At 35.3% G+C, this 72089-nt stretch overlaps 3 protein-coding genes and 2 long non-coding RNA genes across 8 annotated transcripts; 4 read left to right on the top strand and 1 right to left on the bottom strand.

Annotated features, from left to right (window-relative positions):
• Positions 1–15257: 15257 nt before the first annotated feature.
• On the top strand, positions 15258–20210 carry LOC131644662 (protein kinase dsk1-like). 2 transcript variants are annotated; one of them, XM_058915222.1, is made up of 4 exons: positions 15258–15632; positions 16327–17277; positions 19264–19311; positions 19394–20210. In XM_058915222.1, exons 1-4 carry the CDS (start codon positions 15444–15446, stop codon positions 19832–19834), a joined length of 1629 nt encoding a protein of 542 aa, XP_058771205.1. In that variant the 5' UTR covers positions 15258–15443; the 3' UTR covers positions 19835–20210. The 2 variants fall into 2 exon arrangements, with proteins under 2 accessions (XP_058771205.1, XP_058771206.1); XM_058915223.1 differs by having other exon boundaries at positions 15502–15632; positions 16319–17277.
• Positions 20211–35230: 15020 nt separating this feature from the next.
• On the top strand, positions 35231–36439 carry LOC131620488 (uncharacterized). Its single transcript, XR_009289133.1, has 3 exons — positions 35231–35736; positions 35845–36043; positions 36298–36439. It is a non-coding gene; the product is annotated as an uncharacterized LOC131620488 (long non-coding RNA).
• Positions 36440–36478: 39 nt separating this feature from the next.
• LOC131620480 (TPR repeat-containing thioredoxin TTL2-like) lies at positions 36479–37956 on the top strand. Of its 2 annotated transcripts, none has more exons than XM_058891576.1 (4): positions 36479–36759; positions 36945–37211; positions 37335–37503; positions 37611–37956. In XM_058891576.1, the coding sequence occupies exons 2-4, from the start codon at positions 37178–37180 to the stop codon at positions 37684–37686; spliced, it is 279 nt and encodes a 92-aa protein (XP_058747559.1). In that variant the 5' UTR covers positions 36479–36759; positions 36945–37177; the 3' UTR covers positions 37687–37956. The 2 variants fall into 2 exon arrangements, with proteins under 2 accessions (XP_058747559.1, XP_058747550.1); XM_058891567.1 differs by having other exon boundaries at positions 37330–37503; positions 37611–37932.
• A 944-nt stretch (positions 37957–38900) lies between these two features.
• LOC131620472 (uncharacterized) lies at positions 38901–41163 on the top strand. Its single transcript, XR_009289131.1, has 5 exons — positions 38901–39410; positions 39833–39942; positions 40120–40210; positions 40486–40627; positions 40821–41163. It is a non-coding gene; the product is annotated as an uncharacterized LOC131620472 (long non-coding RNA).
• A 7547-nt stretch (positions 41164–48710) lies between these two features.
• Positions 48711–51840, bottom strand: LOC131620463 (sulfite exporter TauE/SafE family protein 4-like). 2 transcript variants are annotated; one of them, XR_009289130.1, is made up of 13 exons: positions 51507–51840; positions 51269–51428; positions 50939–51139; positions 50784–50845; positions 50646–50700; positions 50508–50563; positions 50342–50428; positions 50196–50246; positions 49829–50068; positions 49535–49628; positions 49298–49438; positions 49020–49204; positions 48711–48881 (listed from the first exon to the last, which is right to left on the bottom strand). XR_009289130.1 is itself a non-coding variant. In XM_058891543.1 (12 exons), the coding sequence occupies exons 1-12, from the start codon at positions 51663–51665 to the stop codon at positions 49125–49127; spliced, it is 1386 nt and encodes a 461-aa protein (XP_058747526.1). In that variant the 5' UTR covers positions 51666–51840; the 3' UTR covers positions 48711–49124. The 2 variants fall into 2 exon arrangements, 1 of the variants encoding a protein (XP_058747526.1); XM_058891543.1 differs by having other exon boundaries at positions 48711–49204.
• Positions 51841–72089: the final 20249 nt, after the last annotated feature.

Here is a 72089-nt window from a genome sequence, read left to right as displayed (position 1 = left end):
GATGTTGGTAGACATTCAAAGTTCTGAAGCTATCCGAGGGAAGCAGAAATCAGAAGATGTGAATGTTCTAAAAGATCCAGAAAACTCAAGTTCTGAAGCTGTCCTGAATGGAAGCAGAAATCAGAAGCTGTGAATGTTCTGAAGATCAAAGAAATTCAAGTTCTGAAGCTGTCCTGAATGGAAGCAGAAGTCAGAAGCTGTGAATGTTCTGAAGATCAAAGAAATTCAAGTTCTGAAGCTGTCCACGATGGAAGCAGGAAGCAGAAGCTGTGAGTGTTCTAAGGATCTAAAGAAATTCAAGTTCTGAAGCTGTCCAATGGAAGCAGAAGTCAGAAGCTATGAATTCTCTGAAGACAAAAGCTTATATGATCGTCTCTACCGAAATAATCAGGGAAGTCTTTTATCAAAGTTCTTCGAGTATTTATTTCAGGGGGAGATTATTTATCTCAGGGGGAGATTGTTAATCTCAGGGGGAGACATATTCATATGCTTATGCTATAGCTGTGTAATTTGTCTTTTGCCGTCTACTCTTTCTGATCGCAAATTCATATCATTTATATATGTTTTTGTCATCATCAAAAAGGGGGAGATTGTTAGAACAAGATTTGTTCTTATCAATTATCTTAGTTTTGATGATAACAATAATATGAATTTTGCTTAAGATAATATGGTACTCTAATCCAATGCAATTTCCCTTTCAGGAAATATATAAAGAGTACGCATAATTCAGCGCTCAGAAGATGTGTCTCAAATGGTTCAGCATGCAACATCAAAACATGGTCTGGCAAGACATCAGAAGATGGTCGAAGCAGAATCAGAACATGGGTCTATGGAAGCATCAGAAGAACATGAGATCAGAAGCACTGAAGATCAGAAGATGGTATCACGCTCAGAAGCACTTCAAGGTCAGAAGATCAGAAGATGCTATGCACCAAGCTGTTTGACTCTGATGATATTCAAACGTCGTATTCACAAACATCAGATCAGAAGGAAGTACACGTGGCAGACTACGCTGACTGACAAAAGGAACGTTAAAGCTACTAAAGGCTACGTCAGTAGACACAGCGTGAACAAGGCTCGAGGTAGTTGACAAAAGCGTATAACATTAAATGCGAAGCTGTACGGAACACGCAAAGCATTAAATGCATTCAACGGTCATCTTCTCAACGCCTATAAATATGAAGTTCTGATGAGAAGCAAGGTTAACGATTCTGCACCAAAACAACTCATATCAAACTTGCTGAAACGCTGTTCAAATCTAAACTCAGAATCTTCATCTTCATCAACTCACTACATTGCTGTTGTAATATCTTAGTGAGATTAAGCTTAAACTGTAAGAGAAATATCACAGTTGTGATTATCGCTTTTAAGAAGCATTTGTAAACTCTTGAATAGATTACATTAAGTTGTAAGGAACTAGAGTGATCGTGTTGATCAGTATACTCTAGGAAGTCTTAGCAGTTGGCTGAGCAGTTTGGAAGTCTTAGGAGTGAACTAAGCCTAGAGTGATCGTGTTGATCAGTAGACTCTAGAAAAGTCTTAGGAGTGAACTAAGCAGTTGTTCCCGGAGTGATCAGTGTGTGATCAGAAGACTCTGGAAGACTTAGTTGCGGACTAAGTGGAAAACCATTGTAATCCGTGCGATTAGTGGATTAAATCCTCAGTTGAGGTAAATCATCTCTGCGGGGGTGGACTGGAGTAGCTTCGTTAACAGCGAACCAGGATAAAAATAATTGTGCAATTTATTTTTATCGTCCAAGATTTAAAGTCACACTTATTCAATCCCCCCCTTTCTAAGTGTTTTTCTATCCTTCATTAGCAAGGTCATAACGCGTACTGACGATACCACATACACTTATACATAAGCACACTAATCATTTGCAGAGCTTATTACCTCACGTGAGTAAGACTCCTAAAACCAGCATAAAACACTTTTGTATAGGGTTTCTTGCCACCGTGGGCAAACCCTAAGAACCATATAGCATAATATACCTACTAAGGGGTCTGAGTCTCTCTGCCTTTGTAGGAGTAACACACACCTGTATTTTTTAACCTGTCATACCCCAAAATTTGCCCACCATATTTCATACTCAAGCTCATTTGAATATCAGAAGCTCAAGACTCGACTGACTGTACACTCTCCTAAACAACAACCCTCAAACTAGGTTTTTTGTTTCTCTTCAAGAAAAATCGAGTTCTGACAATTCAAGTGGACTTCATAACCTCCCATATGCCTCAAAGAAGCCCATGACCTTATGATATCACTTCATTTATTTATGTTATTTTTTATTTATTATTTTATTGGTGTTATTTGAATACCAAATGAACTAGAAGAAAATAATAATAATAATAAAAATAAAAAATGAGTGATGAGGAAATAAAAAGAATTAAATTATAAGAAAAAATAAAAATTTTTTGGAAGCAAGGGCCCGTGTGAAGATTCATAGAGAATTAACAGAAACCAAAACAGCAAGATTAGATATGATGGCCAAATCAAATCTCAAGGATGCAAATTGCAAAGATATGATTCAAGTTTGAAAACCTAAATAACTCTCATATATATATATGCTAACAATTGGAGGCGGAGGGGGAGATTTTTTGGGATCAGCGGCAGAACCCCTATCGGAGTCTCAAAAACCGTGGTCTGCAAAGCAACTAGCAGATCGAATTTCGTGGGTTTTGAAGCCATTACAAGGATTCAAATAGCTTCATCGTGTTCCTCTGATCCGATTCCAATCATTCTCAGAAGTCCCACGCATCCAGAACCATCGCCCTGCGCTTACGGTTTGGTGTTCATAACTCTAAAGCGTTTTTCATTCAATCATGAATTTTAACGAAATTTGTTTGCATATTTACGTTTGTGTTAATGTTTAGAACATGTTTGAACCATTTAATTTGAGTTTTGGGGTCGGTAGGATGAGATGCCATGGCTAGGGTTTTGAGTTCATGGTTTGGGGCTACGCGTTTAGGGACCAAATTAGTTGCAATTGATCATGTTTTCGTTATCGTGAGGTATTATTTAATCAATCTGGATTTTCGTTTGGTACCCATACAGCGTGATTTGCAGGTTTTAGTGTTAAAGGTTTATGGCTATGGACATAAACCGTAGGTAAAGGTGTTTCTTTTGTTTCAGAAACATTCCATGAAGAAGAAGATGCCTGGGCGCTGACCTTTCCTTTTTTTTTAAAAAAAAAAAGTTTACTTCTCGACTCATATATGTTGCACGCGTTTTGTTATTATTTCAACTAGGTATTCTAGTGCAGCTGTTAAAGAATGTTGTTGGCATTCCACTGAGCAAGGGTTCGAAACCCAGCGGCGACGAGCCTCAATTTTTACCAATTACACATGCCGTCTGATCCCATGCGTACCTCATGTGCGTGTTCACCATATGTCTTCAATCTCAGCCATCAGAACAGAGGATTCTCAGATCTAACGTCTCCAAGCATGCGAGTGCACCATAGTCCTTCAGCCACGCATCACACTGAATCAAAAAGCTAAGTTTTCCTATTTTTTTTATTTTATATAACATATTTAATTTTGTTTATATATATGTATATATATTTCATTTAACTTCTTTTTCTTTTCTCTCTAATAATAAGACAATTAAAAATATTTTATGAAACCTTTTTTATATATAATTAATTTATTTATTTATTTTATATATTTATTTCCTATACATATTTATATTTATGTCTTATATTATTTATATCAATGTTATTTCCTTAAATATATATTATGTATTTATATATCTATTTTACCCATGTATTTATGAAATTATATTTATTTTCTTTTCTTATTTTAATTATATATTTAATTATGTAATTCGTATTTATCTTAGTTTTATTCCAAAAAATTTCTAAAAAATATCTATTATGCTCGATTTTATTCTCCCGTCCTGATTTAATTAATTAGGTCGTGAGACCATTAATTAATTAAATTATTCTTTGTTTTTTTTCTTATTGAATCTATACCCTAATTAGGGTTTTCATAGATCGTTCCATACACTGAATACATTTCTTTGTTCTCTCTTTTCAGGGTTAGCGACATAATTTCTCCCGATTACGCGCCTGATTCAAGAATCCAAAGTTAAGTATTCTGCTTAATTTAATTTAACTTTTTTGGTTTATTTTTTAAATATAAGGGTTTGTTTCGCCTTCATCTTTTTCTGCCTTGTTTCTTTTCAGGGTTAATCTTAAAGGCGCCCTATTAACCATATCAGATCAAATCAGAGCTAAGTGCCCTTACTTATTTAATTATTTTTATATATATACCTATTTATTCTTTATTTTAGGGTCAATCCCGTTCACCTTTGAACTAGCCATACACTCACCCTATTTTTGTCTGTTTGCATTTTTAGGGTTTGTCGATCGCCAAAGCTACAAGTTTGGTAACCCTAAACCTTGTTTTCCTGTTTTATTATTACTTATGTCAAACCCTGATTAAGGGATCCCTGATTAAGGGATCCGCTGGTTACAATTTCCCGCCCCCGTATTTTGTTATATTTGCGTGGTTAGTAATTTAGGGAGTGCAACTCTGAATCAATTAGAATCACTAATTACAAGATAAATATTATCTGAACATAGCCACGTGAATGTTGCACACACGCACCCTTTTGGGATAACCCCTCTGTTGCCTTGTTGCCTGTTGCCTGTTGCCTTTGTGTTTTTTTTTTTTGCAGAATAAGCCATGTCCCTCGAATACGAGGATACCTCAGCCATGCTGCCTCGATAACTAAAGGTCATACGACCCTAAATGATGCTGCCTTCGATACACTAATATGACCTCGACCCTTGGAAGTTGCCTACGGAAAAAGGCTGAGGTATCTTCTGGCTGCCTACGAAATGGCTTATTCTGATCCTTGCCTTAGACTACCTGCCCTTCTATGGCATGGGACAGTCTTATGGCAAAGGATGCTTCGATGACCCTTCAACCTCCAAACGAAAGGCTTCCTGCCCTCTTATGCAAGGATAGACCCTTTCATTCTGAAAGGCTAAAAAGAGACCTATCATCTGAGTTTAAGGTAATTGCCCCTAATTGCCTTGCAATGCTCAAACTTTCATTATATTCTTTCTCATAATTTTTCAAAAGGGCTACGCTCATTCACGAGCTAAAGTCCCTATCTCTTTCATCTACATTTTCTAAACAAACGAGCAAGCAAAGCAATTAAGAGCCCATGGAAAACCATGGATGCAAAGGGTGCCTTACACCTTCCCTTTGCATAAATTACCCCCCGAACTCAGATTTTCTTTAAAAAGGTTTTTTTCTGTTTCTTTTTGCCTTTCCGAATTTGTTTGGATAAAATAAAAGTCGGTGGCGACTCTGGCTTACCGCGACATTTCGATCGATAAAAAGTCAGTTCACCGTATTACAGAACTGGCGACTCTGCTGGGGATATATTTCGATAAAAGAGGGGTTACCTTAAAAGTTTAGGAATCACATAATTGTTTTCTATTGTTTGCTTTGTTTGTTTTATTTTTCAGGGGCGTTTTGGGAAAATTGAAGGACGAATCCTATTCCCGGATTCAAGAACACCTAAGATTAGGAGTGGCGTAGTCATGGAGACCCCCCTTGTGCATGCTTGGGGTTGGTCAAAATGAAGTTCACACTTGAGTTAGGCCTCCACTGGTTATTGTGTACCTCTTTTGCATGAGAGAGGTTTATGCATGTATCTTTGGGTGCGTCGGAGCTCAAGGACCTTTAGTAACCCTTAACCCATCCTAACTTTTAGGAACGTAGTGGGGGGCTATTCTTGGTGCATGCCAAGTTATGGTCGCTACCCGATACTACAGCTCAGATAGGTTTCTTCCTAAAGTATCATTGCGTGGTATGCATGTACCATGTTCGAGGGTGCTTTAGAGGGGGCTGACAATTCTGAGTCACTTGGTAGAACCCGTTGCTGAAATCTCCTTATCCATAGAAATACCCTTGGGAAGGACACCTGATCTAAACTCCATGCAAGCCTTAAGCCAAAAATTGTGTGACTTGTGTGACTTGTTTGTGTTTACTACTAACCTTCATTTCCTCGCACGCTTTGTTGAAAGGATTTGTTTGTCCTTACCATCTCGCACCAAGTCTAATGAACTGCATTCGCATAACATCATGACATCATGATATCATAAGCATAACATGATTTAATTAACCCTTTCAAGGATCTTAGGGATTTAGGGCGCACAATTCCAGGTACTCTTATCAAGGACTAAAGTCCTATCAAGGGGCAAGAGGATTTATTTTCCTCTGGCCACATACCTTCCAGTTCAGAGACACTGTACCTATCAAGGGGCAAGAGGATTTATTTTCCTCTAGCCATGTACCTTCAAAATCGAAAGTTCTCGAATCAGAGGCTATGACCCACTGGATATGGTGAGCTTGATTCCCCTAAAAGGACATCCAGAAATCAGAGTTCTTCAAACGAAGAAGCGACCAAATCATTTTTGACGTCGCTAACTAAATTTCTAGAGATCCTTGAAAATATTGCATCTGCATTCATAACATTGCATCACAGGTTCCCGCCACAGGTTTCTTACTTCCCCGCTGTTTATTTCAGCATCATGAATCTCGAGCAATCAGTTAAAGACCTGCAAGCTCAGAATGCCCAATTTCAAGATCTGATCCTGAACTTATCCAAGGGGCAAGACGAGCTGAAAACTCTTCTGACTAAGAAGGAGAAAAAGACCAAGAAGCCCAAAGGAGTGATCAACCTAGGAAGAAGATTCAAGGGTCGTCCCAAGAAGGCTGCAGAAACAGTTCCTAAAGATGAGGAAGAGGAAGAGGAAGGAGATGATCTCAGTGTCAAGAACAATCAGGGAAGCCATGTAGGTTCTGATGGCCAGGAAGAAGAAGAAGAGGAAGATGAGTATCCTCAAGATGAGGATTATGCTGATGAGAAGTATAGACTACTAGAAGAGCGCCTGAGAAGCGTGGAAATTCAGAAGGTACCTGGGCTGGATTTTGAAGAACTAGGACTCGTTCCTGGGGTAGTTATTCCTCCAAAATTCAAAACTCCCGCCTTTGCTAAGTATGATGGAGTCTCTTGTCCAAAGATGCACTTGAGGTCTTATGTAAGAAAGATTCAGCCCCACACTGCTGATAAGAGGCTCTGGATCCATTTCTTCCAAGAGAGTTTATCTGGAACTCAACTCGAATGGTACTATCAACTGGAAAATACCAACATCCGTACTTGGGAATATTTGGTTGTTGCTTTCTACCAGCAATACCAATACAATGCTGACCTCGCACCTACTCGCATACAACTACAAAGTATGTCTATGGGACCCAAGGAAAGTTTCAAGGAGTATGCTCAAAAATGGAGAGATCTAGCTGGAAGAGTCAAACCCTCCTTGAATGATAGAGAATTGGTTGATATGTTCATGAATACACTGTCTGGTCCTCTCTACAGCCATTTGCTGGGAAGTTCGTCATCTGGATTCACTGACCTCATACTGACTGGGGAACGTGTTGAAAGCGGTATTCGAAGCGGTAAAATTCAAGTGGCTACGTATGCTAATACCTCAAAGAAAGCGCACAATGAGAGAAATGAATCTAATACTGTGGGGACGGTCCTAGCCTCCAATCAAGTGCCGACACAACAAAGGGGCAACCAACGTAAACAAGGTGCATCTAAAAGGCAATTCACAAAGATCAACATAACTTTGGCCGAAGCGTTACAACAGTTGCTTAAAGCAGGGTTGATTACTTTAAAGGATCCTCCTCTGAAGCCCAACACCTTATCTCATCAATATAATCCTAATGCAAGATGCACTTATCACTCTGATAGTATTGGACATGACACTAATGATTGTTGGCCATTAAAGAACAAGATCCAGGATATGATCGACGCCAGAGAAATTGAGTTCGACCCTCCTGCAACCATGCCCAATCACAACAAGTTTGTTAATACTATGAATGGCTAGAAGGATGAACTATTTAGATCATTAGATTTACTTTCAGTTGCAATTTCTATTCTGTTTGTTTAAAACATTCGACTTATGACAGACATTATCTGTTTTAATAATTATCATCCGTGCATTGCCTATGTTTGTCTTGAATACATTATTTCGTTATCACTCATTTTAAATTGCGTTTTACTTTGCATATGTTTTGTGTCAACTCCTGTTAAGTTGTAAGCCTTTTGAGGGAGGATGACGAAAAAGATACCGCGACCTCATACAATATGCTTTTGAACAGACTATGCTGATGATGTACAGGCATTGTTTCAATTCCTAAACAGTGGAGATATAAGGATGTTAATCCCTCGTCAACCCCTTTGAGCCTAAGAAGTAGAAGTTTCTTTCTTGTACTAATTAAAACCCTTGATCATAACCTGGGGCAGGGTAGTTCTCAGTTAATTTAGCTGTGCATTCTATTTTAAGAGAATCATTCAATACAGGTTTCAATCACAAGCGTTCGGCCGCACACATCAAAGAAGTGTCGGAAATGTCAATCAAAAGACAATGACGGTTCATCAATCATCAAACAAGGCAGTCAATATCTTTCAAAAAAAAATGGAAAAAACATATATACAAAGAAAAGCCTGCTAAGTCAAAAATCAAAAAGAAGACTTAGGCAAAAATCAAGGCGTCCCGCTGACTGTAAGCTCCGAAGAGACAAGTTTAGGCAAAAGTTAGGGATATCAAAAAGATGAAAAAAAAAGAAGTCAATAAATTCTTGAACAACTCAAAGTTGCGACTACCACAAGGAAGAAGTGACTGCCATCTTAAAAGTTCACTCTGCTTGTGAACCATCATCATCAAAGGTGCAAATCTAAAAGTCTCTTGGAACCTGAATGCATAAGTTGAATTAACGGAGTTTAGGACTGAAGAACATCACGAAGAAGGGGATGGGTATAAATAAACTTTGAGCCATTATCCTTTGTTTCTTAAACCGTGAACCAAGCCACGTTACAACCCTTGAAAGTCCTAATTGAAGCATGATTAGTTCAAAAGCATATTGTCACCAAAAGGGTATCCTGACTCCTTAAGGATTACAAAAATGCTCAGTTGATATTTCATTTTACAAACATCACGTTGTTACAAATATCATGTTTTTACAAATGTCACGCTTTTACATCTCTTGTTTTAATGTGTTTCCAAAAACTCAAGACAAACGTATGCATTGCATCTCATGAATACATTATTAAGCATATTCTGCTACATAATTTCAAATGTTAGCAACAGAAAGAATTTGCACAGGGCACAACTAATGATTGAAAGTTATCCCGACAGACAAAATTACTCCAAGGAAGCCATGTCTCTTACGTATACAAGGGGCATGACATGTTTCGTCCAATCAATCTGGGGCAATCAAGTCAAGATTCTGAGAATCTCTCATGGATGCTCGAACAATCGGGGGCATGCATCCAAGCATATCTAAAGCTACTCCCCAATCAACGTGAGACATTGTCATATCGCCCATAGTAAACATCTCATAAAATCCTCGCGAGGCGAATCTTTCCAAAAGTTCCTGCTAACTGGGGCAAATCTATGCAAGTCCAAATTCAACATCTTGATCAATACTCAGTGGCGTGTCCTGAATCAAGTAGTAAGTTACTATGATACTGGGGGCAACTTTCAAGACACCCATGTCTCCCCACAGAGCCAGGTTCACAAAACCACCTCCCCGCAGAGTAATCATCAAGAAGATATCTTCAAACATATTCGTCTCAACAAAGACATGACTCCCCAACAGAGTTTACATCTTCCGCATTACCGGTCATCCAATATGTTGCTCTTCTCCAACATGGTTTATCTCCAAAATCAGGGTACATCAAACTACCAATCATCCCCAAGCAGAAACCATAAATCACCAACTGAGCATCTTCAAGACAAAATCCGACAATAAAATCACAAAGATATAGAGATTTATTTTCTCAATCAGGACAACATAAATCATATTCGCATATCATATGTCATAAACATATTCATACATTGCATACATCACTTCATGCAAGTTTCTCATTTATTTTGAGAATCCCATCTCATTCATTACGTGCATCATGACATTGCATACTTTGTTTTCAGGTTCCGCCTCGACAATCATTCCTCTCAGATATAATCGAGCTGGAGATTCATTCTGACAAGCCTTTTTACATTCCAAAACTTCGTCAAATAACTCATCAACCCTAACAAACAAACATTCTCTATCAGATATGGTCTAATATATGACCCGTTCCGGCATTATCCATCAGATATGGTCTAGTATACGACCCGTTCCGGTATTTTTAGTCAGATATGGTCTAAATGTATGACTCGTTCTGGCATTATCCATCAGATATGGTCTAATATACGACCCGTTCCGGTATTTTTAGTCAGATATGGTCTAAATGTATGACTCGTTATGGCATTATCCATCAGATATGGTCTAATATACGACCCGTTCCGGTATTTTTAGTCAGATATGGTCTAAATGTATGACTCGTTCTGGCATTATCCATCAGATATGGTTTAATGTATGACTCGTTCTGGTATTCACCTTCAGATATGGTTTAATGAATAACTCGTTCTGATATCCCTCCTCAGATATGGTCTAATGTACGACTCGTTCTGACATTCCTCTACAGATATGGTCTAAATGTATGACCCGTTTCTCTCATCACGAACAACGCTAACACGATCGATCTCTAACAAATACTTCTCAAACACTCCAAACCGAATCTAATGCATGATTTGCTGGATGGCATCTTCAAGCCCATCTCCGACAAAAGTCTCTACTTCAGCTAGGGCAAATTTCTTGGTATTCTAGTGTTCAATCATCTTCCACCTTCAGATACCGACTGGCATACAAACCACTCTACATCTTCAGGTTAAAGATAATTGAACAGGGGCAGCTGTCATACCCCAAAATTTGCCCACCATATTTCATACTCAAGCTCATTTGAATATCAGAAGCTCAAGACTCGACTGACTGTACACTCTCCTAAACAACAACCCTCAAACTAGGTTTTTTGTTTCTCTTCAAGAAAAATCGAGTTCTGACAATTCAAGTGGACTTCATAACCTCCCATATGCCTCAAAGAAGCCCATGACCTTATGATATCACTTCATTTATTTATGTTATTTTTTATTTATTATTTTATTGGTGTTATTTGAATACCAAATGAACTAGAAGAAAATAATAATAATAATAAAAATAAAAAATGAGTGATGAGGAAATAAAAAGAATTAAATTATAAGAAAAAATAAAAATTTTTTGGAAGCAAGGGCCCGTGTGAAGATTCATAGAGAATTAACAGAAACCAAAACAGCAAGATTAGATATGATGGCCAAATCAAATCTCAAGGATGCAAACTGCAAAGATATGATTCAAGTTTGAAAACCTAAATAACTCTCATATATATATATGCTAACAATTGGAGGCGGAGGGGGAGATTTTTTGGGATCAGCGGCAGAACCCCTATCGGAGTCTCAAAAACCGTGGTCTGCAAAGCAACTAGCAGATCGAATTTCGTGGGTTTTGAAGCCATTACAAGGATTCAAATAGCTTCATCGTGTTCCTCTGATCCGATTCCAATCATTCTCAGAAGTCCCACGCATCCAGAACCATCGCCCTGCGCTTACGGTTTGGTGTTCATAACTCTAAAGCGTTTTTCATTCAATCATGAATTTTAACGAAATTTGTTTGCATATTTACGTTTGTGTTAATGTTTAGAACATGTTTGAACCATTTAATTTGAGTTTTGGGGTCGGTAGGATGAGATGCCATGGCTAGGGTTTTGAGTTCATGGTTTGGGGCTACGCGTTTAGGGACCAAATTAGTTGCAATTGATCATGTTTTCGTTATCGTGAGGTATTATTTAATCAATCTGGATTTTCGTTTGGTACCCATACAGCGTGATTTGCAGGTTTTAGTGTTAAAGGTTTATGGCTATGGACATAAACCGTAGGTAAAGGTGTTTCTTTTGTTTCAGAAACATTCCATGAAGAAGAAGATGCCTGGGCGCTGACCTTTCCTTTTTTTTTAAAAAAAAAAAGTTTACTTCTCGACTCATATATGTTGCACGCGTTTTGTTATTATTTCAACTAGGTATTCTAGTGCAGCTGTTAAAGAATGTTGTTGGCATTCCACTGAGCAAGGGTTCGAAACCCAGCGGCGACGAGCCTCAATTTTTACCAATTACACATGCCGTCTGATCCCATGCGTACCTCATGTGCGTGTTCACCATATGTCTTCAATCTCAGCCATCAGAACAGAGGATTCTCAGATCTAACGTCTCCAAGCATGCGAGTGCACCATAGTCCTTCAGCCACGCATCACACTGAATCAAAAAGCTAAGTTTTCCTATTTTTTTTATTTTATATAACATATTTAATTTTGTTTATATATATGTATATATATTTCATTTAACTTCTTTTTCTTTTCTCTCTAATAATAAGACAATTAAAAATATTTTATGAAACCTTTTTTATATATAATTAATTTATTTATTTATTTTATATATTTATTTCCTATACATATTTATATTTATGTCTTATATTATTTATATCAATGTTATTTCCTTAAATATATATTATGTATTTATATATCTATTTTACCCATGTATTTATGAAATTATATTTATTTTCTTTTCTTATTTTAATTATATATTTAATTATGTAATTCGTATTTATCTTAGTTTTATTCCAAAAAATTTCTAAAAAATATCTATTATGCTCGATTTTATTCTCCCGTCCTGATTTAATTAATTAGGTCGTGAGACCATTAATTAATTAAATTATTCTTTGTTTTTTTTCTTATTGAATCTATACCCTAATTAGGGTTTTCATAGATCGTTCCATACACTGAATACATTTCTTTGTTCTCTCTTTTCAGGGTTAGCGACATAATTTCTCCCGATTACGCGCCTGATTCAAGAATCCAAAGTTAAGTATTCTGCTTAATTTAATTTAACTTTTTTGGTTTATTTTTTAAATATAAGGGTTTGTTTCGCCTTCATCTTTTTCTGCCTTGTTTCTTTTCAGGGTTAATCTTAAAGGCGCCCTATTAACCATATCAGATCAAATCAGAGCTAAGTGCCCTTACTTATTTAATTATTTTTATATATATACCTATTTATTCTTTATTTTAGGGTCAATCCCGTTCACCTTTGAACTAGCCATACACTCACCCTATTTTTGTCTGTTTGCATTTTTAGGGTTTGTCGATCGCCAAAGCTACAAGTTTGGTAACCCTAAACCTTGTTTTCCTGTTTTATTATTACTTATGTCAAACCCTGATTAAGGGATCCCTGATTAAGGGATCCGCTGGTTACAATTTCCCGCCCCCGTATTTTGTTATATTTGCGTGGTTAGTAATTTAGGGAGTGCAACTCTGAATCAATTAGAATCACTAATTACAAGATAAATATTATCTGAACATAGCCACGTGAATGTTGCACACACGCACCCTTTTGGGATAACCCCTCTGTTGCCTTGTTGCCTGTTGCCTGTTGCCTTTGTGTTTTTTTTTGCAGAATAAGCCATGTCCCTCGAATACGAGGATACCTCAGCCATGCTGCCTCGATAACTAAAGGTCATACGACCCTAAATGATGCTGCCTTCGATACACTAATATGACCTCGACCCTTGGAAGTTGCCTACGGAAAAAGGCTGAGGTATCTTCTGGCTGCCTACGAAATGGCTTATTCTGATCCTTGCCTTAGACTACCTGCCCTTCTATGGCATGGGACAGTCTTATGGCAAAGGATGCTTCGATGACCCTTCAACCTCCAAACGAAAGGCTTCCTGCCCTCTTATGGCAAGGATAGACCCTTTCATTCTGAAAGGCTAAAAAGAGACCTATCATCTGAGTTTAAGGTAATTGCCCCTAATTGCCTTGCAATGCTCAAACTTTCATTATATTCTTTCTCATAATTTTTCAAAAGGGCTACGCTCATTCACGAGCTAAAGTCCCTATCTCTTTCATCTACATTTTCTAAACAAACGAGCAAGCAAAGCAATTAAGAGCCCATGGAAAACCATGGATGCAAAGGGTGCCTTACACCTTCCCTTTGCATAAATTACCCCCCGAACTCAGATTTTCTTTAAAAAGGTTTTTTTTCTGTTTCTTTTTGCCTTTCCGAATTTGTTTGGATAAAATAAAAGTCGCTGGCGACTCTGGCTTACCGCGACATTTCGATCGATAAAAAGTCAGTTCACCGTATTACAGAACTGGCGACTCTGCTGGGGATATATTTCGATAAAAGAGGGGTTACCTTAAAAGTTTAGGAATCACATAATTGTTTTCTATTGTTTGCTTTGTTTGTTTTATTTTTCAGGGGCGTTTTGGGAAAATTGAAGGACGAATCCTATTCCCGGATTCAAGAACACCTAAGATTAGGAGTGGCGTAGTCATGGAGACCCCCCTTGTGCATGCTTGGGGTTGGTCAAAATGAAGTTCACACTTGAGTTAGGCCTCCACTGGTTATTGTGTACCTCTTTTGCATGAGAGAGGTTTATGCATGTATCTTTGGGTGCGTCGGAGCTCAAGGACCTTTAGTAACCCTTAACCCATCCTAACTTTTAGGAACGTAGTGGGGGGCTATTCTTGGTGCATGCCAAGTTATGGTCGCTACCCGATACTACAGCTCAGATAGGTTTCTTCCTAAAGTATCATTGCGTGGTATGCATGTACCATGTTCGAGGGTGCTTTAGAGGGGGCTGACAATTCTGAGTCACTTGGTAGAACCCGTTGCTGAAATCTCCTTATCCATAGAAATACCCTTGGGAAGGACACCTGATCTAAACTCCATGCAAGCCTTAAGCCAAAAATTGTGTGACTTGTGTGACTTGTTTGTGTTTACTACTAACCTTCATTTCCTCGCACGCTTTGTTGAAAGGATTTGTTTGTCCTTACCATCTCGCACCAAGTCTAATGAACTGCATTCGCATAACATCATGACATCATGATATCATAAGCATAACATGATTTAATTAACCCTTTCAAGGATCTTAGGGATTTAGGGCGCACAATTCCAGGTACTCTTATCAAGGACTAAAGTCCTATCAAGGGGCAAGAGGATTTAACTTATAATTTTACAATTAAATTCATACTTATATATAACAATTCCATAAAAATTATCCGTAAATATCCAATAGAACCGTAACACACTTCACTTAATAATTTGACCGACATGCTAATTTTTTGAGAAAGAGATTGATTAAACTTTCACGAAAATAATTTATATATAAGTTATAATTGATATTATTATAATAATATAATAATCCATCAATAATCATAAAATGTCTGTATAATAAACTGTGGCGAGTGCGCAATAATGACGATGAAGAATCATACGAAAACGAGTTTATTTTATTTATTTATGAACGAGGACAACACTTTACCGAATTAAATTAGCCGCGAAGAAAAACGAATTGAAGAAAAAGTACAAAGTTTCTGCAAAATTTTATTAACAAAAACCCCTCATTTTTTTTTCTCTTCTTTCACTCTCTCACTTCAAATTGTTCCGTCAAATGGGTGACACCAATACCGAAAGCAGCGATTTCACCTCCGAAGACGAAGGCACCGAAGATTACCGACGCGGCGGCTACCACGCCGTCCGAATCGGCGACACTTTCAACTCCGGTCGGTATGTCGTTCAGAGCAAGCTTGGGTGGGGCCATTTCTCTACTGTCTGGCTCGCTTGGGATACTCATCATTCTGTTCGTTCCTCTTCCTCTCTCATAATCTTCTCTTTTTCATTTTTGTATCCAATCACTGTTTCATCTTCCGATTTTGAGGATTTTAAGTTTTTTTTTTTTGTTATACCTTTTTGCTTGAGCAATTGAGTGCAATTGAGTTCAGTTACATGCTAGGGATTGTAGGATTGAGTAGGGAGTACTTTGAATTTTAGAGATTAAGCAACCGTTTAGAGCTTTGGTTTGGTTTATGATATAGGAAGAAAATAATACTTTTGAATTTTAGGGATTGAGCAATTAATTTATAATATAGGAAGGAAATTGTACTTTCAATATTAGGGTTTCAGCAACCATTTAGTGTATGTTTATTTCATGGTTGGAGCACTTAAAATTGATTCTGACATGTATGGTTGCTCTCGAGTAGAATTGATTCTGCCTTTTAGAATAAATTCTATTTGAAATTAGAAGATTTGTAGCTTTGGAATCTTAACATGACTTTTACACTAAAATTTACTATTCAACTTACTTTTAGTCATAATCAATCTTATAGAATCGATTCATTCAGAACCAATTTTTTTCACCGCAGAACTGATCACACTCTTTGACAAAAATTGAACAATTTTTAGTTGTTTTTGTTGTTGGCCACAGTGCAGTGCTTTGACATGTTTTTTCACATTATTAGTTTGTTTTTGCTTTTTTTGTGTGTGGAGATCTGCAGAGATATGTGGCTTTGAAAGTTCAAAAAAGTGCTCAGCATTACACCGAGGCTGCCCTAGATGAGATAACTATTTTGCAGCAGATTGCGGAGGGAGACAAGGATGATAAAAAATGTGTGGTTAAGCTTTTGGACCATTTCAAGCATTTTGGTCCGAATGGACAGCATGTTTGTATGGTTTTTGAGTATCTTGGGGATAACCTCCTAACTCTTATTAAGTATAGTGATTATCGTGGAATGCCTATTAACATGGTTAAAGAGATATGCTATCATATTTTGGTTGGATTGGATTACTTACATAGACAGCTTTCTATCATACATACGGACTTGAAGCCCGAAAATATCCTTCTTTTATCAGCGATAGATCCGTCTAAGGATCCTAGAAAATCTGGCGCTCCTCTTATTCTTCCTAACAGTAAAGACAAAACGCTAGAGTCGACGGTTTCAAGAGACACAAAAACATCCAATGGAGATTTGTTTAAGAATCATAAGAAAAATATTAAGAGAAAGGCTAAGCAAGCAGCTCATGGATGTGCTGAGAAGGAAGCATCTGAAGGAGTTGATGGTAATCCTGAAACCTCTGGTGCTGTAGAATCATCTCCCCATGCAAGTTCTGCAAGAGAACAAACTTCTAATTCTGCTGGCACTAGTAAGATATCAGATGCTGATGAAGCGAAGTCAAAAGAGCAGGGCAACAGAAGAGGGAGCAGACAGAAACTGCTTGCCTCTGTTGATAACAAATGCAAGTTAGTTGACTTCGGTAATGCTTGCTGGACATATAAACAGTTTACAAATGATATTCAGACTAGGCAATATCGGTGCCCAGAGGTAATCCTTGGATCAAAATATTCTACATCAGCAGATCTTTGGTCGTTTGCTTGCATATGTTTTGAGCTTGCAACTGGAGACGTGTTATTTGATCCTCATAGTGGCGACAACTTTGATAGGGATGAGGTATGCATTTTTTGTGTTACATACTTATATGTTCTATGCTTCTATCTCATCAAACTCTGCACAGTGAAATATTTAGGTTTTATGGTTCTTGAATTTGCAACTCAAATGCCGCAATGAAGGTGGATTTTGCAACATATTTTCAGTAATATATTTTAGGTTTCAATTCTTAGCTGTTATGATAATCAACTAATGAGGTTTCTTGAGTTGATGTATCTTCCCTTTTCATCCTCACATAGGCTGACATAGATCTACAAGAGTCTGACATTGATTGTTATTCAGATTTTGATATGGTTAAAAAGAGGAGGTATTGTAGTATGTGCCCAAGCTTGTTCAGCCTCAAGTTGGCTGCTGGAGTTGATGAATTTTACGACTGCCGTGTTTTATAAAACTGTTCACATCATTGATTGAAACAGGAAAGGGTTATCTTTGTGCGTACTTTCCCAGTCCAAGTTCTTGAAGGTTTTAATAAAACAACACAAACAGTACTTAAAGTAGATAGGAATTCAAATTTTTGTGTAAACAATAATCAGGAAAATGTAATTTTAATTATTTATCAAATGGGAACTGACTAAATATCATGGAATACTAACCCTAGAGCTAAGGCCTGCATCAAAATCTTATATGGAGCTCAATGAATGAAATATCTGTTACTTTCACTTTAATGTTACATCCTATGTCTTATTCATAATGTTGGTTTTTTCACGCTTTCTTGTTTATATGGCAAAGACTGTTGTTGTGAAAGCTGATCCTTATAAGCAAAATAGTCAAGATCGGGTGCTGGATTGTAAGATCGTACGTGCTAAGGCTGCCTGAGAGTGCTACGATAAGAGAAAGAGCGTTTTCAACGTCGGCATGGTCAAGATCAAGCTTTTTGAAGCAAGATCGTAAAAAAACGTGCAGGGCCTTTTTTTGGGGCCTGGCTTACTGGGTCGGGATTTTTAAGTGAAAAACCTGGTTCTTATTATTTCAAACACATTAACTCCCTCCTAACCCTAAAACACAATACTGCCTCGCCTCTTTCACGTTAACTTCCTCTACAACTTTCAAGCTTCATCATCCTCATTATGTCTTTTGAATATTTATATATCTTTTGAACTTGTTTAGTTATGGAATGATGATTATGAGTTATTAATTAAATTGGTTGAATGTTTGTGATTTATAGATTATTTTGTCTATGTATTATAGTTTTCAAGTTTTTATGTGTGTGTAAGATGTCAGGTCATGATAAGAAGCACACAAGGTTAAGCACTTTCTTATTCTGCTTCAGTGGCAGTAAGATTTTCCTTTTGAATTGGGTTGATGGCATGGTGATTGGTGAAAAACATGTTAATTTACGCAATCTGAAAGTACCCTCAACGTCCTTTTCCCTTGTTGACAGTAGTAGTATGTATTCTATAAAAAATGGTACTGATACTATAATGAGCATTAAGAAACTCGATATCCATGAACTGAATTTAAAGGGGAATGGATAGTGATACAAAATGGATAGATGATGAATGATGCAGGTTTTAGTTTAGTTATGCATTTAATGATTGTTGGTCTGGGTTTGCTCTGATACTTGGAACAGTGTCACCAGAATTTCACAATTCACAATGTCATCTGCCAGCTACCCTTTGAGGGAGTCGAAATGGTGGATGATACTCCTACGCTCATCAGAACTTTTTACCTGCAATTTCATATTTCAGAGCAATCAGCTAAAACTAAACCAGCCTCCCCCTAAAATGACTTCCCACCATTCTCTTCAGGAAGATTGTGTTCCTGTTGAGGAATTGGTTTGGTTTGCGTGCTCTCTAAAGATAAGACTATTGGATGTGCTTATGCATTCCAGTTTCAGCGTAATAACTTGCTTTGCGGTGGAGTGACCTAGTTGATTCTTTTGTTATATTACAATCTTTCATACTGACATTTAAAAAAACTTAAACTTGAATTTGTGATTTGGTTCTGGTATTAACACATGACGTAATTGTGCTTTATCTTATATCTCAGGACCACTTGGCATTAATGATGGAACTTCTTGGAATGATGCCGCGTAAGGTAATAAGTTTTTCCACTCATTTCTTTGCAGTTATGATCATTAGTTTACACTTAACTTGAGTCTGTGGATAACAATTTTCAGATTGCACTAGGGGGGCGTTATTCCCGGGATTTCTTCAATAGATATGGTGATTTGAGACATATCCGTCGGTTACGATTCTGGCCGTTAACTAAAGTGCTCACGGAGAAGTATGATTTTAATGAGAAAGATGCAAGTGACATGAGTGACTTTTTGGTTTCTATCCTTGACTTTGTTCCTGAGAAACGACCTACAGCTGGTCAATGCCTGCTACATCCATGGATGAATGCAGGTCCGCGTACTTTGGAACCATCAGTGCCTTCTTCTAATCACAACCCTGCTGCTGAAACTGCTACTTCTGACCAGAAGAATAAGGACAAAGATGAGAGGGAGGCCATGGAGGCTGGAATGGGAAATATTGCTATCAATTCAGATTGTAAGCCACTAATGCATTCACCATCAAATAAAAAGCCTCTCAAGGCAGCAGCAAGTAGTTCATCATGAAAGAGCTATTTCCCGTGTAATTGTATTTATTGTCTGCGCATGCCCAATGATGTCTGTGTGAATTGTTTTGGGGGCATGTTTTCTGAACTGCTGGATTTGGACGGAGTTGCACTTGTTTGAAACTAGCTGCCAGGCTTGGTGCTAGCTAGTCCCTTCAAGTCTGCCATACAACACCACAAGGATACTCCGTGAGCTATATATCATGTACCTTGTTTCTCATGTCAAAGATGATGGCCTTTGTTCCATGTTCCCATTGACTTGTTTGTTAACAGTTGCTCATTGTCATGACTTATGATGTATGTACTCTTGTGCGGAATGATATTCCTGATATATGAAAACATTGCTGACCTGCGCCTCAGAGGCATTCTTCATTTCATCAACTCATTTTTAAATATTAGTCTTGTAGAAACAAGAAAGGTTGAAAACACAAAAATGAGAGGGGCCATTCTTTATAACTTTTTTCTAAAAGTCTTATTTCTTTTAATGTGGGTCTTGGATTTTATTATAGCCAAGGTTTTTTATTTTTTTTTTAATTTTTTTTATATATATTGCAAATTTCCCTCTCTCTGGGATCCAACGTTTCATTGAGGATTTAGCGTTTCTTATCGCCTTGGAGGGCATGAAGGATTCTTTGAAGGAATATAACATTTTTTATCGCCTCGGAGGGCGATAAGGATTACTCCATAAGGATCCAACATGTTTGATTGTCTTCAAGGGCGGAAAGGATCCCTCGTAGGAATCCAATGTTTCTTGTTGTCTCGGAGGGTGATAAGGAGTCTTCCATGAAGATCCATCTTTTTATTATCGCCTCAAAGGGTGATATCCTCAAGTTTCTTGCAAACAAGGGGGAGACGATAATGCAAATAATTAAAAATAATAAAATGAGGAGCCTCATTAAAACTTTTTTCCCTACACGAGGAGCAAGGAAAAAGAGTGTTTCCCTATAAAGATAGTTTGTCCTTATAAATGACAGAGGTATAATATTAGCCTAAAACAGAAATAATATTAAGCAAAGCAAACAACGATAAAAAAGAGAGTACTTATGGAGCTTCCCGTTGAGGCTTCATTCTCCTATATTCTCGCCCTTATAAGGAGAAACCTCTTTATCTTTCAGAGCCATTTCTGGTGGTTTGACTCTCTGGCCCAAGCTTTTGGTGTTCACACATGGAGTTCAAACTCTTTTCAGCTTTAGACTTACCACGTAACATTTTTTGGCGACTTCTTGGTCTCCTTGGATGACTCTAACCTGTCTATTAGAGAGTGAGTATTTCATGCATAAATAAATGATAGACAGGGCAACACCTAACGGACTAAAAGTTGGTCGCTCTATGATCATATTAGAAGAAAATGAGGCTTTTTAAACATGATACCTGACTTTGATCTTCCTGGCCTGTTCTCCTGCTCAAAAGGGGGTTTTGAGCTTTATGTAACCTTTTACTTGTACTTGCTCCATAGAAAAACCAAACAATGACCCTTTGAAAGTTTTTAGGTCATCTGTGTCGAGGCGAAGCCTCTCAAATGCATCCTAATAAAGGATATCCGCATAGCTTCCTTTACCTACTAAGACTCTTTTTTAATTTTCCAATCATCGCATCTCACGGTGATGGACACGGGGTCGTCATTATGGAGATGTATACCTGCTGCATTTTTTTCCTGAAAAAGTGATCTCGATCTTTGCTGCATTGGTCTCGCCTTCCTTTGGATTTGCGGGGAGGTCCTCTATAGTTAATATCTCGCGATCATATCTTCATCAAACAAAAATGGTCTCTCCATCCCCAGCAAATCCTCCTACAATAGTATTGAGCGTGTAGCGTACAACCTTGCCACCCTCTTCCTTGGATAACTATTTTCACCACCTTTTGTGCATCTTTTGCTGAAGTGACTGATTTTGAGTCCATTATGAAAATCTCATACAGACATCTCCTGATTAGAGTTCACCACTTTGATGACGTCTTCGTTGAAACATGCCAAACACTGTCGCAGTGAATCAGAGTGTCCCTAATGCTTGTTAAAGAGGCTTTTGGTGGACACCTTGGGGTGTATATTGGCCGAGAACCGGTGGATAAGTTTCTAGAATAGGTCTTGATAACTGGTTACTAACAATCAAGGAAGATTCATGTACCAATGTAAGTCCACGTCCTTTGTGGTTCCCGGGAGAAACTTTCACTTTAGTGAATCTAATGCACCTACGCTTAGCATTTTAGAGTGATCAATTTAAATTGTAAAATGCAAACACACACACACATACGGGAACTTTTTTCAAACCCTATATGATTTTATTAAAATTCTTAAAACCAATCAAGGCATGCATATAATTGATTAAAAAATGTTTCTAATCAGTTAAGAAAGCTTACTTGAAGCATTATCGATAAAGGACATTGTTCAATCGAATAAAGCAGGGGAAATACCTTATAATAAATTAGAAAAACCATTTTTCAATTAATTCATATAGTCAATTTAGGGTTTCCTTTTTCGGATTAAATAATTTATTTGACCCATGAATCATTTCCTTTTGTCGAACAAGTGACTATAAACACAAGAGGGAGGGGTGAATTTTTGTGTAGTGTACAATTCGTGATTAATTTAAAAATCTTTTTTACTTTGAAAATAATTTATGCTAGCACATAGATGAAAGCCATGAAGAATAGAAAGAAGGAAATAGAGAGGAAATAAAATAGATCAATATAAATAAAAGAGATATGGATAAAGGTATTGCATTAGGATTTATGGAGGTTTAGCATAACCACGTGGCCTACATCCTCTCACCAAAAATTTCTTCTTGAGAGTTCCATTATAAAATATTTTTTTAGCTAATATGGATATACTAACAACCCTTACTACAAATACGAGAGATTTTATATAGGATGATCTCCCAAATCAAACAATGCTACGGCTAAGCTCACAAACCAAACAGAGATTTTATCAACTAATCTCAAGAACCAAAAAGAGATTTTACATTGACGATCTCAAAAACCAAATTTATTAAATACGAGTATCACACTCTTGATGAGAAAACAAATAAGTACGAACACCAGTACAACCAAAAACCTCTCTGAATTACTTTTCACTCACAAGACATTAAGATAATTTTTAGTGAAAAATATAAGAGAAGAGAACAGAGAAAATTAGAAAAGGATAGTAGAAATATGAATTCTAGTGTGATTTGAAATGAGGAGAAGTATCCTTCATATAGGAAAAAATATAGCTGCCAAAAGGACGACTTGAATTTTTTTCGGGACGAGGGCTTCTCGGATTTTGGAAAAGAGAGGATAATGGTTTTCCACCTTTATTCCATCCTATAGTATGTCTCCATGTCATTGTTGTTTCTGGATGGTAAGGACATTGGCTTGTAGGATTTGGTTCTTGATGCACAATTCATCCATACATCCATAGTGACTTCCATCTCCATTCAGCCTTTCTAATTCTTAGAAATGGATGTTACACGCGTGGTCACCATTATGAAACAAAGACTTAGTTAACAAAACTCTTAATAATGTACGATCCATATATGTTTTACTAGGGCTTCGTGGTGGACACCAACTATATTTGTGATCCTGCTTGAGACAACTCATTCAAAAGTCATATATAGGTTATTTGTCAAGAAGGTGATCTTTTAGCATAACCCTTGAGGTAGGTATATAAACCTTGTGACCTAGCAAACCAAACCTCAATACATATGGATTCATTCGTTTTGTTCACAGAATCCAAATAGACAAATATAGTAGGACAGTGATATTTATTTGTTTATTTATTTAATTAAACCCTTATCATATTAACAACACTTTTATTAGTTATCCCATTACAAAAACTTCAATTCATTCAACTTGTTGTAAAAAACCAAATAAACAAGTACAGACAAAGACTATGACAATGATATTCCCTTTTGTTTCATTTTTGTTGAAGGCCATCATCACGAAATCTGTATGTGGTAATCAAATCCCAACAGTTCTGCACCACATTGTTGCCAAACTAGAAAATTGGAGGAAGTGAGAAAAGTATATTCTTAAGCTCCTCATTTTTTCATTTCTTAATTCATTTGTAACTTGTAAGGTCCATATTAGTCCAAAAGTATATCGAATAATCTTATTTTCAGCTTGGGACCACCCACTTTTATGGTATCTCACATGTCTTCATCTATATAGCATCCAAATATGAAATATACATAAAGCTAACTTGATATCAATTCAATTAGTTTCTCTATAACAAAAAGTTACTAAGCAACCAACTCATTCCCAACAAAAGAAAACTAATACAAGTAAATGTCACACTACAATAAGGTATGTGTACACTACTAGCTTAGAATACTAAACCACAATTATTTTGGGCTCGAAGAGTTAGAGAAACATCGTTAAAGCTTGCAATTTGAAGAAGGTCCTTGCAAGAGAGCATATGTTCTTAGAGAAATACATAAATCTATGTCAAACTATGTTTCTTTGACAAATCTAATGACCAAATGAGAAGTCATTTAAAAAAATTTCTTGTTCAAATTAAAGTAGATAACATGAAAATAAATAAAATGTTGATTTATGGTGATGTAGGTGTGAATCTAAATGTCAAAATTTCTGCTCCAGGAGACTCAACAAAATGGAAAAACACTTGGCTACTCATAATATGATCATCATTGATCTTAATAGAAAAAAATTACAGTTGAAGGGTATTATTTCTTTAAACTTGAAAGTTGGATCAATAAACCTTCCAACTTGATAAGTGTCCTATTTATGTTAAATACGCCGACACTTGTCTGTTTATTTTTCAAGAAATCATCACAAAATTTTCCGATTTATCTATAAAAAGTAAAACATCTATTTAGACTTTTCTTGTAAGCATTTATCAAAAACGGGTGAAAATGACTAGAAAACCATGAGTGTCAAATTAGGGTAGGCACGCTGGACGAGAGGACAATGCGCCCAGTGTGAGGCTCAAAATTGTGTCTATAAATAAAAGTTTTAAGTTCAGTGCAAAGAGAGTTTTAGTGGACCTGAGGAGTATAGAATTGGAGTAAGTTCACTCTGATCTACAACAGAGGATAAGAAAGGAAGTCTGAAGGCAAAAACACGACTCAGATGACAAAGCATATCCCATTTTCGAAGTCGACGTCTCTGGAAAGACCGACTGTTACGCTAACCATGTATAAGCATATCTAAAACTTATATTGTTGGGATTAGATGTAGTCATTATATTCATGTACTAAATAGGTCATGAAGGTTTATGTAAATCTACTCATGTTGTAATATTGGTGACTCTTTAATCTTAATGATTGTTTTAGCTTTGCAACCTAAAACTTGTTTTCATGGTGTGACATGACATCAAAAGATATTTTTCATTACTAGATCGAAGATAATAATCTATTGAATACTAAGCCTAAACATATGTATAGGCTAAATATCCACACACAATGTAGGGGGATTGGTGTGGAGTCTTGCTCCTTTGTGACTATTGGGACTTAATGCTCTGTGTTAGTTAATAGTAACATATATCATTATATTGGATAATACAATGATCTCATAGCGTGGAGATCGAAATGAGATACGAAGGGGGGGGGGGGTAACATGTGGTAGTATTATAAGTTGAGTAGTGGAGCATATTACTGCCATATGGATTTGCATGGTAGATACATAACGATGAAATCCACCCCCAATAAGCATTCTTATTGTTAATACTGAAATCTTCAACTTTACTTTCTGTTATTTATATTATGGTATTTACATTTCCGCATCACAAAAAACATAAAACCGTTTTCTTGCTTAAGATAATAAACCATTGTTACCATGTATTTAAAATCACTGGGTCTCTGAATACGATAATTGCTAAACTTACTTTTGCAGCTAACATAACATAAATATGTTCATTGTAGTGCCTTTGAATGCAAACTACAACTTGTTGTCGGTATGAGAATGGATTCATGTTGCATGTGTCATTCCTTAAACTGTTCATAAAATGTTGATTATATGAGACTATATGAAGAATTTGGAGTATCTAGAAGCAGATGACGCCGCCTTCAAGATTGGAAATGTAGGAATCCTAAATACTGAGAAAATATTAAGAGATATTGATCCTTACTGAATAAAGACTTTAAAGTAATGGTATAAATGTTTCAATCTAGATGGAAAGAATCTAAAGATTACTTCAAACCCCAAGCTAGTTTTAAAGTGCACGCCATTGAAGAATATGGTGATCATGATCAAAATTTAGCCATCAAATAATTTCAAAATGACCAATATGGGATTTATTATTTGAATTAAAGATTATGTAACATAAACAAAATTAAGTACAGTCTTTAAGGGCGAAAGTGAATTGTATATGGTCCTCAAGGCCAAAGATGATTGTATCATAACACATGGAGTTAAACAACAAGAAGTGATAACTATAGTTAACTGTAAATAATCTCCTATAGAGAAGTGTTATAAACATGGTATTAACGACACACCTTCTCCAAATAAAGAATCTAAAGATTACCTTCAAACCCCAAGCTAGTTTTAAAGTGCACGCCATTGAAGAATATGGTGATCATGATCAAAATTTAGCCATCAAATAATTTCAAAATGACCAATATGGGATTTATTATTTGAATTAAAGATTATGTAACATAAACAAAATTAAATACAGTCTTTAAGGGCGAACGTGAATTGTATATGGTCCTCAAGGCTAAAGATGATTGTATCATAACACATGGAGTTAAACAACAAGAAGTGATAACTATAGTTAACTGTAAATAATCTCCTATAGAGAAGTGTTATAAACATGGTATTAACGACACACCTTCTCCAAATAAAGAAATCATGTTGCAACCTATTTAAGATCGTTGCAACCTTTTTATGACACACTCTTTAGTTTAGAGAATGACTGCTATGATGAAGTAGGCAAACTAGAGGCCTAAGATTCAATTGAAGAAAAAAACTAACCAGAATAAGTTGACAAAACTAAACTTACTCATGTAAGTTATTTACTCGATGAAGAATTAAAATAGGAGATAGTGAAAATCCTTTGAGTATTCAAAAAATTGTTTGCATGAGATTGAAAGGAAATGCCGTGTTTATAACTAATTTTAGTAGAATAAATGTTACCCCAAAAACCAAGAAAACAAGCAATTAAATAAAGTCCAAGGAGGTTTTTGGATCTATGTTTTGTGCAGATATAAGTGTCAGTTGATTTTGATGATGACAACTAATGATAATTGTCTAACAATTTTTTAACATGATATCTTCACAAGTTAAATGACTTGTGGTGTTGATAGCTCTTTTCAAGAGTTCCTTATGAAAACTGTCAAAGGGAAGTTGATATCACTTCTTTAGTAATTCAGGATGATGGTATCTGATCAAGAAGATAACATCACAAGCCTCATCAGTCTGGTGATTCAGGTTCAAAATTTAGTGTTAATCAATTGTAGAATCATGTAGAGAAACTTAAAGTATGAAAGTGAGAAAGTGTGAAAGTTATCAAGGGCCTCCGCTTAGCATTTTAGAGTGATCAATTTTAAATGGTAAAAGGCACACACACACACACAATTTTTTTTTTCAATCCCTACATGATTATATTAAAATTATTAAAACCTATCAAGGCATGTATGGAATTGATTAAAATTGTTTCTAATCAGTTAAGAGATAAATTCAAGCCGAATCGATAAAGGACATGGTTTTATCGATTAAAGCAAGGAGAAATACCTTATAATAAATTAGAAAATCCATTTTCAATTAATTCATATAGTCATTTTAGAGTTTCCTTTTTTGGATTAAGGTTACTACTTTTTGAAGTATTTTAATTGATTAAAACATGATTTAATCGATTAAATAATTTATTTGACTCATGGATCATTTCCTTTTGCCGAACAAATGTCTCTAAACACAAAAGAGATAGAGAGAAAGATAGATAGAGAGAGAGAGATAGATAGATAGATAGATAGAGAGAGAGAGAGAGAGAGAGAGAGAGAGAGAGAGAGAGAGAGAGAGAGAGAGAGAGTGAATTGTGAAGTACACAATTCGCGATTAATTTAAAAATATATTTTACTTTAAAAACAATTTATGCTAGCACAAAGATGAAAGCAGGGAAAAATAAAGAGAAGGAAATAGAGAGGAAAGAAAATATATAAATATAAATAAAAGAGATATGGATAAAGGTATTGCATTAGGACTTGTTGAGGTTTGACCTAACCATTTGGCCCGCATCCTCTCCCCAAGAATTTCTTCTTAAGAGTTCCATTATAAAATATTTTGAGCTTTTATGGATATCTTGGCCTACATCATTTTCACGACTTCTTTGACAATTCATGATGTGTGCAAAGAAGAAAATGTGGTTGAACCTCTTATTAGCAAGTGTATAGTTGAAATGATCCTCTTGAAATTTAAATGCATAGTCAAATTAACTGAAAAACTACCCCGCCCCTGATTAAACTTAAGAGTTTGTGATTTAGAAAGAAAAATCAACTTCTAGGCTCAAAGTGGTTGACTAGGGATTAAATCTCCTTAAATCCTTAGTGTTTGAGAATTGAAACAATGCCTTACATGATCATCTTGGTTTTATTAAAAATCATACCTTATCAATTTTGGATACTTTGTTTGCATCATCCTTCATCCGATCTTTGCTAAAACAAAAGTGTTGTGAAAACGATGCCAAGAATAGAGTATAATAGAGAACACAATGGGAAGCAATAAGAACAATAAGGAATTGGTTATAATTGCTACTCCTTACTTTCTCTTTAAATCAAGATTACAAGTGTTACAAGAATAACAAATAACCCTCTCACCCCAAATTAGGATTTGTCATATGCAATGATGAGAGGCTAGTATGCTATTTATAATAAACCTAACATACTAAACTAATGGGCTTTTTACAAACACCCATTACAAGCTAACTTAGGGTAAAAGCTAACTTAAACATCTGGGCGTAACAAACATGCCTAATTCGAAATACTAACACCCCTAGCATTTCGACCACCATATACTAGAACACACTTCGACTACAATATGTAGGTCTTCGACACCAGCATGTGAGCAACCTTCGACTGCATGCTAACCTCTACCGAACCTGAAGCCACTCTTCGACCCACTAGAGTTTGATCCAATATCTCACAAATCTCCATCTTAGAACAAACTCTAATATCAAGGAACAAACTAGCTTTTATCATGCAGCTTTATCAATTACACACACTGGAAAAAATTATAACTCGACAATGTCTTAGTGATCATATCAGCAACATTGTGATCTATCAAAACCTTCAGCACTTGGACTTATCCATGCTCAATTACTCCTCTGACAAAGTGCAACCTCACGTCAATATGTTTGGTTCGATCATGATATGCTGATTTCTTTGATAGGTGTATATCAATTTGACTATCACATTAAACAGTGATACCTCGACCTTGAAGTTTCAGATACTTAGCAAAACCTTCAAGCCACAATGCTTCTTTCAAAACTTTAGTTAGACCAATATAATCCACCTCAATGGTTGATAAAGCGACAACCTTCTGAAGTGTGGATTTCCAACTAGTTGTTGTGCCAAACATAGTGAAAACATATCCAGAAATAGATTTTATGGAATTCATACAACCTACATAGTCAGAGTTGACATATCCTACGATTACTGCTTTACTACATTCACCCAAGGATCCACCATAAATTAGGACTCTACTTCGAGACCCATTTATGTACCTTAAAATCCACTTCAATGCTTGCCAGTGAACCTTTCTAGGATTCGCCATGTACCTGCTTACAAGACTTACTGACTATGCCATGTCAGGTCTAGTACAAACATAGCATACATCAAAGAACCTACTATATTAGAATATGAAATTCTATTCATATAAGCTCTTTCGACATCACTACTGGGACACTGATCTACACTTAGCTTGAATTGAGGGTTTGTCGGACTCATAACATACTTTGAATTCGACATACCAAACTTTTTGATAATCTTTCATAGGTATGCCTCTTGAGATAAGCATAATTTTGACTACTTTCTATCTCTTCATATGTCAATCCCAAGAATCCTGGATGCAGCTCCCAGATCCTTCATATAAAACTCCTTATTGAATTCAACCTTCACTATCATCACATCTTCGACATTGTTGCTTGTTATGAGAATATCATCCACATAAATCAACAAAATAACAAATGAATTACCAGGTTAAAATCTAAAGTAAATATAGTGGTCGAACTGGCTTCTAGTAAAACTTATGTGTGCCATGAACTTGTTGAATCTCCTATTCCACTGTTGAGGAGATTGTTTCAGTCCATATAAAGATCTGTTCAACTTGCACACATATTCTTCCTTCCCCTTTTCTACATACCCTTTTGGTTTCCTCATCAAGATTATTTCATCTAGATCACCATACAAAAACACAGTCTTCACATCCATCTGTTCCAGTTCAAGATCGAACTGTGCCATCATGAGAGAATACATCATTGAAGTTGACACCTTTTTTCTGAGTGAAGCCCCTTGCGACCAACCTTGCCTTGTATCTCTTCGACTCCACTCATTCGATTTCTTCCTTAACTTTGAAAATCCATTTACATCTGACTAACCTTGCTGCAGCAGGTTTCTTGATCAGTTCCCAAGTGTGATTATCATGAAGAGATTTCATCTCATTATTCATGACCTTCAACCATTCAGTCTTATCTCGACTCCTCATAAATTCCTTATAGTCTCTAGGTTCTTCATCTAGAACCTATCTTATATAGATTAAGGCATAAGTTATAAGATCTGCATACCCAAGTCTCTGAGGTGGCTTGATGACTCTTCTCGACCTATCTCATGACAATAGGTAGTCATCGATAGTTTCCTCAATTTCCTCAGCATATTCTACTTCTTCTTCGAGTTCATTTGGGATATGCAATTTAACATCATAATGCTCCACCTCAACCGGAATCTCTACCTGTTCCAGCTCTTCATAAGATATTTCTGCCTGCACTTTGACCAAAATCACTAGTTTTCTTAAAAGCCATTTCAGCTTCATTGAAAACTACATCTTGACTAGGGATACACCTCTTGTGACTTGGATCAAGGCACCATAGCCTATACGCTTTGAATCCTTTAGGGTATCCCATGAACGTGCATTCAGAGCTCTAGGTTTGACCTTGTCTCGTCTAATGTGAGCATAGGCTACATAGCCAAATACTCTCAATTTATCGAGATCTAATGGATGTCCCGACCAAACTTCTTCAGGTGTCTTCATATCAAACGCATTGGAAGGACATCTATTCATTAAATATGTTTCATTCGAAACAGCCTCAGCCCCAAACCCCTTCTTTAACCTAACACTAGTCAACATGCATCTAACTCTCTCAAAAATAGTTCAATTAAACCTTTTAGCCAAACCATTTTGCTTTGGAGTACTTGCAGTAGTTTTGTGCCTTACAATACAAGAGGCAGAACAAAAGCTGACAAATGCCTCATTGAAAAATTCATGGCCATTATCGGTTCTTAAAATCTTAATCTTTCTGCCAGTCAGATTTTCGACCAGAGACTTCCAACTTTTGAAATTCTCAAAAGTTTCATCTTTAGTCTTCTCGATGAATACCCATAATTTTCTGGAATAATTATCTAATATGGATAGAAAATACCTCGCTCCTGAATGCGATGGACACCTTGCAGGCCCCCAAAGATAAGCATGGATGTAATGAAGGGATCCATGTGTTCTTTTTTTGCCTTTGTTGAACTTCATTTTGCAAGATTTTCCAAGTACACACGGTTCACAAAACTTCAGCTTTTCGACTTTGTCTCCACCAAGCAAATTTTATTTTCCCAACTCGACCAGACCCCTTTTACTGACATGGCCCAATCTCATATGCTAAATATCTACCTTCGACAAAGGTTTCGTGGATGCAACATTTGTCAAACCACTTGCAACTTTAGCCTCAAGGGTATACAAGCCTTGTTTCTTCACGCCTCTCAAGACTTCCTTCGACCCCTTCATGACTCTTAGGATACTTTTATCTCCTTGAAAAACATATCCTTTCTTGTAGAATTCACCAAGAGAAATCAAATTTCTCTTCAAATCAGGAGCATATCTGACTTCAGTCAACAACCTTATTGACTCATCATGGAGCTTGAATCTCACAGATCCAACACCTACAATCTTGCAAGCTTTTTTGCTTCTCAGTAATACAGATCCACCATCTTGATCACATAATTCCTAGAACAAGTCTTTGTTTGGATTCATACGCCAAGTGCAACCTGAATCCATAATCCACTCCTTAGCTTAGGTCACTGCTTGAAACCACAAGAACATCAGATGATTCAAAATCATCTTGAATAATGGTTGCATTTCCATTATCCTTACCTCCATGATCTTTAGGCGTTCAGGGCACACCTTTCTTGTGTGACCCTCCTTCTTACAATGATAACATCGAATACCATATGCTTTGCCACTGTAAGACTTCTACTGACTTTTACCTTTCTTCTTGTCGAACTTACCATCCTTTCGCAAGAATTTTCTGTTAACGGCTAAATCTTCACCAACCGTCGAAGGTTTATGCTCCTTATGTTCGATCAAGCTCTAAGAATACAAGGCTGATTGAACTTCTTTGAATTTCAGGGACTCCCTTCCATACAAGAGAGTTTCTTTGAAGTGAGCATGTGTTCTAGGCAAAGTGCAAAACAACAACGCTTGATCTTCATCATCGATCTTCACATCAATATTTTCAAGATCAAGAATCTGCTTGTTGAACATATCCAAATGCTCATCCAACACTTTGTCTTCAATCGTCTTGAATGAATACAAAGCTTGCTTGAGGTAGAGTCGATTAACTAACGATTTGGTCATGTACAAACTTTCAAGTTTCACCCATAACCCTGATGTCGCCGTCTCCTTTGATACCTTTTGAAGAACCTTATTACCAAGGCTCAACAATATTTTATTTTGGGCTTTCTCTATCATGGCATTCTTTTCTTTTTTCGTTAACGCAACATCCATAGCTTCCGCTCCTTTCATGGCTTCCAAACAACCCTATTGGGCCAGTAGGGATTTCACCTTCAAGCGCCATAGACTGAAATCATTCACTCCGGTGATCTTTTCAATCTCATACTTTGTTAATGGTATCTTTTCCATGCTCACAGAACCAATTTATTATGAAAATGATGCCAAGAACAGAGTATAATAGGGAACACAATGGGAAGCAAGAAGAACAACAAGGAATTAGTTATAACGGCTATTCTTTACTTTCTCTTTAAATCAAGATTACAAGTGTTACAAGAATAATAAATAACTCTCTCACCCTAAATTAGGATTTTTTGTATGCAATGATGATAGACTAGTATGTTATTTATAATAAACCTAACATACTAAACTAATGAGCTTTTTCACAAATACCTATTACAAGCTAACTTAGAGTACAAGCTAACTTAAACAATTAGACATAAGAAACATGCCCAGTTCGAAATACTAACACCCCTAGAATTTTGACCCACACATACTAAAACACACTTCGACTATAGTATGTATGTCTTCGACACCAGCATGTGAGCAACCTTCAACTGCAAGTTAACCTATGTCGAACCCGAAACTACTCTTCGACCCACTAGAGTTTGATCCAATATCTTCCAAAACCTTTGTGTGAGGTGGAGAAATGTTGATATTATTTTTTTTGCAATAAAAGGGAAAGAGAAAACGAGTGAACATGAAATGATTAATTCAAAAGATGCATGATCAATTCAAAAGATGCATGATCAATTCATTTATCGTACCATTAAAAGAACAACAAAGTTATAAGCAACCAAGTACTTAACAATTAAAGAAATTACAAATGAAAATATCCAAATGATCATCGGCGTTTGAGGTAACTTCTCGTGCTTGGTTCATGTTTCATTGACCTTTATCTACCCATTGGTTGAGGTCATCATGCTCGTCAAAGATGATACGACGATTTTTCGAGTCTTCTTCTTCAATCTATTTATGAACTATGGCCTCTTTGGATGGGTCCAACCCCTTGCTAAGATGTCGGAGATCTTTTCCACTCCAGGACCCCAATACCATTTCATCAACTTCTGCCTTGAATTGTTTTGAAACAAACATTTGATCATTTTGAGTCAATTTATTGGCTCCCGGGATGTCGGTGACGACGCTTTTCTTAGGATAAAGAATAACAAGGGGTTTAAGGAATATTTTGATTTCTTCATTATATATTTATTTAGATTTATAATTTATAAGAAACCATTTTAAGGCTCCTATTTTTTGGAGGCCCTAGGCCGTGGGCCTGGTTGCTTGGGCCCAAGGCCGGTCGTGGTCACCCAAACAAGACCAAACTCTTCTACCAAAGTATTTTTCAATCTCTCCAATTCTCTATATATGAATCGTACAAGTCCAAGGTATTTAGAATATACTCTAAGATACTTAGAGACACTATAAGGTATTAAGAGGTTAGGCATGACAACAAATCGGGGGCAGAGACAAGTTTAAGCATTACCTACATCGCCCCCGCCTCCCTGTACCACTCATGTCCCCGCCTCCAAACCTAACTGAAGGTAACAATTGACCACTCACCCCAAATGGGGAATGAATTTCCCCGCTCCGCATCCACTCGCATGAATTATAACTTTTTCTTAAAAATGCATATTGTTTTGGGTTAATAGTAGTTTACCCCCCTGTAATATGAGCGTGTTTTGGTTTACCCCCCTACTGTTGCCAAAGGCAGGTTTTGGCAACGGTTTTTTTGAAAAAACCGTTGCCAAAAGGTAGGGAGGGGGGAAAAGCAAAATTCGCTAACATTACAGGGGGGTGAACTACTATTAACCCTATTGTTTTTCATAGTAACAAAAACCTAATAATTAAACTAAATACTTGATCATTTTAATAATAATCATAATACTTGATTATTTTCATTTAATTTAGGCAAAATACCCTTTTTGGTCCCGTATGTTAACCTCGGGGTTCATTTTGGTCCCTTAACTTCAAAAAGTTTCATATTGCTCCCTTAACTCATCAAAAGGTGTCATTTTAGTCCTTTCTGGCATATTAGCGACGGATTTAGCGACCGATTTTTGAGTTTTTCCGTCGCTAATATGACAAAAAGGACTAAAATGACACCTTTTGAAGAGTTAAGGGACCAATTTGAAACTTTTTGAAGTTAAGGGACCAAAATGAACCCCGAGGTTAACTTACAGGACTAAAAAGAGTATTTTGCCTTTAATTTATATTTTCTAAAAAATATATTAATTCTAATAAACTTGTTATAAGATCGATGAGTAATAAAACTATAAAAATTAAGAGTAATAAAGTAAATTTTGCTATAACTAAAAACCAGATGTTACTTGCACATGCATCAATTAAATTAGTTTTTATCTCTTAGTAGTGACTTTCCCCGTTAAGATACTCCGACAAGAAGTAAAATTTGAGTAAACTTAAATCTATCATATAAGAAAAGTCTACCATTTGGGACTTTCTTAGGCTATCCACATCAGCATCTCTTCCCACAATAATCCACATCAGCCTTTGACAGTTACAGTGTTTCTTCTTCCAATTTTCTATTTCCTTTATTTCATTCAATCCAATTTTATCGTTCACAACCATTCATCAGCGGTTACAATCACGAAACGTTTCAATCTTCATATCCAACCATCCTTTCTCATCCTTTCTCTCATCCTTTCTCTCTCGCACGGGTAACAAAATTTCCCCAAATTCTAACCCTTTTCTTCTTCAATCGATCCCTATTGTGATTTTGTTCTTCTTCTGCTTCTCTTCTCTGTAACATTAATTGTGGAAATGGAAGAACGAATTTGATGGCTTCGAACCATTGAACTAACAATTACTTAAAGCCATTTGGAATCGATGAAGATTCTTCCATCTGGTGCTGATAAAATTCCTCATTTGAATGTTGTAATTCTCGGTGAAAATATTGCTAACGAAGAAGAAGATTATGTTCTTCCCAGCGAAGAATTCGCTTCCAAAGCACATGTTCGATGACCGGAACAGGTTCTTTTCATCAATAGTTTTTATGGATTTTGATGTTAATTTTTTTTAATTTTTTTCATTAAAATTTTTGAGTTTTGTTTAGTGTATGTTTGTTTTGGAATTTGTTAGTATCTGCAGATGTATAAGAGATCCATTGAGGATCCTGCTGAATTTTGGTCTGAAATTGCATCTGACTTGAAACTGATACGAAAACTGATATGGAAACTGTACAACAATTGGTGTTTCCGGTGTTGCGGATCCGTCAACAAGCTTCCATTTGCACCCTGATCGAAGCAATTATTGGGTTTTGTTTGAATTTTCAGATAAGGTTTGTTTTTTGATGCAGATTAGATAGATTCTTTTCATGTGCATTTTATGATCGATTTTGCTCTGCTTTTGTTTTTTTAAAGATTTGGTTTTTAAGATTGTGGTTGATTGTTGTGCATTTAGATTGATTCCTTATCTGAATTGTGACCATCATTGATTGATCGGTGATTTGTTTGTGGTTCTTTGATTTGAACTGAATGAGAATTCTGAGTTCAAGTGAGTGTTTGTTGAAGTAGTTTTGTTTTTCTACTTCAGGAAGATTGTTGCTGCAAGAATTGGAGACTCGGATAACTGGTTTTGTTGATATGGGATCAGGGAGTATTGCTCTGATGGTTGAGACATTGAAAATCAGGTTAGACATTTATAAATGGTTCATATTTAGACATTTATACTCATTTGGAATGATGTCTTTTAGACGATTTAGAAGTGAATTTACGATCTTTTGGTTAAGATAAACATGTGTGAACGAGTATTTTCGTTTAGAAGGGTTGATTAGTCTCTAAATTACTATCTTTGTGAAATTTGTTACATTGTATTTGCAGCTCTGTCTGGTGATATGAGCAAACTTCTCTTGGCAGCAAAGAAGATAAGAAGAGCAACATGTACATAATTTTGATTTTGTTTATGCTTTGAATTTCAGATGGCGATTCGTTTCAATTTGGGTTTCTCCGATTAAGCTAACGGTTCTCCAATTTGGAGGAACCATTGGAGTTTAAGGTTTAGCTTCTGTTTAATTTTCATTCAAGCTGTGCTCCGTGTTGCAACTCTAGAAGGATTTGGGTTTTTAGTAATAATAATCAATATTAACTATTTACCAAACTAATTCTTTTCACTCTGTATTGAATTGTTTATAATCACGATTGTTATTTGTTGATGATGTTGTTGTCGTTGATGATTGGTAGGAAATGGCGACTCCAATTGAGCTTCCAAACAGGATAAGAGCGGAAGGGAAGCATTATTATTCCATGTGGCATATGCTATTTGAGATCGACACTAAATATGTGCCGTTTAAGCCGATTGGTCGGGGAGCGTATGGGATTGTATGTTCTTCTCTTCTTAGATCTGGAACCAGAACCAGGAGGGCGACCTCTTCCTATCTTTGAATCCAATGGCAATGATGAAGAATTATTGAGGAATGACGAATCGAATGGTATATCCAATTGTTCTAGGTATGATAAGAGATTTTCATTGGACCTATTAATTGCAGTTATGGCCATTTTAGTTTTTTAATTTTTGACTCTCTATTTTGATCTGTTGGAAATTGAATGTACAACTCTTTATGTGTAGAGCAGAAGCCCTTTTGAAACTTCATCAAATTGATGATGCAGAATTAATTTTGTCACATGCTCCGAAATCGGATCCACAAATTAATCATTCACCTTTTGAAGCAATATATTTTGGGATGTTTGCTGAAGCTTATTCCTTCTATGTCAGAACACAGATTCAGATCGCATTCGGAAGGTGAGTTTAGACACGATACTATAAGTATTACTAACCTTCATTGGAAAATTCTAAGGTGTCAATGGTTTATGTTGCAGTGTGAATAATCAATTATTGGTGTATTGCAGGTTTGAGAATGCGGTTACATCTGTAGAGAAGGCAAATCATATTGATCTCCAAAATATTGAAATTGCTGGAAAATGATTTTATATTTTTTTCTTTTGCATTTAAACGTGTGCAAACCATGATTTAAATATGTACAAGGCATGTTTTTACCAGTTACTTTTATGTCATGTTTTTCTTATGTACTCAACATTTATTGTTTAGGGTTGTTGAATCTGATGAAGTTTCTGTTTGGTTTTGCAGTTTTGTAACGAGTATGTTGTTCCAAGGTATATAATGGGTATTGTTAAGAAAGTCACTGCTGGAAAATGATTTTATATTTTTTTCTTTTGCATTTAAACGTGTGCAAACCATGATTTAAATATGTACAAGGCATGTTTTTACCAGTTACTTTTATGTCATGTTTTTCTTATGTACTCAACATTTATTGTTTAGGGTTATTGAATCTGATGAAGTTTCTGTTTGGTTTTGCAGTTTTGTAACGAGTATGTTGTTCCAAGGTATATAATGGGTATTGTTAAGAAAGTCACTGCACAGGATATAGTTTGTTCATAGGTCCTTAATCTTTTTAATCCTTCTCATCTGTGCATGCTTTTGATTTTTCCCAGGGTTCAAGAGGGAACTTTATGTTGTTTTTTTAAGAAACATCATTTGACAGAAAAATGGTGGAAAAGGATAGTTAGCCTTGAAATGCACTCAATTCTTCCTATTTATTTCACTCAATTCTTCCTACTTTGGGGGATATTTACTGTTAGTTTGATTTTGTGTAGGTGTGAAGGTGCATGTGTAAAGTTATATAGATTTGGTTTCTTCATTTGTAGAGAAATTGGTGAAAGAGCAAGCATCGGTGAAGACTCATCTTGATATTACGGTATGAATATGATATGATTCTAATCTGTGATTGGGCGTGTGTTTTACGATGTTGAATGCTTGAATGGTCAAAGGAACATATTTATATGATTAACCTTCCGGCCTTCTTAGCCATATTTATCATCTTCCTTCAGGTATACCATATTTGCCACTCATATGGAGAATATATCGGAATTAGCAACAATCTATCCTAACGTGAAAATTCATCACTTTCATGTTGAATTAAAAAACAACCATTTGGAGTTCAAGGTGGTATCTCTAATTCTCTATCCTTTTCCTCTTGCATCAGATTACTATCTTCAAACTAATATTTTTCTTTAATTTGTTTCAACTTAAGGAAGGACCAAAGCATATCCCCCATTATGGGCTTCTCTTAGCAGAAGAGGCAGGATTACCAAGTTCAGTTATTGAGACAGCCAGAATGATCACAGGTTGTTGCAAATTCTTTGGGCCTCATTTGCCTTAAGTTCTATGACTCTTGGATTTTATATGCCATTATTTAAAACATTTGTTTTATACGGTTGATGTAATTATATTAGGAGCATTAGAATCAGGAGATTTTTCATGAGATCGACACCCATCAAACCTGGATTTACGAACATGATCGTCCCCGACGCAAAACTCGACAACATATTAAAATGATGAAAACTGTAGATAACCCGGTAAAACATTGCAGAACAAGAATTTTGTAAAAACTAATTTCGAGGAACAAAGAGGGCTTTCGTGGAAATTCGCTGCTGCAAATCAGAATCACGACGCTGGAACTATGTCGATGCCACCATCGAAAGATAAGTGTTTCTCATCCATTACTTTAAATTATCGAAAGACTACTTTTGAATTGGGTTATGCATGACAGGTTTTACACGGTTTTGGTGAAGTTGTAACTTTTGTAAAGACTGCCATAGATTGCAGGGGGATGTATAATTAATAATTAGGTAACTATGTTCATACTTATTTCATAAGAAAGTTATGGTTACTATGTCAGACTTATTGCACATGTAGGTTATTATTCTCAAGCTTTCTGTAATCATGCATGCATATGTTTAATTTTTTAGTGTTTAATCAACAATTTTTCTTTGATTTGTTTTGTTTAGTGTTTGTTTATTTATAAAATTATCATTACAGTCTTTGAAATGATTATTACACTCTTTGAAATGATTATTACACACTATTCATGTGTAAATCCTAATTTAACTTATATGCGTAGGAGAGATGTTTATGATTTGCACCAGTGTTCTCGGTAAATTTTGCAGTCATGGATTGTTATATACATTAAGTGACAGATTATGTTGAAGAATTGGTGAATATATAGAATTGGTAAAAATATGGCTGTTAATGTTTCATTGTTACATTACAGGCCTTCTGTTTGCTGTTCTGATAACTGAAGTGTTGACTGATTCAATTAAAGACGTTGTTGGCAGGCCACGGCCCGACTTCTTTTGGCGTTGCTTTCCTGATGGAATACAGGTAATAGGAATTATGCAAGTATCATATCATTTGTTGTCATTAATTAACTTGATTGGTTTGTGTTTTTTTCTTATTGTTTATTGTTGTCATTGTCTTGATAGTTTTGTTTATGATGAGGATGCGAGCTTATGTTTTGAGGAAAGTGGTCATTAACCCTTTGTTTGATTAAACTTATAGGTGTATGATGCATTGGGAGGTGTGATTTTTCATGGAAAGTTTAGTGATATAAAAGAAGTACATAAGAGTTTCCCAAGCGGTCATACATCATGTGAGCAATTATTTTCCTATCTTTAGTCAGTCAATGCATGATTGGATTGATAGCGAGTTTAGCAGTATCAATGTGCCGCTGATTTTGGAAAAAGCTACATTTTAAAGCTTCGACAAACTCACACTGCTACTATGATTTCGTCAAACTCAGCGTGATTCCAAACATACACTCCATTGTCTCTATAAGTGCTCGAGTTAGTTAGTTTGAGCAATTGGAATCAGCATTGACAGGTACTTATCTAATCAGATAAATTTTTTTGGCTGGGTCCTTTGCAGGTCTTGGTTTTCTCTCCTTGAATTGATGCTCATTATGATTCAGCCCCATCTGCATAATTTGAAGGACCTTCTTTGGTGCCAACTTGGATCCTTGGACTGGTCGTCATCTTTGTTCTTCTGAAACCTCTTTGCAATTGGTCTGGTAAGCTCACATACACAAACATAGAAGGTTGTATAGGTTTAAATCTAAAATGCAGTTACGGTTGACATTATAGTTTCTTCATAATGTGAACGTGTACAGATGAATGCAACTACGTTGGTTTGCATACTGCAATTTAGAACCATGGTAATCGGCAAAAATCAATATAACAATGTCAGTATCATCATATGTACAGGTTTATTCTCAAGTTGCTTCCGAGATAATAGAGAAGAAATTGGCTGATGTGAAGCAAGGGATGTCTCACGCTTATTAGAATTATCTGGAACGTCTCGCGCTTATTTGTAATAATCTATAGTGTGTCTATTGTTTAATATGATATCTCTTCATTTTGTTAAACCAGCTGTATCTAATTTTCCTTCATGTGAGTGGAATTAACATTTTATTCAAAGAGTATTCAATTATGAGTCACTGTTTTCCGCTGCAATGTTGTTAACTTCCAGGCAAAAGCATGGTTTTTGAATCAATTTAGGGAGCTGCTTTGGAATTACTTGGAAGTGGTTTATGTAGAGGGATTTGGAAGGGTGAGGATTAAGGTGGTTATAGTTGGTTATAATTCTGTTGGTTCTGTTAAGGGGATTGACAATTCAGTATAATCATTTCAACTTTGTCTGGATGTTGAACATTTTTGTTTTACATAATAGTTAATAGTAAGTTTTTATTGTAAAACTTATGAAGCACACAAGGTTGGGATTTCTTTAAGCAAATCATTTTCTTAAAGGATTTAAATAATTTTTTATTTGGATAATTATGTAACCTTTTCAATTGCTCATAACCCATTTGCATGAAATTTTCATCTATCTCACCCACCATGTAGTTTGGTTTGATGTTTATCCATTGGACTTTACTATCATGTTTGTATAGTAGCGATATTAATTGATTGAATGTTGTTTTATATTAGTTTTATTAGAAAAACTTAACTAATATGAATTTAAATTTTATTTTATTATAAAAATCTTATCATGAACCGTAGGAGACTCAATCATTTTAGTCGATTTATAAATAATTATTTAAGAAATTCAAAAAAACTTTAGTTGAAGTATTATAGAGTATCAATAGTTTTTCATTAAAAGAATAAAATATATTTAATAATTATTTCAGACTAATTAGTTCAATTATAGGCAGAGATCGAATATAAAAAACATTTTCATATAATTAGATCAATTTTCTATTTGAAGAAAATGATGTTACTGATCAAATGATTGAGTATTAACGGAAACATGAAAATGATCAAAATATTTAATTTTAAAGGGAACAATAACAACACCCACAAAATATTGAATATTAACGGGAATATAAAGTTACTGATAAAAATATTGAATATTAACGGGAGCACGAAGTTAGTGATCAAAATTTTGAATATTAAAATAACAATTTTATTATTCTTTTATTTAAAACCAATTATTTTTCAATGGAACCTTAATATTTAAGAAATATTGCATCCTTAATTGTATTATTCAATCTAAAACAATATTTACTTATTTTCTTAATTACTTTTTATTTTCAATATTCAATTTTTTAATATTAGTATTTTTATAATTTTACTCATTTTAAGCAAAATTTAGTCTTTTACTAATACCTTTTAGGCCTATTAATCCTACTCTATTAACTGAAGGAATAAAATTAGGTTACCGACTCTCTTTTGGACATGGAGCTTACCATCTTAGGCCCAAACTATTATATCACTTTATTAACTTATTTATTTTAACCTAACCCTGGGCCCAAACTGTTCAAAAAATATTTTTCTTTTACAAACATATTTTATTATTATATTAACCTATCCTCTCAAAATTTAATTTTCCCTATCATCTTTAATTTTCCTCAACCACAATGCGCAAACACGACGGGTACCCGTGCGAACGCACGGGTAAGACACTAGTTAATTATGTTTATGTAACTTGTGACAATTAAGAACTTCATTTTATTGGGGCTTTTAACGAGTGTTTGGACTCTCTAAAGATTTTAAATAAAAAAATACATATTTTTTAAAAATAAATATTTTAATTTTCAATACTATAAGTATTCCTAAAAAATATATATTTTTATGATTTATAAAAATTAACTATTTCAAAAGTATTTAAAAAAATTTTAATTCTTAAGCTTTTTCAAAAAATATTAAGGATTTTCTATATTTAAAAAAAAGATCACTTTTTAAAATTCTCCCTTCCTCTTTCCTCAAAACTCAAACAATCTTGTAGAGTTTTTTTTTTAATTTTTTTTTATTACTAGTTAGAATGTATATATATTTTATACATGATTTCATACTAACACTTTACCACATTTTATTGAGCTATAGTGAGAAATTTTATTAACATATAATCAATAAGTTCAAATCCAAATAGTACTACCACCACCAATGTCTACATGTGTAGACATGGGACATTTTTCCTATACTCTAAGCACCATTAAGGAACAAAAATCCAAATTTCCAACATCACAACAATGGACATATTTCCAAAACAAAAAACCATAAAGTACCTTAATGTCCACACAAGGAATAATCTCTATCAATACAAAATTTCAATTCATTGAACTTTTTTAATAAATCCAAATAGACAAGAATAGACAAAGACTATGACTGATATTTTTTTTCTTTTTTTTCTCTTCTTATCTTTTGGTTGGAGGCCATTATCATGAAACCTGTTTGTGGTAATCATATCCCAACAGCTCTGCACCACATTGTTGCCAAACTAGAAAATTGGTGGAAATGAGAAAAATATCATGAGCTTTTTATTTCTTAATTCATTTGTAAGGTCCATGTTAGAACAAAAGTATATTGAACAACATATACTATTTTTCAGTTTGGGACCACTTATTTTTTAAGAATATCTCAGGTATCTTTATTTTAGGAACATTCAAATATGCTGAAAATATTAATTTACTCCCACGTAAGAGTGGCAAAATTGGCTGCTCGCCCCGTCCGTCTTGTCTTATGTCCTCCAAAAAACAAGCAGGGCGGGCATGCCAGCGAAATAAAATAGGTATAAAAGTCATGCCCGTCCCGCCAAGATGACGGATTGGCGGGCGGCGAATTTACCCTCCTATTTTTATTTATATTTATATTTTTTTAATAGATTAATAATTTTTTTTTTTACCTTTTAATTAAACTTTCACTTATTTTTTAAAATAGTTTTTTATAAAAACAACTTTTTAACAAATTTACTTAAAAAACTATTACATATACTTATAAATAACTATATAAAATAAACCATCAAGAATTACAAATATTAGAATTAACTAAAAAAGAGCGAGTTTTAGAGAAGGGGCAGGCTTTGGTGGGGCGGATATGGTGGGCGGTGGGTTTTGGCGGGGCGGGCCTAAAATCTCAATCCAACCCACTATTTTTTGGCGGATACGCAGGCCGGCCCGACAGGCCACGACCCATTTTACCACCCCTACTCCCACGGGTCTCGTCTTATTTATTAGAGATAATTTATTCTTTAAATTTATTAAATAATTAATATATCTGAATTATTATTAAATCTAATACATTGATTGAATAAATTTTAAAATAATATATTTTCTATTAATAGAGCTGGAGGGAGGAATGACGAATCCCCCTCCAACATAAAGTCTCATCATCTCATTCTCCCAATAAAAAAACAAATAAAAAAATGGCACATCACAATAATGTATTTGTATGCCACTAGAATGCTAAACCACAATTATTTTTACATGTGAGAAGAAAAACTAAAGTGTTAGGTAGTAGTTGAGTTGATGAGCTAAGAGAAATAAGAAAAAGTTTTAAGTATGATATCCAAAATTTAAACTTGAAAACTAACATTGCCACTATCTTTCTAATCTTTATTGATTACAAAAAATTATATAGAGATATAGATGTCCATGTTGGATTGTTGGTCAACCGAGGTTAACCAATATATGCGAACCCTTTGATTTGTTATTCCTATGTTACTCTTTTAAATAAATGTTCTAAAATTTTATGAGATACATTATTTTAAACAATTTTTTTTTACAATAATCTATAATATTTAGGACAATATTTCATTTTCAAAATACAATTTATTTTGTGTAATTTTATGTGCTTAGAATTAAAGAAGTGGTGAAAATAGAAGGATATATTATTTAAATCAGTGTTAATTTCATTAAAAGTATTAATTTAAAGTGGCAATAACTTATCTTTTATATAGAAGAGTACAAATTTAAACATAATTTCAATTAATTTCATTTAGGGGGTGTTAAAAACCAAACCAACCCAATGAAAAAATGCAAATCAAACTAAACCAAAACCACACAAGACCGCATTTGGTTCGGATTTGTTTGAGTCATCTTTTAACAAAATTGTACGGTTTGGTTCGATTTGCGGTTTGTATTTTGTAAACCGAACTAAACCCAATGAAACCACATTATGTTACAACCTAACTTTTACTTAACTCACATCCAACCCAAACTTAAACCTTTTATACCTTAACCTTATGATTACAAACAATTTTCTTATCCTTACACATATGATTTCAGTCCCAATTTTCTCAAATCTCTAATATCATTATCGCGCCTTATTTGTCACATACATCTTCCATCTTCCGTCTTCTTCTCTAATCTCTACTCTCTTATATTCTTTCTTTTTCACCTTCTCATTTTTATGCAAATGTTCTGTATTTCAGTTTCGTTTTTATCGCACATCTTCTTCTCTAATCTCTCAACTCTTTTGTTTTTTCTTTTTCATCTTCACTAATCTCTCGTCTCTTCTATTTTTTTGTTTCATTATAATAATTTTTATATTGTTTTATATTATTATTTTATGTTTATTATTCCACTTTTGTCTAATTTAATTTTTACATATTAAATGGAAAGTTGTTGTTAAAATATGACGATTTTTGTTGTTATTTGATAGTAATGTCTAAATACAAAGATAGGTTGTCTTCTATATGTCTATGTATGGCTCAATAAAATATTTGTAAAAAACCGAACCAAACCGCATTGGTTTGGTTTGGTTCGATTTTTTTTCTGAAAGCCAACCGAATTGAACCAAACCGCACGATTTTTTTTCTTGCGGTTCGAATGATTTTTTCGTCAAAACCGCCCAAATCGTACCGCGAACACCATTAATTTCATTTGCTTTGTGGCGGTTAGTGCCCCCAAACCTACATGCTTGCATCTGCTAGTGATAATAACTAATCCTTAACACTAGAGCTTATTTATTCATAATATTAACAAAAGATATTCACAGAATTATAGAAATAACACATAAATAAGATATGAAGAACTTCAAACTTCGTTGAACTATACTCCTTGTCGCTCCTAATGTGTTTGTTTGATTCACTCAATAGTTTTTTTTGTCAATATCTAAGATAATATGATAAAATAGAATTTCCTTATTAAATAGTTGTAAATGAGTATACAAGCTCGTGTTCAGGCATTTCAACACCTTTTGTCAATCCTTAACACTAGAGCTTATTTATTCATAATATTAACAAAAGATATTTACAGAATTATAGAAATAACACATAAATAAGATATGAAGAACTTCAAACTTCGTTGAACTATACTCCTTGTCGCTCCTAATGTGTTTGATTCACTCAATAGTTTTTTTTGTCAATATCTAAGATAATCTGATAAAATAGAATTTACTTATTAAATAGTTGTAAATGAGTATACAAGCTCGTGTTCAGACATTTCAACGCCTTTTGTCAGATGTTGTTTTTACCTGCATACGCCTAGGTAGATGTTTGGATGCTACATTGATTTGTACACGTCTGTATTAGGTTTGGGCCTCTAGATGCTTTACCAGAGTGTGCTGGGAATATGAATGCTTGGAGACTGCTTGAATTATTGTCCTTAGGTTCCCCATACGCATATTATAGCTTGCATACATATATGACCTGAGATGAATTTTGCTTGTGTACACCTTCTTGGGTGTTCAGATATTTGGCTCTATTTAGGGGTGGCAAAACGGGCCTCCCGCCCCACTCTGCCTTATGCCTGCCAAAAAAAGAATGGGACGGACATGCCCGACAAGTCGAGATGGGCCTCAAAATCAAGCCCGCCCCGCCAAAATGGTGGATTGGCGGGCTTTTCTGCCTATTTTTTTAATTTTTAATAGACTAATAAACTTTTTTTTACATTTCAATTGAAATTTTCACTTATTTTTTAGAACAACTTTTTAAAAAACATCTTTTTAACAAATTTTACTTAAAAAATGTCCATATATTCACAATTAAATGTATAAATTAAACCATTAAGAATTAAAATTACTAGAATTAACTAAAAAAAGGCGGACTTAAGGCGGGAAAGGCTGAATGAATAGGCGAGGCGGACTTTGACAAGCATTGGCGAACGACGAGTTTTGGTAGGGCGGGTTTTGGTGAGCGGCGGGTCCAAAATTCCAATCCAACCCGCCACTTTATGGCCGGTGCGTGGGCCTGTCTAACGGTCCACGACCCGTTTTAGACGTGTTTGGACACAATTCTTTTCTCTCTTCTAGTTCTTTTCTTGATTTCTAAGACCTACAAACATATTAAACATTTCCAAACCGATTATTACAAGGAAAATTTCATTAAATCATGTAAGACCTAATTTGTGATTTTTTTAAAAAATCTACTTAATTAACTATTTAAAGCAATAAATAATTATGAAAGCGAACAAATATGTTGATATAAATTAATAAAAATAATGACTAATCAGTAATATCAAAATATATTTTCCTTCTTTTCGTGTTTTTAAAATATATTTCAAAAACCTCCACCTTGACTTAAAAAATAGTGATATTAATTTATCCACCAACCATCTTTTGTAACTCTTCATGTTAGAAAATGTGTCTGATTGGATTGAAGACTGTAATTGTTGTACACAAACTATCTTTGATTTCAATTTTCAAATAATGTGGAACTTTTTAGTGTACTAGAATAATATCTCTCTACTCAGGCCTAAAGGGATAGAAGGTCTGACCCTCAAGCATGCTTGTAGGTTTGGCCACCATAGTAGATGTCAAATTATATGAGAGATACATATCTAATTCACATATTTGAGGTGAATGAGGATCTAGCGACGAACTATGATACATTCTTCTGCTACGAATTGATGGTGGGGTGTACTTTCAGAAACTTCGGTGCTGAAATCAATGATGATTATAAGTGTGGAGTTTTAAATGATTAAAAATGAGTTAAAGACCTTCCATTAACATTAGGGCAATGCTAACGAGTGCCCCATCGACATTGGTTAAGAGTTTGAAATGATATATTTTGTTTAGTAAATATTTTTATTAAATATAATGAAAATTAAAATAATTGACTATTATAAGAAATAAAAGATATGATTTTTTTAAAACACTTGTATTCAATATATTGCAAGTTTAAATAAATAATTTATTTTTAGAATATTTTTTATATTTGGAAATCCTTAACCAATAACTCGAGGCACTCGTTTGCATGAGCCTTAACATTATATTGTCTAAGTTAATAAATTTAGGAAATTTCTTTATTCTTTAATGAATAAATTTTATATTTAATTCTATATAATTCAAAATTTACTTATGAAATTATATTTTTTTTTAATTTATATAAGTTAGTAAAATAATTTTTAACTTTAAAATCGTTTAGGAAATTACCACTCTCCTCAAAAAGGGTGTTTTCGGAAATGCATCTCCGAAAACACATTTTTTCGTGTTTTCGAAAGTGCATTTTCGAAATAAGACAAATTTTGAAAAAAAAAAGTTTCGGAAATGCATTTCCGAAGTTAGGAGTATTTTGGATTTTTTGCTAAACATGAGGGTGGATAAAGAAATTATTATATATTTTGTGTTTATGTGTTTGTGAATAATATGTGAACATTAATATCAAATTTTACTTGTACCTATATTGGAATTATATGTACATATGCAAACTAAATTTGTGTAAATTTAAATAAATTGAGTTTGCGCATGTATCACATGATTTCAATTATTTATTCTATTGCTATAGGTGAGGAAACTTATAGGCGAGGAAATTTATTAACATGTCGACATCTATAGTACTCTAAGCATCACTAAGAAACAAAAATCCAAGTTTCCAACATACACATAAGGGACATTTTTCCGAAACAAAACAAAAGAAAAAAACATAAAGTACATTAATTTCGACAGAATGAATAATCTGTATCAATACAAAAATTTCAATTCATTCAACTTGTTGGCAAAATCCAACAGACAAGACAGAGATTATGACAATAATATTTCCTTTTGTTTCTTTTGGTTGAAGACACCATCATCATGAAATCTGTTTGTGGTAATCAGATCCCAACACTTCTGCACCATATATATTGTAACCAAACTATAAATTTAGAGGAAATGAGAAAAGTATATTCTATGGTATCCATAATTAAACCCTGAAAACTAACATAGGCACTAACTTTTTCTAATCTTTGTTGATTACAAAAAAATTACCTAGAGATTCATATACACATTCATGTTGGTCAACAGACATTAACCAACATCAAAGAACCCTTTGATTTTCCTTTTGTTTGCTATTCCTACTTTGCTCTAAACCACTTAAGAGGTACAAAATCCTAAGAATCCCATGAATTCATTGTTCTGTATCATTTGAATACTCTTCTCAGTGCCAACAATACCTGAAATAGAAAAATGTATTACATCAATATTAGCATTTGTGCAAAAATCTTTGTACATAGATTAGAAATTGAGGTTGGTTTTCGATTATTTACCCATGGTGAGAGCGCTAGCGAAAATAACAGCGGAGAGGATGAATACAATGAGTGAGGCTCTCCCGAGAAATGCAACTAATTTTCTTACAAAGAATTGTCCCCAGAAGCCGGCCAAAACGGACACTGCGATGAGATATAATGCTGCATAAAAATACAATGAAGTTGACAAAAGTTGTTACATTTGTATTGATAAGATATTGAAAATGGATCAAAGGTTGAAGAGTTGATGAAATGTACCGTAAGGAATAGGGAACCTCTTGAGAATGTAGAATTCAAAAACAGACAAAGATGATGAAAACATCATCACAAATGTTGCTGTTGCACTAGCAACCTACAATTTAAATCATCAAAACATCTGTTAGAAGTCAAGTTTCTTATACATCAACGCTAGTGTTGCGCGAATTCTGTTACACAATAACGCTATGGCGACACTACAGCACAATGTGACAATATATTTTGTACTAACTTGTGTAATTGATAACACAGGTCAAAACATTGGGATGCATAATTGAATGAGATCACATAATGTACCTGGGGGATGACACCAATCTCGAGTAAAAGAGGCCCCAAAATAAATCCTCCTCCAGAACCAAGTAGGCCTCCAACAATTCCGCCTACAATACCACAAATAGCACAAAACGCAAGTGATGTAACACTCCATTCTATCGAAGCCTCGCATATGTATTCTAAGCTCCCTGTGCCCTTCCTCTTTTTGTGATCCTTGTACAACTTGACTGCTTCAAAGCCGAATACCAAAAGTGCAATTGGAAACTGAAACAGAAAAAAGACACAAGCATTGCCAATTAGCCAAAGTCTAACCACATTGCATATACAGCTTTACGATGAGACCAAGGCTGTTACTATGATTCATCAATGAGTTGAGGATATGTGATCGAACCTGCAAGCCGAATAGCACCCAATACCATACGCTACAGACCTCTACATGATTCTGCAAATCAACAATGAATTGCTTATTGTAAAAAATGAAGAAGACAAAACTTAATAGACCTGTGCGAGTGAGCGAGCGAGTGAGAGGAAACTTGCCTTGATGATTTGAATTAGGAGGAAAGAAATCCACACAGCCAACAGCACTAGAATCCTCTTCCATTTAAGGTTAAAACAGAGAATTTGCTGGATTTCATACAAGAAAAACTTAGTTCCTCTTGAAAACAGCAAAATGAAAAATTTTCTCATATGCAAGAAAACATACCATAGTTGATTTCTGTTCTTTAGGAATCAATGGCTCATATCTCGGGTCGATTAGAACTGCAAAATTTCAGGAAAACCGAGTCACTAGCACAATCCATTCAAAACAATAATAAAGCATATGACTTGTAAATTTGTATACCTGCTTCATATTCTCCATGAGAATTAACCAAAGCAGCTTGCTTAGCAGTTTCATTCTACAAAATAAATATAAAACTTGAGTTGACAGTTATTGAATTATAATAAGAATATACATTCATTAAGTCAATTTTATTTTTACCTTAAGAATAGTCTCAACCCTCCACATTTGAATTCCTTTGAAGAACGACCTTGAAGAAGTTCCTGTACAAAAACAAAATCAATGAATGGATAAATAAAACAGTGTTCTCTTCTGGCTCAAGAATTGATTCATAGATAAAAGAAAGAGACACAAACCTATGAAGAGAATGATAATGAGGACAGTAATAAGCCAGAAAGGGAAAACAACACTGAGAGTAACACCAAGAGTAATCCCAAGCATAAGCATAGGCTGAAACAAAAGAGCCAAATCATAGTCTAATATCGGCACCTCTTTCGTCGGATGAGCCACTCTCAAATTATACCAAACCGAAGACGCAGACGCCCCCATTATCATACCTAAACCAATTCCACAACAATTCAAACTCATGAGTCTCAAAAATTCTAGAGTAACTGTATGCAAGTGTTAATGTAAACCCTAGACTAGAGTATCCACTATGATATGAAAACATTGTGGTTTGTTATTACATTTAGAAAGAGCAGCAGCGGATTTGGCATCGAACCCGAGAAGAAGATTAAGCATGGGAACAAAAATGCCGCCACCACCAACACCACCAACGGTTCCACATGCTGAACCAAAGAAACTGATAACCGTGGCCAAAGCAAGTTTCCAACTCGGTTTCAATTCCTATACATATAAAACACAAATAATCAAGATTGACGCACGTGAAATATTAGATGAAGAAAAAAGGCTAGAAATATTTACCGGCCAAATTCTATCTGGTCCAGAACCATAACGGATAGAGGTTGATGATAATGATACTGATGAGAATGGAGTTTGGTTATTATGCATGAGAAATAGTGACGAGAGAAGAGCGATAGAGAAAGATGATAGTATATAAACGATGAAGGTTTTTGAGGACATTGTTAGGGTGAGAATGAGAAACAGAAGAACAAGACACGGTTGTTTGTGTTGTGTTTGTGTTTGGGATATTGTGAGTGTGTTGCAGAGGGAATGAAATAACGTAGAATTCAAAAGAGGATTAATGATAATAATTCAATTTGTGCGTTTGAGGTCAAAAGTATTATTGACTCGATGTTATATACTCAATCAAAATTTTCCATATTTATGCTCTCTATTTTTTCTCTTTCCTCTATGTTATAGTATCTCGTAAAATTAGGCATATCTTTTAAAATTTTGTTAATTACATAACAGATTAATGAATTTTTATTAATGAATTTTTATTAATATATTTTTATTAGATAACAGTGTAATTTTCTTAAAATATCAAATAATTAAATTTATATAATCAAAATTTTGATAATAAAAGAAAAGAAAAAAAATGGGAAAATGGAAAATACATTGACCCATTCAATTTTATAAATTTGAGAAGTAAATAATTAAATATGATTCTTTTATTAGATAGTTTTTGAAGAATATTCTTATGAAATATTAATGGTTTATCCAGAGTTCAAAGTTTGCTTTACATCGATTAAAGCATTTGTGACTGGGAAGAAATTTGTGAAGAAGATGAAATCCTTGAAGAAGGGATCGATTCAAGCTGGTGAAAACTTGATTACATGCATGAGCATCAGAGGTTGGATAGATGAATAAGTCTGCTGGGTGTTGATTCTAGGTGTTTTTGTTTTGCCCCTGTATTAGGGCGTATCTTGTTTTGGTTTTGTAATTACTTGCTAGCCTTTAAGAGTTAGTACCAATAATTGTCATGATGCTCTAGCATCGTGTACAACAATTTGTTCTCTAAATCGTTGTGGTTTCTTTACTCAGGATTGACCGTTTATGTGCTAACTGTAACACCCCATTTTCAAATAGTTTATTTTAATCGATTTATCTATGAATAATTTGTGATTTTGTGTATTTTATTTGATTGATGGGCCATGGTAGTTAAATTATTATATGAAGTAGGGATGTGTGTGAATTTGAGGTAGGAGCGTTGAGGGGGAGTAGAAGTTAGTTGGAATAAATTAGAGTTATTTATAATTATTTTGATATTTAAATAATAGGAGTTTATTTAATTTAATTAAGTGAATATACTAGAATAATAAAATAATAAGAAAATAAGAGTGTGTAGAGAAATTGAGGGCAAGTTTGGAATTAAGGAAAATATGGAGGGTGGGAAGGGAATATCCTAATTAGGGAATTATGTTTTTCTTTTATTAAGAAGAAGAGTGTAGAATGATGAGAATCGGAAGTACGTGTTTTGGTGAAAAAGTGAAAAGAGGCAAAAGAGAGAAAAATGGCTTAGAGCTTTGGGAAGGAGAAACTCATCAACAAACCATAATTTTCATTGTTGGGAATTGAGGTAAGGTGGAATGTGCTTCTCTAATGGGTGTTAAAACACGAGGGGTAGATTGAAGGACCCTTAACCTCCTTAGGATTGTGTGTTCTAATTCTAATTCTGAATTTTGATGCCATGATTGTTGTTGTTGGATGATTTTGTGAAGTAATTTGTGTGCTCCCCGTTGTTGCAACTTTGAAGCTCTTGAGAATAATATATTATGTATAAAAACCATGGATTAAGGTGTTCTTTTGATGCAATTAGATGTTATAAAGGACTATATAACATGTATGTAATGTTTTGGACTAATTATGGATGTCTGAGATGTGAGATTAGAGTGCAGAATCGCACTCTGTGTAGAAAGACAAATATGCGTTTGGTAGATCAATAATGGCCGTCATGCGTTTTAAGGCGCTGACAGGTAGGCCGTCGGGGAATCTGGTTGCACATAGTGAGTAAGATGTCCGCTAGTGACGATTTGGTGTTTTGAGGTTGATGACATGCATCATGTTCGTGACGCCCAAGGCATCATGCACACAGAATGAGCATAATGAGCTCTATTGCGAGGATTTGAGTTTTGATTATGTATTTCTTGTTGTCGAATACTGATTTGAGGTGTTGCTAGGTACTGTTAGGGGCTATATTTATGAGTCTTGATGATTAAACTTGGTTTAATCAATTTTTTATTTTATTTTAATGGTGTTATTGATGATGTTGTTAAATGATGTTGTCGTATTATGATGGAGATGCTTATATATTATGGCTAATGGTTAATTAAGCATGAATTATTTGATGTGGTGTTGTTTATAATGATGTTTCATGTTTTTATATATGTACATGTTATGTTTATGGTGATTATGTTGTTGGTGGCATACACATCCAAATGAGGGGCCAATGTGTATGTATTGTCGTTGCATGCTGAGAGTCATGCATTCATGTTGTAGAAACTTCGATTCTTTTTTGTGAGCCTCGATCCTATGATGATGGATTGGGTGCGAGTAGCTGGTTCTAGTGGAAATCAGTGAAGCGTTGCCTATGGTGATGGTCGCTATTTTGGTGTGCTCTGGTTCCAAGAGGGAATGTGATCCTATGGGGATCAAGGAGAGAGATGAACTTGAGTGTTCATGATTGGTACCACATGCATGTTGATTCGGTGTTTAGTACATTTGCATAAGTGTCACATTGTATCAATTGTTGTTGATGTGGCGTTGGATGAGAATACTTAATATGTGATGTTGATTTCATAAATGTGTGTATTTGTTGTTATGTGATATTCTGCTTCCGCTTGCTTTCACCATTAATTATTGAAGTGTATTCCCACCCCTTTGCTTTAATATTGTCCGCCATGAACAACTTGCAGATACTCAGAAGTAGCATTTGCTGAAGTAAGTGGAAGATAGCTCTTGAAGTGACTTTCGTTAGTTTGTCATTTTACTAGTAGGGTCTTGCTCTGATCATGTAACATCGGGCTGGGAACGCTGCTTTCACTTGTTTTGTTTTGTTTTGTTGAAGTTAACTATTTATGTGTTTGTTGAGGTTTCAAAGTTGTTAAGAGTTGAATAATACAACTCCTTGTTTATGTTATAAAATTGAAGTTTATGAGACTAAATGTCATAAATTGAAATGTTTTATTCGATTTTTTGATGTTGATTCCACTATGATGATACTCTAAGTGAAGGTGAGTATGCAATGACAGGTTTTAAATGTGCTGATTTAACCCTGAGTGGTTTGCATTTATAATTAAATTCTAGATAAATTGAGTGTGGGATTTAGGGTGTTACACTGACATACTAACATCCATATTGACTCTTGACTGATTCTTCTGGATGTTTATTTGCCAAATTGTGGCAAAAAGGGGAGTAATAGTATTAGGGATAGTATGATTCTCACTAATCTAACATACTGACTTGTTTTGTGCTGTGACTGATGATAACGTTGAAGTCTGTAGCTGTTTCTAAAGAGATATGAGACATGACATGGTTAGAACTATCTGATACAACATGTAATAACTGGTTTTCTGTGGAAAGCACACATGCTGTAACATCTGGCCTAAATCTGCGTGTGTTGGCCTTGTTGTGTGCTAGTAGTAGCTTCAAATATTTGACTACTAACTACTAACTGATGTGTGTTCATGCATGACTAACTCCTCTTGAATGATTGCAAGACTGATTGTGTTGGAGCTTAATAATGATAGTGTTGCATTCTCATGTGTGTGTAACTACCTCATGACCCCTGACATGCAAACTCATGCGTGTGTAACTACCTCATGATTTTCTGTCAGTGATAAAAATTTCTGCTGACTTCTGTTGCTCTTGATATGCTCTGATGATTTGAATTTTGTTGCTACTGATGTGTGTTATGAGTATGGTTTGTCTGGTACTCAACTGTGTTTTATGCTTGGAGAGTTGTTTTGCCGAAATTTATCAAAGGGGGAGATTGAAGTTCCTTTTAGGATTGACTTCATTATGCAAAATAACATGGAGTTTGTTCAAGCTGGTTCTGGTATAGATGAACACATGTGAAACCTGATGTTCCAACATGTGTGCTACAACATCTTGTCTTTTACAATAGACAAATGTTATTGCAGTTATGGTTTTTAGGTATTCTATCCAAGATTCACTCTACAAATAATATCTACAGATTCAAGCTAAAAATTTTATTTGGATGTATTGGTGCAACATGTTGAATACGATGCTTCAACATGTCTACAGTGCAACATCTAGCCTTGACAACATGTCATATGGATGTTTCTTGGTGCACAATTCTGGTTAGAATTTGATCAGATTTGTTGCATTTATTTTAGCAAAGGTTTAGTTGATTTATTTGACAGTTGGAGACGTTCAAATCAGATTTAAAAGAGATTTAAATTTGAATTAGAAACAAAGCTTATCTTATTGTTGGATATATTTTAGAATTAGAAACAAATCATATCTAACGAACTATGCTATTTTCTAGAGGCAATCAAATCAGATATCCAAAGGAGAAAATCCCATAAGACATTACTATATAATCAGACTCAAGTCTCATTCTTGAGACATGGATTTTGTGCACAAAGAATAGTTTATTTATGTTAGGGTTTGAGTCTTTGTAACTTGTATTTCATGTTAATGCCATAATAAGGGTTAGAGTTAAATATTTGTGTGCACCCTTCTATGTTTCAGTAATTTGGCATAGCTGTTGGTTTGTCTTAGTTGTTTTGTAATTTTAACAATAAATAGAGTTGTTATTAAAGTTGATCAATAGGGGTTAGTGATTAAGAGAAAGTGAGAAGGGATCTCATATTTAGTAGGAGTCCTAAATTGAAGTTCATTGGGAAATGTTAGGAAGAGGCATTGAACAACAAGAGATTGTTGTTCATAGAAGACTAAGTGTACTAAGCTACTAATAGTGAATTTTCTTTCTTGGGTAGAGTGCCCTCCAGACGTAGGTGTGGTTTCACTGAATTGGGTTACCAATATCTGGTGTTCTTTACTACTTTACATTGACTCTGCATTATTATCCATCTGTGTGCTAAACTTGGTTTAACTTGTTGGGCTACTTGTTCTAACATTGTGTACGACATATGTCCCATCAGGAAAAAAATTCATAACCATTCAATTATATAAAGGATACGCATAAAGAATCTCATGTAACCAATTTCAAATTAAAATTTCATTCACTCTTCTCCTTCTCACACTGACTTGAGCCTTGGAGTGCTACCCTTGCTGGCTAGCCTCTCCTCCTCCACATCTTAAGCTCAGGTCCACCATTGTCCACTGTAATCATCAATTATACGATCAATTTCGATTCCATCACAAATGTATCATACCAAATTGTGTAGATTTATCACTGTTCACTGTCAATAATTCTTGGCTTGATGCCTTTCTCATTATTATTTCTTGTATATATAGAGGTTACAGGGTTATACCGGTACTTACACTAAATAATTACATTTAATGAGAACAAATCAATTTATGATTTGTTTCCCTTATTCTAGGAACAAACCCTTATTCTAGGAACAAATCAATTCTTATTCACACACCCTATCAAATTGATGCTGCTTGTCAATGAGTATTAATTTGCTAAAAAGAAACTAATGGCGTGGACGCGAAAAAGCCTTGGTAAGAATATCTGCAATCTGCAACTGAGTACTGACACGAGGAAGTGATATTATCCGGTTATCATAAGTGTCATGGATCGAGTGACAATCAACTTCAATATGTTTGGTATGTTCATGAAAAACAAGATTCAGAATAATTTGGATGGAACTTTTATTGTCAGCATAAAGTGAAGTTGACTCTAATTGAGGAAATCCAAGTTCAGCCAAAAGACCACGAAGCCAAATTATTTCAGAACAAGCAGCAGACATGGCATAATACTCAGATTCAGTAGAAGATTTAGAGACTCTCTCTTGTTTCTTACTTTTCCATGAGATTAATGAAGAGCCAAGAAACATACACCAACCAGTGACATATCATCGAGTATCAAGACACCCTTCCTAGTCGACATCACTACAAGCACTCAATAAACCACGATGAGAGCTTCCCTTCAAGTAACAAATTATACGAAGAACTGCTGCCAAGTGAAGGTGGCCAGGAGAGTGCATGAATTGACTTACTTGTTGAATAGAAAACAATATGTCAGGGCGAGTCATAGTCAAGTAATTAAGGCTACCCACGAGTCATAGTCAAGTAATTAAGGCTACCCACGAGGCATCATGATGATATTTAACATTAACCTCTAGAGGAGTATCCACTGAATTAGCCGATTGGAGACCAGCCATATAAATTAGATCTGTGGCATAATTGTGTTGATGGAGGAATATACCCTTGGATGTAGAGTGAAGCTCAAGACCAATAAAATAATGCAAATTACCAAGATCTTTCATATGAAACGATGCTTGTAACTGTTGTTTAAGGCTTTGAATTGAAGCATTATCAGAACCAGTAACAATCATATCATCAACATACAAAAGAAGTAGGACAATTCCAGTAGACGTTCAATGAATAAATAGAGAAGAAACATACTGACTCTGAGTAAAGTAGAACCCAAGTAGAGTGGAGCGGAATTTTTCATACCATGCTCAAGGCGCTTGTTTCAAACCATATAAGGAGCATTTGAGCTTGCACACACCCTTAGATGACGAGAATAAGCCTTAAGGAGGAGTTATATAGATATCTTGTGTCAGATCACCATGAAGAAATGCATTTTTCACATCCATTTGATGAAGAGACCGCCCATTAGAAGCTGCTATAGAGAGTAGCGTACAAACAAATGTCATTTTGGAAACTAGTGCAAATTTCTCATCATAACCAATTCCATATTCCTACTTATTTCCTAAGGCAACCAATCGAGCCTTGAAATGGTTGAGAGATCCATCAGAATTCAATTTCACAGAATTCACTCATTTTCAACCTATGGGTTTGATATCAAGGAGACAAGAGACAATATCCCATGTAAAATTCTCTTGAACAACCTGAAGTTCCTCATTCATTGTTTTTATCCAGCACAAGTCTTTAACAGCCTGTGCATAACAAGTAGGAATAGATGTGCTAGACCGTGAGGCAGTCAGAGAAGTATGTGAGGAATCATATCTGTCTGGTGAACATCTATCTAGTGCTTTAGATATTCGACTAGAATGTCGTGGTTCGACCAGTTCAGGATTAGGTGGTGGATATGTGTCGGGAGGAGCATTGGGAACTTATTTCTGTGTAACACCCCATAATTTCATGAATTAATTTAATTGGAAATTAAATTAATTATTTGGAATTAGTTAATTAATTGGATTTTGAGAAATAGTGAAAGAATGCTAAATGGGCATTTATGTTGTGTTTAGTAAGAAGGAGGTACTAATTGAGTAGGCCTTAATAATTATTTAACTATTTTTCATAAAATAGAGAAGATTGTGAAAAAGAGGAAATAGAAGAAAAAGAGCAAAATATGAAGAAAAGAGAAGAACGTGAAAGAGCTGAAGAGCATAGGAAGAGAAAGAACCAAACCAAGCTCTAAGGTAAGAGGGGACTCTTCCGGTTAAGCTTTATTATGTGTTAAAGGGTAGTAAGATTGATTAGGCTATCGTTTGATTCGATTGATATATATTGACTTTTGGGGATTGTTAGGTTTTGAGTAAATTTATGAATTTTGTATGATTTTGATGAAATTGGAGTATGATGAATATGTATGTTGTTAATTGATGCCTAGAATATGATAGAGTTGTGTTATAACATGTGATTTGATGATGTTTTTGTGTAGGAATCGTTTCGGTACGAATTTGGTTGAATTGGAAATGGTTAGATGCTGTAAAAATTGAGTTTTTGGGGCTGTAGGTACGAGGTAATCAATTACCTAGGGGTGGTAACCAATTACCTGAGGTTACGTATACGAATAAGTGCTATTCGTTGTGAAGTAATCAGTTACATGAGATGAGGTAACCGGTTACCACTGTGTATTTTTGTGTTCTTGGTGCTGTCTGGAAGGCAGTAACCGGTTACTTGAATTGGGGTAATCGGTTACCGCTATTTGAAATTGCGTTTTTGGTTCTGTCTGTGAGGCAGAAACCAGTCACTCCATTTGAGGTAACCGGTTACCGCTGTGTATTTTTGAAAAATAATAATTTTCTAAAATTCGTATCTTTTAAACCATTTATCCGTTTTAAGTGCCGTTTTGGGCGTTGCGAAGCTAATTAAATATTCTATATAATAAAATGGTGAGATGGGCAGTGGCCCGATTTTATTTTAAAATCTCGATTTAATTATATGGATGAAAATCTAACATTGTGTGCATATAATTTTGGATGTGACAATGTGTTGATACAGTGATGGAATTATCGTGAATATTATCATGGTTGGATGATATGTTTGATATAAATATGTGTGAATTGATTGAATAATTGCTAAGACATTTGCATACTTTATCGGTGATGAAAATGGTGAGTTATGGTGAGACAATTCGGTGCATCAAATCGGTGATTTTATTAGTATGTTATATGTGTGCATTCATTCATAAATCATTTTGGTGATGGATCCCGGTGATGTTTGGATCAATGGTGGACATAATTCCCATTATGTGGAATTTGTGTCGGTAAGACTGTATCTTAGTGATGTTTAGATCGGTCGGATGGGTTAATCCCACGACGTTTGGTACCACATGCATAGAGTCAGTACATTCATACGCATATTGATATAACATGATTGAATGAGTTTCAGTATTATATTTGGTGATGTGATTGTTGGGATGATTGCTGAATAATTGTATGAAAATCTGAATATATTATTATTGGGTGGATAATATGCTTAAGACATTTTATTGCTTACGAATGCATAATATTTATTAATTGTGAATGAGACTCACCCTTACATGTTGATATTTTTCAGATTGAGGAGTACCGACTCTTGATTTAGTGAGGATAGCTTACAGGCTAGTCCGATAGTTAGCGTCAGTGTCATGCTCTGATTTGTAACACTGGGAACGTTAGGCTTAGAGTTTAATGAATGTACTATATTTTTATTGGTGTTGGATTATGTCTTAATGTTTTTTTTTGGCGATGTTGGATTATTCCGTTGTGATAAACATGAGTTTTATTTCTTGATGAATCATTCCTAATAAAGCATGACAAATGACTTATGTTTGGATTTTAATTTTAATTGTGGCACCCTTATTTTCATGTTTTACTCTGATTATTTTAATAATTGCCGCAGGGGTTTAGAAGGGTGTTACATTCTGCGTTGTCTGGCACATGTGATTCATGGTTTGTAACATTCTATAGATCGAGGCATACCAGAAAACATATATTGATTATCAAAAAATGTAAAATTCCGAAAAACTAAAAAATAATGATTAGAAACATCATATTACACAAAACCTTTATGAGAGTTTCTATACCCCATGAATGCACATTGAATAGATTGTGCTCCAAGCTTATTTTGTTCAAACGTAGGTAAATGAACTAAACACACACATCCAATAGTATGTAAATCACTATAATTAGGCTGAATTTTAAAAAGACAAAAGAAGGGAGAATCAAAATCAATAATTGTAGAAGGAAGAGGATTGATCAAGAATACAACTGTGGAAAGAGCCTCTACCCAAAATCGGGATGGCGCAGAAGCTTGAAGAAGTAAGGTGCACGTTACATCAAGCAAATGACGATTCTTTCGCTCCTCCATCCTGTTTTGTTGGGGGGTATTGGGACAAGACCGTTGAGACAAGATCCATTTTTGTTGTAGGTATCCCTAAAATTCATGAGACATATACTCACCTCCCGAGTCAGATCGAAATTTTTTAACACTTGCTTGAAATTGATTTTCAATATATGTCTAAAACCTCTGAAACATATAAAACACTTCAGACTTAGATCTGAGAAAATATATCCAAGTAAAGCAACTGTAATCATCAATAAATGTGACAAAATATGTATAGTGAACATGAGATGTTGCAGGAGACATTCCCCACACATCACTATGAATCTTCTTAAAACAAGTAGAAGCACAATGAGAACCTGACGAAAAGGGAAGTATTTTACTTTTGGCCAATTTGCAAACGAAACATAAAATAGAAGCATGACAATCATGTTTATTTCCCAACAAACCCGTTTTAAATAAATGAGACAAACAACAGAATTTGGATGGCCCAATTTTCTATGCCAATTCTCATAAGAGTTCAAAACAGTATTACACGCAAAAGATAAATGACTAGAACTAAATTGGAGCGGAAACAGTCTTCCGAATTTAGGCTCCTTCAAGATCACCTTCCTCGACACCTGCTCCTGCACAAGACAACCAACATGAGAAAAAATAACATTACAATTGTTATCCACCAATTGACCAACTGACAATAAGTTGGAAGCAAGTCCGGGTGATACAAGCACATCACAAAAAGTTAGAGTTCATGTCACCAACATTGGTGATAGAAAGTTTATTATCATCAGCAATTTGAATTTGTTGATTACCATTATAAGAATGTAAATTTTGCAAGTATTCAGAGTAACCCGTCATGTGATTGGATGCACCAAAATTAAGAAACCATGGTTGAGAAGCATTAGAAGACTTACCCTGAATTCCCAAGGCTGAAAGAGTAGAAAATACTATTTGTTGAATCATTTCAGGTTGTAGAACACCACCAATAGATGCACCAGTACTGAGAGGACCAACTGCAGAGTTGGTAGTGGCATGAAATGCTTGAGTTGGATGTTGTGAAGGTCGGGGAGGACATGTGGGACAATCAGAGATGATATGACCCTGTTGTTTGCAATAGTTACAAAACTTCTTACTGCAGTTGCGAGCAACATATCCAAATTTTTTGCAAGAAAAACATTGGACGTGTCGCATATCACGGCCATTTCCTCTACTTTAAGAAGCATATGCAATTGCCACAGGTTCGGAACTGACAACATCATGAGACATGATTCCTTGAGTAAGTAGACGTTGTTCCTCCCTTACAAGTTCACCGACACAAGTATCTAAAGAAGGAATAGGATTCCTATTGAGCAAAATACCTCTGACAACCTCAAATTCTGGATGGAGTTTCATGAGAAATTGATCTCACCTACTTGTGTTGTAGACCTCTTGAACAACCGCGAGAGAGGTTTTAGGAACATTAGCATGTGTAATAGCAGAGTATTCTGTCCAGAGATTCAAAAAGCCATAATAGTATTATTGAATAGACAAATCACCTTGTTTGTAGTTGGCTATGTCTAGCTCCAACTGAATTTTTTTTCGAATTGTCCTGGTTGTAAATGCGCTTCAGATAATTCCATATTTCTCGAGCAATTAAAAATGAGCACAAATTATTTATCATCCGAGGATCAATACTGTTGAGAGTCCAAGTGATGATTTGAGTATCTTGAGTTTCCCATGCATCTAAAGAAGTATTATCTGTCGGAGCCTTAGAAACATCATCTAAGTGGCTCCATAATCCCTTTTTTTCTTTAACATACATCTTGAACTGAAATTCCCATGCAAAATAATTTTTGCCGGTAAAACGAACACAAAAATTATCTCTTTCTTTTTCAGAAGCCATCTGAATTATTATGCAACAAAATTCAACCTCACTAATTAATAGATTATTATAATAATAACAATCCATCTTTATCAACAACAAACAAACCAAGGTACCCAAGAAAATGTTAGAACAAGATTTGTTCTGATCAATATTCTTAGTTTTGATGATAATAAGGATATGAATTTTGTGTGAGATAATGTGGTACTCTAATACATTGCAATTTCCCTTTCAGGAAATATATAAAGAGTATGCACAAATCAGCGCTCAGAAGCTTTGTCTCAGAAGGTTCAGCATGCAACATCAGAACATGGTCTGGCAAGACATCAGAAGATGGTCAAGGCAGAATCAGAACATGGGTCTATGGAAGCATCAGAAGAACTTGAGATCAGAAGCAGAAGCACTGAAGTTCTCATGGTATCACGCTCAGAAGCACTTCAAAGTCAGAAGACAAGAAGATGCTATGCACCAAGCTGTTTGACTCTGATGATATTCAAACGTTGTATACACAAACATCAGATCAGAAGAAAGTACAGGTGGCAGGCTACGCTGACTGACAAAAGGAACATTGGAAGCTATTAAAGGCAACGTCAGTAGACACAGCGTGAACAAGGCTCGAGGTAGTTGACAAAAGCGTGAAACATTAAATGCAATGCTGTACGGAATACGCAAAGCATTAAATGCTCCCAACGGTCATCTTCTCAAAGTGCCTATAAATATGAAGTTCTGATGAGAAGCAAGGTTAACGATTTTTGAAAGAACTTATTCTGAAAAACTTGCTGAAACGCTGTTCAACTCAAAGCTCAGAAACTTCATCTTCATCAAAGCTCACTACATTGCTGTTGTAATATATTAGTGAGATTAAGCTTAAACGTTAAGAGAAATATCACTGTTGTGATTATAGCTTTTCAGAAGCATTTGTAATACTCTTAGAATTGATTACATTAATTTGTAAGTAACTAGAGTGATCAAGTGTTGATCAGGATACTCTAGGAAGTCTTAGCTTGTGTCTAAGCAGTTGTAATTAGAGTGATCACATGGTGGTCAGGATACTCTAAGAAAGTCTTAGCTTGTGTCTAAGCATTTGTTCCTAGAGTGATCAGGTTGTGATCAGGATACTCTAGAAGACTTAGTCGTGGGCTAAGTGGAAAACCATTCTAATCTGTTGCGATTAGTGGATTAAATCCTCAGGTGAGGTAAATCACTCCGTGGGGGTGGACTGGAGTAGTTTAGTTAACAACGAACCAGGATAAAAATAACTGTGCAATTTGTTTTTATCGTTCAAGTTTTTAAGACTACACTTATTCAAACCCCCCCTTTCTAAGTGTTTTTCTATCCTTCAATTGGCATCAGAGCGCCGGTTTTAAGGTGCACGCACTTAACCATGTTTAGAAAAGATTCAGGAAGAGAAAAACGCTTCAGTAAAAGATGGCTAGTGAAGTTCAAACAAATCCAACTGCATCTACATCTGGCTCTGCTGAGCAATACAACGGTAACAATGGTTATACTAGACCACCAGTATTTGATGGTGAAAACTTTGAATACTGGAAAGATAAACTGGAAAGTTACTTTCTTGGTCTAGATGGTGAACTATGGGATCTTCTGATGGATGGTTACAAACATCCAGTGAAAGCTAGTGGCGTAAGGCTTACAAGGCAAAAAATGGATGATGATCAAAAGAAGCTTTTCAAGAATCATCATAAATGTAGGACTGTTTTGCTGAATGCTATCTCTCATGCTGAGTATGAGAAGATATCTAACAGGGAAACTGCCCATGATATATATGAGTCATTGAAAATGACCCATGAGGGAAATGCTCAAGTCAAGGAGACTAAAGCTCTTGCTCTAATCCAGAAATATGAAGCCTTCAAGATGGAGGATGATGAAGACATTGAGAAGATGTTTTCAAGATTTCAAACTTTGACTGCTGGATTAAGAGTTCTGGACAAAGGCTACACCAAGGCTGATCATGTAAAGAAGATCATCAGAAGCTTGCCCAGAAGATGGGGCCCAATGGTGACTGCATTCAAGATTGCGAAGAATCTGAATGAAGTTTCTTTGGAAGAGCTGATCAGTGCCCTGAGAAGCCATGAAATAGAGCTGGATGCAAACGAGCCTCAGAAGAAAGGTAATTCTATTGCATTAAAATCTAATGTTAAAAAATGCACTAACGCTTTTCAGGCTAGAGAAGAAGATCCTGAAGAATCAGAATCTGAAGAAGAAGATGAACTGTCCATGATCTCCAGAAGGGTAAACCAACTCTGGAAGAGCAAGCAAAGGAAGTTCAGAGGCTTCATAAGTTCAAAGAGATTTGAACGAGGAGAATCTTCTGGTGACAGAAGATCTGACAAGAAGAAGGTTGTCTGCTATGAGTGCAATGAGCCTGGACATTACAAGAACGAGTGTCCAAAACTTCAGAAGGAGAATCCCAAGAAGAAGTTTCATACGAAGAAAGGTCTTATGGCAACATGGGATGATTCTGAATCAGAATCAGAATCAGACTCTGAAGGAGAGCAGACCAACTTCACGCTGATGGCTACAGAAGATGATGGATCAGAATCTACATCAGAATCAGATTCTGAAGAGGTATTTTCGGAACTATCTAGAAAAGAGTTAGTTTCCAGTTTAACAGAACTTCTGGAACTCAAGGCTCATCTTAGTATCAAATACAAAAAGCTGAAAAAGCAGTTTGAATTTGAAACTAAGAAGCTGGAATTGGAAAATTCTGAACTGAAGGAAAAAGTTTTAAATCTATCCAAAGATAGTGGATCTCCTTCTGAAACAGAAAAATCCATTCCTAGCATGAATCATATTCTGAAAGAATATGACTCGAGCTTCAGAAAGTTCTTATCTAGAAGTATTGGCAGAAGTCATCTTGCTTCTATGATATATGGTGTTTCTGGAAACAGAAGGTTTGGTTTTGGCTATGAGGGTGATACCTCACATAAATTTGAACCTGTTGATGATCTGAAGATCACATACAAGCCATTGTATGATCAGTTCAAATATGGCCATGCACATGATATTAGGCTCACTTCACATGCACAGAAGTTTAACACTGCTCATACCAAGAAGCTTGTGACACATCCTAAGAAATATCATGCTGACAAACCTAAAGAATATCATGTTGTTCCTCCTGTTAAATATTTTGCTAAACCCAAGTTCAATTAGAACTTGAGGAGAACTAACAAGAAAGGACCCAAGAAATTGTGGGTACCTAAGGAGAAGATAATTTCTGTTGCAGATATCCTTGGCGGCAAAGAGGACAAAAAGCAAAATGTCATGGTACCTGGACTCTGGGTGCTCGCGACACATGACGGGAAGAAGGTCTACATTCCAAGACCTGGTGCTTAAACCAGGTGGAGAAGTCAAGTTTGGAGGAGATCAGAAGGGCAAAATCATTGGCTCTGGAACCATAAGTCTTGGTAACTCTCCTTCCATAACTAATGTACTTCTTGTAGAAGGATTAACGCATAACTTATTGTCCATAAGTCAATTAAGTGACAATGGTTATGATATAATCTTCAATAAAAAGTCTTGCAAGGCTGTAAGTCAGAAGGATGGCTCAATCCTATTTACAGGCAAGAGAAAGAACAACATTTATAAGATTGATCTTTCTGATCTTGAGAAGCAGAAGGTGACTTGTCTTATGTCTGTTTCTGAAGAGCAATGGGTCTGGCTCAGAAGATTAGGACATGCTAGTTTGAGAAAGATTTCTCAGATTAACAAACTAAATCTGGTCAGAGGACTCCCAAATCTGAATACAAATCAGATGCTCTTTGTGAAGCATGTTAGAAGGGCAAGTTCTCCAGACCTGCATTCAAGTCTAAGAATGTTATTTCTTCCTCAAGGCCGTTAGAACTCTTGCACATTGATCTGTTTGGCCCAATCAAAACAGCATCTGTCAGAGGGAAGAAATATGGATTAGTCATCGTTGATGATTATAGCCGCTGGACATGGGTAAAGTTCTTAAAACACAAGGATGAGTCTCATTCAGTGTTCTTTGAATTCTGCACTCAGATCCAATCTGAGAAAGAGTGCAAAATCATAAAGGTCAGAAGTGATCATGGTGGCGAATTTGAGAACAGATTCTTTGAGGAGTTCTTCAAAGAAAATGGTATTGCCCATGATTTCTCTTGTCCTAGAACTCCATAGCAAAATGGAGTTGTAGAGCGAAAGAATAGGACTCTGCAAGAAATGGCCAGAACCATGATCAATGAAACCAATATGGCTAAGCATTTCTGGGCAGAAGCAATAAACACTGCGTGTTATATTCAGAATAGAATCTCTATCAGACTTATTCTAAATAAGACTCCTTATGAATTGTGGAAGAACAGAAAGCCCAACATTACATATTTCCATCCTTTTGGATGTGTATGTTTTATTCTGAATACTAAAGATCATCTTGGTAAGTTTGATTCTAAAGCACAAAAGTGTTTCCTTCTTGGATATTCTGAACGCTCTAAAGGCTACAGAGTATACAATACTGAAACATTGATTGTAGAAGAATCAATCAATATCAGGTTTGATGATAAGCTTGGTCTTGAAAAACCAAAGCAGTTTGAGAATTTTGCAGATTTTGATATTGATATATCAGAAGCGGTAGAACCAAGAAGCAAAGATGCAGAAGCTGGCAGTCTCAGAAGCAATGGATCAGAAGATCAAGTTGCTGCATCTTTAGAGAATCTCAGGATTTCTGAAGAGCCAACAGTCAGAAGATCACCTAGACTTGCATCAGCTCATTCAGAAGATGTGATCCTTGGAAAGAAAGATGATCCCATCAGAACAAGGGCATTCCTTAAGAACAATGCAGAATGTCAATTAGGTCTTGTTTCTTTGATCGAGCCAACTTCTGTTGATCAAGCTCTAGAAGATCCAGACTGGATAATTGCCATGCAAGAAGAACTAAATCAGTTTACAAGGAATGATGTATGGGACTTGGTTCCTAGACCAAAAGGATTTAACATCATCGGCACTAAGTGGGTGTTCAGAAACAAGCTAAGTGAGAAGGGAGAAGTGGTAAGAAACAAAGCCAGACTGGTTGCTCAAGGTTATAGTCAGCAAGAAGGGATTGACTACACAGAAACCTTTGCACCAGTGGCCAGGTTAGAATCTATTCGTCTATTAATTTCTTTTGCCACTCAACACAACATCACTCTTTATCAGATGGATGTTAAGAGTGCCTTCTTAAATGGTTACATAGATGAAGAAGTTTATGCCCATCAACCTCCTGGTTTTGAAGACTCCATGTCTCCAAATCATGTTTTTAAATTAAAGAAATCATTATACGGATTGAAACAAGCTCCTAGAGCTTGGTATGAACGTTTAAGTTCTTTCCTTTTGGAAAATGGTTTCACTAGAGGAAAAGTGGACACTACTCTTTTTTGTAAAACCTTTAAAAAGGATATTTTAATATGTCAAATATATGTTGATGATATCATTTTTGGAACATCTAATGCTACACTTGGAAAGGAGTTTGCTGAGTCTATGCAGGCTTGTCATACCCTAATTTTTGACCCCCCTGAGATGACATACCTTCAGGATTGTTCATCAGGTCAAGACAAGTACCCAGAGCAGTCATTTCTCCATCTGGTACCTAATCGAGGATGCTCAAAGACAAGAAAGCTCAGGCAAAGGATCAATCAATACAAGGATTAGTCCCTAATACAATCATGAGGCTCAAAGACTTCACTTTTCTCATCTATGATTGATTAGACATCCAGTCATATGAGTACAGGTTTACTCAGGTCGCCAGACTAGGGTTCTGAGCCTATCAAGGACTGAAATCAGGGATCACATTTGGGAAACCCTAAAAAACCTCAGAGGGTCATTCAAAGACATCAATCATCTTCAAATAACTCATATTACAAGGTCTACTGGACATCACACTTCAATTCAAAGTCTACAGTCATTACTTTCACATGGTCGACAAATTAGGGTTTTGACCTAATTCACCAAGATAGTTGACTTCTGAATCAGGGCATGAATCCAAAACTCAAGACATGATTCAAGGATCTCTACTACCTCCATATAATCCATTTATATCATCCATTTGTGGAGAAGATCTTATTTCTACACAAAAGCCCAAAAATTCACTTTGTCAGGAAAAAGTCAACTGTGAAGGATCATCATTGACTTTTAAGGTTTTTGGTCAAAAAATGACTTTCAAAGATCAATATCATCAATATATGGATGTCAAAGTCATTTGGCCAAAGAAATTCAAAGAAATTCATCAAGGAGCGAAAAGTCGGGAATTAGGGTTTTTGAAGGCATGGTGAGATCTCAAAATTTCACCTACACAACTCAAAAAACTTCCAACATGAAAGTTGTAGATCTTGCAAAATAAAACAACATCTTACAAAGGAACTTTTTTCAAAAGATCAACCATTTATGAAGTTTTGGAAATTTTGAAGTTTAGGTCATAAACACTTAGAAATTTTTCTAAGTGTTTTAACCTAGTTTTCTTCCAACTTTAGGCTCATTTTTCACAAATTTCCTAAATGATTCTGAAGAAGACATAAACTAATGATTTGAAGTAGATGTTTAGGGCTTTCCAAATTGTGTTCAACCTTCTCCAAATTCAATTTGAGCTAGGAGTTATGCTTGTTCAAAGTTGGCCTCATGAAGTAAAATTATAGGTCATGCATCATTTTGGAACTTTGAAATTTTGTGTACATGACCTCAAATACAGATGCTACATGACCCATAATACATCTGCAAACATGCCATGCATTCATTTTCACCATGCCATGATAATTGAAGAAGATTCCTAAAACAAGAACATGTGATTATGTAATGATTACATTTGAGAATTTATGGCAAATTGATGAATCACCCAAGGAATCTTCTCACCAACCAATTAGAGCTCACTTTGCATCTGAATTGTCCCCTAAGATCAGATAGAATCAATGGATAGGGGAGGTGGCTCGAAAATGCAATGATCACATTTGGATATTCTTTGAAATTTCTTCATGGCTAAGAAACCAAACTTACTTCACTAAGCAAGCTCACTCTCCCAATCAGTACTGAGACATTTGCCTATAAATAGAGGCCTCATTCTCATTCAAAAAAACACACCAAAGCAACCATATTACTTGCTTTCTCTTTCTCTCCTCTTGTTCATTGTTTTTCAAAGTTCTTTGGCAAGAAGAATCGATTTCTTCAAACCAAAGCTTATCTTTTGGGAAGTGAGCATTCTAACATCTCAAGGGAGGTCATTTGAGGTGATCCAAGCACCTGGATCACTTCTGTAGGTGGAGGAACACCATTGTTGCTCTCACTTTGGAGCACTTGCAGTTGGAGGTCCATGGAGTGATTCAGAAGGTTTCAAGGCAAGCCAATCATCCAGACACACTCCTCAGGTCATAGTGAAGCTAACCAGATGGCTGCAGCTCATCTGTAACTCAGGATTCAACAACCTCCATGTCCACTTGAAGCTCAAATCGAGGGAGGTCCATAGAACAATTCAGAAGGATTCAGGCTACAATAAGCATCCAGTTAGCATCATTGAGTCTCAGGGAAGCTATTGAGATCATTCATTCAAGCCCAGGTGCTCTCAATCATCCTCACGACCTCCATTTTCAGAGGTAAGTTTCTGAACTTCACCTCTCTAATTTAAGTACTCTTTGTGAAATAGCTCGATTCTATCTTGTTCAGCATCATCAGAGGATTGAAAACCCTCTATCATCATCCATTTATCTTTCAGTATAGTCATTTAATTTGATTTTGAAATTTTAGGGTTCTTCACGATTTCTGGTAAATTAGTTAGATGTAGTTAATATTAGTTCATGTTAGTTACATATTTAGAATCGTGAGTGAAATTAGAGCAAGTTTCGTGTTTACATCATGGCAAATGATTGAGAAATGAGTAAGTTCAGAAATTCAAATTCATAGAGCTTGAGGTTGAAGACGAAGATGGTGGTGGCGCGCAAAATTCAAATCTCAGGGCAGAGTTTATTTTATTTTGAGTGATATGCGTTTTATTAATGACTAAACAACTTGCCCTAGTGGCCACACATGCGCCCTTAGTATCATCATGCCACAAGTCTGGGGTTCGAATCCCCCTCGCCCCAGACTTTTTGATTCTTTTATTTTTTTAAGGATTTACAACTTGTTTTGAAACATGACCAAATGGAGGCAAGTCACTAACACTGAGCGCGCGTTGGCTCAGTGGTGTTGTTTTGGACTGGTAACCTCAAGGGCGTGAGTTCAAGCCTTGCTAGGACCAAAACCTATTTTTTATCACTTTTCTAACTTAATTCCTTCACAACTTTAACCAATTATTTAACTTATCAAATTAATTCATTTTGACTTCATTTTTTAAACACTTGTTGATTAATATATATATTTTATAAATAATCAAAAAATCATAAAAATATTATTTATTTCATGTATTTTAATTAGGTTTAAAATAGTATGTTTTAAATGTTTTCTTAAATACTTTAAAATATATATATTCATTTTGTTTTAACCTAATTACTTTGTGAATAATGTTATGATAAAAACCCTATTTATTTAGGTCTTAATTAGGTATAGATTTCATCTTTGCCTTAATTAAGTTGACTTTTGTCAATCTACAAAAATTGTTTTCAATCTCTGATTAAACAGATGATTAAGGTTTTCAAACAACAAAACCTTATATCATTTCAATCTTTTCTTCAACTGTTTTCATAAACAGTAAATCATTTTTAAGTGGGCCTCTAATAGAGTGTAAGTCCCAAAAACCTTCTCTTCTTAGCTTGTTTTCAAAACTGTATTTTCAAAATCTTCTTTCTGTTTTCAAAAACATTCTTCTGGTATTTGAAGGGCATTATTCCCGGTGAAACTCTTCAGATACCTATGTGACCTTTGTCCATCTTCACTTCTTCTGTTTTTCAAAAACCATTAACTGTTTATCATATACATTCAACTGTTATCAACAAAACAACAAAAATTACTGTTGAGGCTCTGTACATACTTCTTCAATGGCCTCCACTCCATCCAGGTTAGGCTTTACAAGCTTTCAATTTACAGTCTTTATTTAAATTACTGTCAAATATAAACTGTGCATATATTAGTTTAGAGCTACGTTTGAG

Source organism: Vicia villosa, linkage group LG1 (assembly GCF_029867415.1).
Source record: "Vicia villosa cultivar HV-30 ecotype Madison, WI linkage group LG1, Vvil1.0, whole genome shotgun sequence".
NCBI classification, from domain to species: domain Eukaryota; kingdom Viridiplantae; phylum Streptophyta; class Magnoliopsida; order Fabales; family Fabaceae; genus Vicia; species Vicia villosa.
Note: the sequence above shows the minus strand (reverse complement) of the source record. Positions and strands in the feature narration are given on the sequence as shown.

What these genes read in the sequence shown, in the direction of transcription:
- LOC131644662 (XM_058915222.1), top strand. Translation starts at nt 15,444, where the DNA reads ATGGGTGACACCAATACCGAAAGCAGCGATTTCACCTCCGAAGACGAA. An exon ending in CTTGGGATACTCATCATTCT is followed by an intron (nt 15,633 to 16,326) that starts GTTCGTTCCTCT and finishes GGAGATCTGCAG; the next exon opens with AGATATGTGGCTTTGAAAGT. An exon ending in ACAACTTTGATAGGGATGAG is followed by an intron (nt 17,278 to 19,263) that starts GTATGCATTTTT and finishes CTTATATCTCAG; the next exon opens with GACCACTTGGCATTAATGAT.
- LOC131620463 (XM_058891543.1), bottom strand. Translation starts at nt 51,665, where the DNA reads ATGTCCTCAAAAACCTTCATCGTTTATATACTATCATCTTTCTCTATC. An exon ending in TCATGGAGAATATGAAGCAG is followed by an intron (nt 50,564 to 50,645) that starts GTATACAAATTT and finishes GAAATTTTGCAG; the next exon opens with TTCTAATCGACCCGAGATAT. An exon ending in TCCTAATTCAAATCATCAAG is followed by an intron (nt 50,247 to 50,341) that starts GCAAGTTTCCTC and finishes GTTGATTTGCAG; the next exon opens with AATCATGTAGAGGTCTGTAG.
- LOC131620480 (XM_058891567.1), top strand. Translation starts at nt 37,042, where the DNA reads ATGTGCCGTTTAAGCCGATTGGTCGGGGAGCGTATGGGATTGTATGTT. An exon ending in GGTATATCCAATTGTTCTAG is followed by an intron (nt 37,212 to 37,329) that starts GTATGATAAGAG and finishes CTTTATGTGTAG; the next exon opens with AGCAGAAGCCCTTTTGAAAC. An exon ending in ATTCAGATCGCATTCGGAAG is followed by an intron (nt 37,504 to 37,610) that starts GTGAGTTTAGAC and finishes GGTGTATTGCAG; the next exon opens with GTTTGAGAATGCGGTTACAT.